The sequence below is a fragment of the Protopterus annectens genome, chromosome 5.part0 (genome assembly GCF_019279795.1).
Source record: "Protopterus annectens isolate FY-2018-M chromosome 5.part0, PAN1.0, whole genome shotgun sequence".
Taxonomy (NCBI): domain Eukaryota; kingdom Metazoa; phylum Chordata; order Ceratodontiformes; family Protopteridae; genus Protopterus; species Protopterus annectens.
Genome location: NC_056735.1, coordinates 774,124,276 through 774,196,364, shown reverse-complemented (window position 1 = coordinate 774,196,364; position 72,089 = coordinate 774,124,276).

The window sequence follows — 72,089 nt, the reverse complement described above, 5'->3', positions numbered from 1 at the left end:
CCCAAATCAAACATCAACCAAAAAGAGCTGCTAGCTGTTTAGCAAGCCCTGACAGCTTTCAGACCCTACTCTCCCCAGGGCCTCTACTGATCAAAACGGACAACACAGTGATGTGGTATATCAACAAGCAGGGAGGGTCTCACTCTCATCCTCTCTGCAGGCTTGTCATGACCCTTTGGCACACTGCCTCAGCCATGCAAATACACCTGGTAGCACAATTCCTGCCAGGCTCCCTAAACTCTCTGGCAGACAACTTAAGCAGAAACCTGCTAGACACACACGAGTGGCAGCTAGACCACAGAACCTTCACCCTTGTAACCCAGAAATGGGGCACCCCGAGGGTGGACCTCTTTGCCTCCCACTCCAATCATCAGCTCAGCAAATTCTGCACCAGGGAGCCTTACTGCAAGGCCTGGAAAGTGGATGTTCTATCTTTCCAATGGGTAAACCTCTTGGTCTATGCATTTCCCCCTCTACCACTCATTTTAAAAGTACTGTTCAAAATAAGGGAGGAAAAACCCAGGGCAATCCTGATTGCCCCAGACTGGCCATGCCAGCACTGGTACCCACTGCTGCACAGCCTGTCACCCCTGCCACCATGGCACCTACCTCAGATCCCAACACTCCTGACCCAGAAGGATGGAGAATTCATGCATCCCCAATTGCAGACCCTCAACCTGGCAGCTTGGCTTATTCCCTGAACTCTTCTCAAGCTGGCAGCCTAAGCAAATAATTCCTAGATGTTATACGTGAAGCCAGATGCCTCCGCACTAGAAAATTCTATGCTGACAAGTGGAAAAGGTTTTGCACCTGGATCCAGGCTAAGGGAGCCAAAACAGCGCAGCCCTCTCTACCTCTCATCCTGGATTACCTAGCAGACCTACTACACAAGGGTCTAGCCTTCTCTTCTATTAAAATTCATGCCTCTGCCATCTTTTCTTATTACAGCACAGTGCCACCTCTCTTCTCATACCCTCTCATCAAACAGTTCCTAAGAGGGGCTAACAACTTAAGGCCATCCAGAAGAGCTCCTACCCCAACTTGGGAACTTAACTTTGTTTTGGAAAAGCTCACTCTACCCCCCTTTGTTCCTGCAGCTTCAGCAGAGTTAAAATTCCTCTCTTGGTAAACAGCCATGCTTCTGGCCATCACTTCAGCTAGAAGAGTTTCAGAGCTACAAGCACTCATGGCTGTAGAGCCCTTCATCATTTTCCATGCTGACAGGGTCTCCTCAGGACTAACCCATCCTTCATGCATAAAGTGGTGTCCAGTGAGGCTCTTAACCAATCCATTCATTTGCCTACCTTTTTCCCTAATCCACAAAACAAGGGGGGAAAGGATTCTGCATGCTCTAGATGTGCACAGACAGCTCAGATTCTATGTGGATAGGACTAGATCTTTTAGAAAAACTGACCAATTGCTAGTCAGCTTCACAGCAGGGGCAGAGTGCAAGGCCATATCCAAACAAACAATATCCAAATCGATAGCACACTTCATCCATTTCTGCTACAAACAGCATGGGAAACCGCCCCAAAGGGGGTCAGGACACATTCCACCAGGGCAACCTCCCCCTCTGCAGCTTTTCTCAGAGGGCTCCCCACCAAGGACATTCTGGAGGCTGCAACATGGACTTCTGTTCATACCTTCACTAAGCATTACCACCTGCCTATCTTCTCCAAATCCAGGGCAGGCTTTGGCACTGCAGTCTTGCAGGGCATCCTAGCCAACCCCCAGTCTTCTTGACTGCCGTCTCCCTTTTCTTCAGCTTTGGGAATCAACCCAAGTGTGATGACTGCAACAGTGAAACACAATGAACATAGTATAGTTGTGTACACTTACCATAAATGTAGATGTTCGAGTGTATTCACTGTTGCAGTCCTGGCTTCCCACCCTCCATCTCCCTTGTCTCTCTCTCTCTTCCACTCTCCTTACAGGGAATTTTTGATATTTACTTTCTACTGATGGTGTTCTTCCACCATAACCTAGCTCCCTATTTGGGGGCTCCTGACAGTTGGGGCAAGAAAAACTCATGTAATGGTGTTGGCTGCCTGATTTTATACCCCTGATGACCTAACATCAGTCCTGAAGCAGCAGCAACCGAAGCAGAAATACTAAGCCTCTGGTATTTGGGCCAACTGAGTGCTACCCCTGGCAGGATAACCCAAGTGTGATGACTGCAAGAGTGAATACACTCAGACATCTACATTTATGGTAAGTGTACACAACTGTACTTTTTCATTAACTGTTGTATTGTTACAATTCTTTGTATGTTCATTTACTATTCTGTGTATGTATGTACATTTATTATTTTTGATTAAGTGCCATATCATCACTAGTCTATGTATGTATGTACTCTTATGTAAATCTTGTATAACTGCCTTCTACTCATTCTGTAAAATGGAGTATTTCTTCGTGGGCCTCTGCTGAAAATGGGACTTTGTGCCCAGTTGGACTTTCCCAGTAAAGAAGCAGTAAATAGTTAAATAATATAAAAAAAAACTACACTTTAAATAATGATACCAAATAATACAAAACAGATACAAGTTATTTGATAATGATTTAAGAGTTAAAGAAATTGAAGAAGTAGAGTAAGGAGTTGTAAGGTACGAATAGGTATTGGTTCACATTTAGGAATATAGTTTATTTTGGTGTTGAGCAAGAGCAGATCGAGATTTTTGCTGCTAGAAAGTTTTTCAGAATGGTTTTGAAGGATGGGAGGGGGAGGGTATTGACCTGATGGATACAGATACGGAGTTCCAGGCCTTGGTAACATGGTGTGAGTACAGAGAATGTCCAGCAAATTGGATAGTTTTGCGGAAAGACAGGAGTTTTTGATCATTGGATTGTAATGACCATCTGGGAACACAGTTGTGTAGAATGTTAGTTCTGGACAAGCAGATGGATTTGGATAATTTTGTAGGTGGTAAGAAGTTGTGTATATGTTAGTTGATGGGGTAGTTTTAACCAGTTTAGGCTTTTTAGTGCTATACAGTGGTGGGTTTTGAAAGGGGGTTTGCTGCAGATTTAGCCACTTTGTTATAGTTGTTGTTGTTGTTGTATCTTTCGGCTTTTCCCGGTTAGGGGTCGCCACAGCGGAACTCCGGTCCGCTAATGATTGGCAGCAGATTTTTACATACCGAGTTGCCAGCCCTGACGTACAACCTTCAAGGAAGGTACGCCCATTCATGCATGTCTCCACACAGAAGACGCTTTAGCTGAGAATCGAACAGGACAACGTCTTACTGTGAGGTGACAACGCTACCGCAGCACCACCACCGCAGTCCACTTTGTTATAGTATTATTCCAAATTTAATTTTTTATGATGCATGAAGGTTAATAAGGATGGGAGCACCATAAAGAAGTGTGGGGAGGAGATAGGTAGTGTCAAGTGTAGCTTTGGTTGCATTGTTGAGAAGGTTTTTGACTCTATAAAGCATTCCTATTTTTTAAGGTTTACTTATAGTATTAATGCAGATAACTTCAAGTTTTTGGATATTAAGCTGTTGAAAAGTAATGTTAAATTTCCTCCCACAATTGTTCATAAACCATTTATACAAACACATTTTTATTTCTTAATAGTTGCCACCCTTACAACAAAAGACTATAATTAAGGGTCAGTTTGTTAGGATGATGTGAATGATTTCTCAACAAAATATATTGCTTCAGAAAATTTCTAAGTTGAAGCAGATGTTTATGGACAGAGCCTACCCCAAGTTATTCATACAAAAGATTTTGGATGAAGTGTTTGGCAAGTATAAAAAGGCATCTGTAGGCCCATTCTATGAGGCAGTGACAGCAACACACACCACCAATAGACAATTGGATGGGAGATAGGAAATTCACCTCGGGGATCACATCAGTCACCCTGCTAGACAGGGGTCCAGGGAAGTAAATATTGTGGGAAGAAATATCCAGGGAATTGTTATGGCTAGGCTTGTATAGGCCCTAGGGCCGATAGCCTAGTACCAACCTATCAACATAGTGGCAACTTTATTACCACTTTCTATAGCAACAGTGGCATTTACACATATTATACAGAAGAATTGGGAAATGTTTAAAGTATACAACAGTTTGAGTAAATAATTTCCCTCTACAGTAAAAGTCAGTTTCAGGAGAGGGGCAGATATTAGCAACTTGTTGGAAAGATCATTTCCCATGAAAAAGAAGGGGACATTTAGATATATAGCTGCAAAATCTGCAGCTACATTATAAAGGGTGACAGTTTTAAATTAGGATGAGTAACAGTTAAACTTAATGTGTATACCACTTGTAGGTTAAAGGGAATGGTATATGCAGCCTTGTGCCACTCTTGTTCAGCCTTTTATGTAGGAAAAACAGAGAGGATTAAGGTAATGTGTACTTCAGCACATATATGATATAAAAATAAAACATGTTAAGAATACCCTGTATAAACAGTCTGCACTGGTTTAAAAAAAAATATTTTATTTTGGAAAGAATAACCCTGAATCCAAGATGTGCTCTCTGGTAGGAGATAGAAGAAGTTAAGAAACCTTTATGGCAGCTGAAATTAGAAGCCTGTCACCTTTCAGGCATCATTGAGAATGCATGTGTCTCTTGTGTGTTATTTGAAAATGAAGGCTGCCTGATTGTGATTTTGAATACAGTTTTAAAGATATATTTTTCATATTTCACGTCATTTTTTTCAGTTTACTGTTTTGACATATGAATATGTTACTTAGTTTTCCCTGGTTTCGATGAATTTATTATTTTTCATCTAATGTAGTTTCATTCAGTATATTTTTCTTGTTCATGTTCCTTTAAATGCTCTATGTTGTCTGTTCAGTAGTCACATGATGAAGCAGGTCATGCTATATACCAACTTAGTAACAGAACAGCTAACATCTTGCTCTGAAGAAGTCTTTACTTTTTGTGAAAAACAAAAATGCTTAACCATTAAAAATCTTTTTATTGCTACTGCTGTGGTTTTTCTTTTTTAGACCATGCTGAAGAAAGTATTTCAAAAGAGCTCCTTATATTTGGAGATCTGATTAGCTAAAAGTGGCTTTTTTCTTAATACCCTTCCACCACCACTGATGCAGAAGAATCTTAAAAGCTTGTGCAGTTTCCACCTTGGAGTAACAAAAAGGGAATGTATGTATCCTCCTGGAAAAGTCAACTACCACCTCAGTAGTGTACATACATTGAATTCAGGTATAGTTGTATAGGGAATATCACAGCAGCCTAAGAAAACTACTTCAGAAAACCAACCATTGCCTTCATCTGCTAGCCCCAAACATTTCCAAAAAGGAGTTAACCTTCTGCTCAAGGTAACCACAATATAACTTCACAGGTCACCTTCTTACATTTAGGAGATCACATAAAAGTGTCACAAGACTATTTCATTGCAGTTTTTTGAAATGTGCCTTTCTTTTCTTTTCATCCTAATGCTTTATTTATTTTCCTACTACATTTGAACAGTCCATTGATGTTCATCTTATATATTGCAGTAGAATGTTATATAGGTTATATCCTGCCAAGGATATTACAGATGGCCAACTGGCAAACCTTTGGGGCACCTTCCATACACCAAAACCATTAATCAGTTCAAGCTGAACTGACTAAAAAGACAGGTTTGGGCACCAAGCCCTTCATTGCTTTCCTGTCATTGAAGTCCTTTGCAGGCTTTTGAGGATCGACAGTTAGCATGTGCTTTGCCTTTGCTGGGCAGATAAGTTCACTTTGGAGAAAAACCTTCCACATTAAAAAAATGTTGTTAAACTAAGAGTTTGTGTCTTAACCAACTGCTATGAGACTAAATGTATTTTTAAATGGGAGCACTCTTTTTTTCTGTCAGTTTTAAAAGTGTTTTAATTCAAAACCATTTTCCCTGTGGAGAAAATGTGCTTGTTTTTACTTGTGGGGTTGGCAAAGTATTTTTTTAGTGCCTTTTACTATGGTTTTATGTAAAAATGTAACTTTTAAAGACTTAAAAATGTTGCTGGCTTTTGCTGCTTGTTTCCCAGGAAATAGGCACCATTTTCCAGTTTGGCCATGGAATAAACTACTGGTCCCATGGTCAGTTCTTTTTCCACCTACAAAAAGAAAAAGTTAATCAAACAACCTTTGCTGCCACAGCAGGCTAGAACTTTGCATCAGCCACAAGTGGGTGACTGTGTTGTGGCCATAGCTTGTTCTTCAGACCACTCATGTTTTACCCCAGATCCATCTGGTGTAATACCTACAACCACTGGACCAGAGGTTAACATCCTGAGCAGCTGTTGGGGCCCCTTCAGAGGGCAAGGAAGAGCCATTCTTGTCAGTCCTGGAAGAAGCTGCTGATGCCGTTAATAACACTGTTGGCCTCATTTTTCCTGTTAGAAACAGAAAACTAAACATGTATCTACTCCTCAAATTTCCTTAGACAGGGTAGTTTACTGGTTCTAGCTAAGGGGTTTAATTCAGGCTATAGATCCTCCTTATAAGACGGTTTCTGGTAAAATAAAGAGGGATACCTCTGATTCTTGATCAGGACAGGAAGATGAAGGGACAAATACAGGGTTTTCTCCTCAGTTTTCTGATTCAGACTCACGTGGGATCTCAGTTTTTGATTCTCCCTGTCAGGGATTCTCTGTATCTGTGACTATTTACATAATGTGCCAGTGTTTTCATTGGGAGAACACTGAGGTTTCTAATTACCTCAGAAAATACTATGAGCTGTTACAGAAGGAACTTCCAGAACCTTTACCTATTCCACCAGTTCTGTCAGCTTTGGAAAATGTGAGTGTGTCACTGCCTATACCTTTCCTGATGGTCAGTCTGCTCTCCTTAAAAAAACACATAGTATGTGTAAAGTCCCTCAGTCCTTTAAGTTTTTTATACTCCCTTCCCAAACCTGACCCAGCAGGTATACTTTTAGTTAACCCTACTGTTGCTAAATATTTAGTTAATTCCAATCCTACTCTTTCTGACAAGGATAGGAAAATTATTGATAACTGATGGAAAAAAGTATACATCTGCAACCTCAATTTTCAGAATTTCAAATTGTCATGCTCCTAAGTTAAAGTTTATTCTAATTGCGAAAGTATGAGGAATGTTTAGTGTGTGATATTTAAATTAAATTAATTTAAATTTAATTAATATTTAAATAAAGTGTGTTTAGAATGTTTACTCTGATGAAAATCTGCTGTAAATAATTTGGCTTCTTTCATTTTACAAGTCACAACTCATTATTTACAGTGTGCTTTTGACTCTTGATAGTTCTTCAGGGCTATGGACACTGGTGCTGTTTTGAGGAAGTTTGTCTGGTTGCATTATCAAAACCTCCCAGATGATATCAAAAATGAGATTTAAAATTCTGCTTTGGATAGAGATTTAGTGTTTAGTTCCACTGCTGCAGAGGTTATACAAAAATGTGATGAAATTAGTAAGTTCATACAGGGAATCTCAATGATTTTTCCTTTTCCAAATTTCTAATGGATTCTCTAACCCTTCATCCAATTTCAGCAAAAAGCAAAATAAACAGTCTCAACAAAGTGCACATATAAGAAGAAAGGCAGGGAGTTCCAAAAATAATTCAGGAACCCCTTAAAACCAAGGCAGTCCAACAGGTCAGAATGACTATTTAAGGGACCTTCTCTCCCCTCTCCCAGCTTGGCAGTCCCTTTTTCCTTCCAGAAAGTCTGAATATCCACTGTCCTCTTTGGCAATGGATCAGACAAATGGATTCTGACTTCCGAAGATCATTCATCAGCATTATAGATGGCAGTGGGAGGAAATTCCCACATTTCAGTGGTTAATCCCTCATCCACCAGCTCAGACCCCTTTATTTCCCTGTCCTTTAACACATGATATTTCAGGAAGTGATAGAACCATTTCCTCCTTCCCAGTTTGGGAAAGATTTTTATTCAAGGATGTTTTAGTGCCAAAGAAAGAAAATGCTTGGCGACCAATTCTGGGTCTTTTTTCCTAATATGTTTGTGATAGTGTCAATTTAAAATATGCTTATCTTCACATCCATATTCATCCAGACTTAAGGTATATCTCAAGGTTTACTGTGTCTGGATCACTTTATTAGTTCCTTGCCTTAGCCTTTGGGCTATCCATTTTCCAAGAGTGCTCACAAGTGTCTAGCTCCAGTTATAGCTCATTGCAGGCTATAGGGTGTCCATATTTTTCCATATTTACATGACATGCTTATTTTTCCAGAGCTTTTCTTTTTTTTTTTTTTTTTTTTCTCAAAGTGTCAGGAACATCTCACTTGGGTTAGAAATCCCTTACACAAGCTGGGCTTCCAATAGAACATTTAAGAGGCTTTTTTGACTCCTTCACACTGGATTATGTTCCAAGGGTGTCAGCTGTTCACCTCAGTTCAAAATCCTTTTCTTCCACAGCAAAAAAATAAATCTAGATTTAGATCTATTTCTAAGGAGAATTTCCACTTAGACTTCAGTCACTGAGAGGGAATACCTCATGATTTTTGGGTCTCATGGTGTCTATGATTCTCATGATACCCCTGGCAACACTCCACATGAGAAAGGTACACTGGTATTTGAAGTATCTTTGGTCCCAGCACCAGCATCCTTTGTTTTTTCAAACCCCTGCTCCAAAAACGTCAGTCACCACAAATGCCTCAGACTTTGCTTGGGGAGCAGTTTTAGGAGGGATAAAAGTACAAGGTGTATGGGACACCAAGAACAAATGCAAACATATAAATATAAAAGAGATGCTTGCCCTGATTAAGGCACTTAACTCTCTGAATCATATTTGGTCTCCTGGACCTCTTACAGACAATACCACAGTCATGTGGTACATCAACACGAAAGGGGGAGCCATGTTTTATCCCCACTGCATACTAGCCATGTTAGCTTGTTATATAACTTCAAAGCACAATTTAATTCTACAGGCATCCTACATTCCATCAGAGCAAAACTGTGCAGCAGGCAAGCTGAGCAAGACCCTCATGAATGGAAACTAGATCAGGAGGCCTTTCAAGACATGATCCATCTGTGGGGAGTTCCTTATGTAAACCTATTTGTCTCTTCTCTGAACAATCAGCTGGCAAGATTTTGCCCCAGGATTCCACACAAGAAGGCCTGGATGACAGGAATCTTCCTGTATGCTTTTCCACCCCTTCCATTAATATCCAGGATACTTCTGAATAATCAGAAGGAATCTCCCAAGATCATTGTGGTGACTCCCTTCTGACCCAGGCTACAGTGGTTCTCCCTTCTTTTGGAAATGGCCAGGGGCAATTACAACAAGCCTTCTCACAGAATGGATGTACTCACACAAGGTCAGAAGCGTTTGATACACCCTGACCTTAATCAACTTCAACTGGCTGCCTGGATGATAAGGTCTTAATTCCCTTTAGGCACCTGTTTACTGAGAAGCAGGTATGAATAGAGTGAAGAAAGCCTGCTACTAGAAAGTCCATATATCAGCAAATGGAAAAGGGTTTTCTAATTGGTGCCAACAACATTATTAGCACCCATTCAGGGCTAGTGTTTCCCTGATTTGACAATATTGGTATGAGTTACTATCTTATGGCCTTTCTTACTCCTCCAACAAGGCTCTTTTTCTGGCAATTTCAGTATGTCTGCCCATAAAGCAGCCTCAGAAATAAAACTTGAAACCAGACATCCCTTCCACCCAAAGTACCTTTAGAAATTTCTTTAAGACAAACTACCTCCCCCTAAGTGATACATACCAAACCCAGTTAACTCCGCTGAATATATGGTAATGTATACCACCATACTATACCAGCATGTAAACAGTTGCATAGATGCAGCTGTACCCAGAAGGAACAAGCACAGGGCAAACCCCAGAAACAAACCCACATGGTTGAACCATAATATCAACAAGCTTTACAATGAAAGATAAATAATTTTGTCCAAAAGTAATAAGAATAATTCCTAGAATGTTACTGCCCCTGTCACTAAAATAAACAAACATCCCCGAGCTTAATTTTATTTATTTATATTTGTTTACCAGGAAATTCCGACTGGACACAGGTCCTTTTTCAGCGGAGGCCCGGGGAGAAAAGCTCCACAGAGTGACAGTGATAAATGGTGTACAATAAGAATCAGATATGTATACAGTATAGGTAATCATGACATGGAAAAAATACAGGAGCATATTTGATGCCATTAAGTAGTAGCTCTAGTTGCACATCAAGAGAAGGAGCAAAACACAGTAAAACAATTATATAACAGTAACACAGTACAACAATTATTTAACAGTAACACAGTACAACAATTATATAACAGTAACACAGTACAACAATTATTTAACAGAAACAAGATACCAGTAATAATAGACAAGAATTACTAAATCCTGGAAGGATTAACTAGCAGTGAGTAATCATTGGTTCAGTTTTATAATGATATAGGGGAAGCTCTATCTACACCAGGTTAAAGAGAGGAGGGGATGTTAGTTGGGATTTGGACAATAATAAAATCCACTAGAGACAAGTTTGAGGATAAAATAGCTACACAAGCCAAAGATGATCACAAGGCCATTTTTTGCTGTGTTTGTAATCCCAAAAGCACAATGCACTGAGCTGATTCTGAACAATTTTACCTACTGAAGGTAGGTAAGGCTGAAGATATAGCAATCCTACTGGCCAATAAATTTAGTTCTAACTTTGCCCCTCTCTTCCCTTCATCTGTCCCTCAAAATATACCTGAAACTGGCTTGTCTCCAGCTATCACACAAGAACAAGTCCTAAAAGTGCTATCAAAAGCTAAAAATACTGCATTGATGGGTCCTGACAAAATCCCTGGATGCATCTTAAATAGCATGAAGCATGATTTCACCACACCCTAACAACATTCTTCAATCTTAGCCTCCATACAGGTTTTGTACCCAGTGAATTTAGAATAGCTACAGTCATTCCCCTACATAATGGAGGACCTTCTGCAGACCCAGGAAATTACAGATCCATAAGTCTGATCAGCCTCATATGTAAAGTCATGGAAAGAAGTATTATGGAACTAATCAGTTAGGACATAGGGAACCTACAAACACTGAACCCGTATCACTTTGGATTCATCAAGTGCAGGTCATGCTTACTCAGCCTAGTGGAGTTTTGAAAAGGGCACCAAAGCAATGGATGAAGTGGCTCTACTCGACAGTGGCACAGGACAATAATTTTCTTGGGTGGCAAAAGCCAGGGTATCTTTTTGGATGGGCTTGTATAGGCCCCAGGGCCGATAGCCTCGTACCTACCTATGAACCTATAAATGGTACACAATGCACAGCTTGACCTGGCCAAAGCTACTGACACAGTTTTTGCACTCTGGCAGAGCAAAAACATTAAATAAATTGGGAATAAACCCATATGTCACACACTTAATTGCAAACCAGACAGGATGCAGGAAAAAAAAAATAAGGGAAGTTGCCTCCACAAAGAGACCAGTTACCAGTGGAGTCCCCCAGGGTTCTAAGCTGGGACATCTCCTGTTAGGCATCTACTTTTCTGAAGTAAAAGCCAAAACCAAAAGGCTCTGGCTGGCTAAGTTTGTACATAATTGCAAGCTAGGAGCAGTCACTGAATCCCCAAATGACTTTGCCATCCTGCAGGAAGGTTTGTCCCACATAAATAACTGTTCCTAAAATTATGAACTGAAACTAAGTGCCAAAAATACATTATATCCTTTGGGAAATCATCTACCCCAGGGAAATGTCACATTGACAATATGCCCTTAAGAATAGACCCAGTTGTTCGGGATTTGTGAACGTATGTGTACAGTGGCATAACTTTTGACCAACTTGTCCATTGTTGTAAGAAAGTCATTCTGTACTGCACAGCTTATAAACAAAAGGATTGTGTCTAGATCTAGAGATGTCACTGTCCCCCTTTACTTAGCCCTCAATAGGTCAGTCATCAAGTATAAAACCTCATTTGGCATTTCTCTGTCCAGACGCATGCAACCACTGGAATGCCCACAGAGATACCTAAACATGACCGTACATGGACCTAGTCAAAGCCATGTTACTATACCCCATATGCTACAGACTGTTAAGAGGTGGCCAGTGTTTTGCATACAAGGCATCCTCCAACCCAATGCCAATGGATTCTGCACATCAGCAAGTCAAATGGCATCACAAATAATCAGACTAAAGATCTAAACCTCTTCTGTAATATCAGTGGAACATCTTGGAGGGACAGGCATGTCTCACAGAGGATACTGCTGCTCTGGACAGAATTTCCATTTTTGCATAAAACAAATTTTATTCACGCACAACATGGATCTATGGATGGGAAACAGAAAATGCACTCAAGGACTGCACCCTATGCTATTAATGCTCACAGGTAGCTCATAAATGCTTTGTCCCATGCATGGGTCCCCTTAAATTATTTATAGTATGATCTGAATTATTCTCATTAGGTAATATAGAATTGCCAACCATGGGATGAGTAAGGCCAATCTGTAACCAAATGGGACAGGTTAATTTGAGTACAAAAGGGAAATTGGCTTGGCTTAAAATGGCCCTGGAGGGCAGCTAGGCTAGTACTTACCTATGAGCCTTAAATGTGCTCCAGGCTACTGCAGTGGCATGGCCAAGCAAACAATGATAAGCTTGTCCTAACTGTGTCAGCCCTCCCAAAGAGGTGGCAGAAAGGTCTGTGTGATTACTTTTCAGAAAGGGAATAATGCCATATATTCAGAAAAATCTAGGCCCATATCTGCATTAAGTCATCTTGGCAGACTTGCAGAGTAGAGTAGAAGTTAAAACAATTAATTACTTACATTGAAAAAGCTTGTCTTCTCACTGGCTACCATTATAGATTCAGAAGTGTAATCATACAGACATGTCTGTTTTTAAACTTGACAATAAAATCCTACAAGATATAAGTAAAGCCGGAACCACAGGTGCACCCTTCTTGGATAAAAAAAAAATCGATACTGCCTCATACCAACACTTACTGACAAAGTAAAAAAAAAATAAAAATCTGGGACCTAAATGAGTGCTTTTGTATGCAGGCCTCTGGTTTCTTGACTGAGACAACTTAGTTATGATGCTAACCAGTGTACTTGTATGATACGGGTCTTCTAAAATGGATATTCCCCAGAACTTCGTTCTAAGACTATTACTTTTCTTGCTACTAGTCAATAAGCTTTTCCATTTCTGTGCTCCCACTACAGTTAACCATTCTGTAGACAATAGTGTTTTCCCTCACAGAAATGGTGTAACTTGCATTTTAGGGACTGTACATTAACTTCCAAAATGTTGCCCACCACCACCAATTAGAAGCATCATTTAGCATTAATTACCTTTTTTCTCTGTGGTATATTTTCTAAATAAGGAAGATACCTTTAATTAGATAGCTAGTAACTTGCTTCACAAGTGCATTTTTTCATGGTTAATCCTCTCTGCCCCACTGACTTTACCTTCACCTAGGATAATGCCTCAATACAAATAGAAAATGGTTGACTTCAATAATTGGTTTAGTTTCTGGTATCATTCTAAGGGGAGCCAGTATTTGTCAGCCTAGGATGACATGATTGACAAACCTCGATGCTTTGCCAGAGATGGTCTTCATCTGTCACCCCTGGTATTTCTGCTGCTGGCTAAGGCTCTTGCCTCCCCCATAGTACCTTTTTTAGGCAGTGTCTCAAAGATAAAATTCCCAACATAAAAACTCCATCTAAAAACAGCCTCAATGTCATGCTGCTAAACGCTAGGAGTCTTAACACGAAACTGCACTCACTTGAACAAATGTCACTTTGGAAGACGCAGACATTTGTGCAGTCACGGAGACCTAGTTCAAGGCTGTGGAGAGCACCCCAGCCATACCAGGTTACACCTCCTTCCACACATTTAGACCACAAACTGAAGGTGTGAAAAACTAAAGGAGGTAGTGTATCAGTATTCATTAACCAGTCTGGAGGTGTATTTATCTTTAAACAGCATGATTTCTTGGAGATACTTCAGGTGCAATTAACTGTTGGTAGGGCTCCTATTCAAGTATTTGACAGCTACAGGACCCTCTCCATGAATCAGGACACCCACTGTGCTTATTTGGATCTTCTTGAGACTATCAAGACACACCCGAACACGATGGTGTTGAGTGGCTTTAACTACCCGTCCACTGACTGGATAAATTACTTGTGCTCAAACTCACTTACCCAAAGGTTCCACGACTTTAACTCCAATGCCCTAGACCAGCTGGTTGACACCCCTACAAGGGGTGCCAACATCCTGGATCTGGTACTTACCAATATGGGGGACCACTGTTGCACCCCCACTGTGAGTTCCTCCATGGTGAGAGCTGACCACAGATCAGTCTCATTTGAAGTAACTATCATACCTGAATCTCCTCTGCAGCAACTAAACTAAAAAACTTCTCCAAAGCAGATTATAACCTCTTTATGGGATGGTATAAATAGCTTCACTGCACCGCACCCTCAGATGGAACTGACAACTATGCAAAGTTCTACACAAGTGCTTTATGCAAACACTTGTATAACTGCATTGGCTCAGCTGTACTGGATAGGACCAAAACAAGCTCCTCAAGGAAGAAGAAACATGCCTGGTGGACAACTGTCATTAACAGACTTTAAAATAAGAGGAAGAAATTGCTATCAAAGAGTAAGAGGGAGTGAGCAAGCCCTAAACTGGAAACACTCCCTCCTCAGCTTAAACAAGTGAATATGACTTCTTGAGAAGTCCTGCAAAGCAAACTATGAATCCAAATTAGCTTCCTCAACTAAAGACAGCCATAAGGTGTTCTTTAGCTACATCCATAAACTAAACTAAAAGGAAAGGCCCAGATTTGTGCCAAACTGGTAGTTAATGATACCACATATACTGAGCCTATGGACATAGCTAAACTGTTGGCCTGAAGGTTCTATGAAAACTTCACTCGCCTGTCCCCGCCACATGTACCCCATGACATCCCTACCTTGTATCTCTTAAGAGCAGGTCATAAACACCCTCTCTAAAGTCAAAAACACAGCATCTATGGCACCTGATAACATCCCAGGCTGCATCCTACATAAGCTCCAACAAGAATTAACAACACCATTGGGTACGCTTTTCAAACACAGCCTAAACATCAGCTTCATCCGAGCTGAATGGAAAATGGCTACAGTTATTCCCTTGCACAAAGGTGGTGCTTCTGCTGACCACTGGAACTATAGTCCTATTAGCCTGACTAGCCTTACCTGCAAGGCCATGGAGCAGATCATCTTGGACCTTATCAATAAAGATATAGGTAATCTTCAAATACTTGACCCTACTCAGTTTGTATTTGTCAAAGGGAGATCATGCCTGTTAAACCTGGTGGACTTCTTTGAGACGGTCACCAAGGCCCTGGACGAGGGGAAATGTGTGCATACAGCCTACCTAAACTTAGCCAAAGTGTTTGACACTATCTCTCACTCAGGCATCATTTACAGACCTACCAGGTCGGTATCAACCCTTATAGCATTAAATGGGTAGCTAACTAACTCATTGATAGAACCCATGTAGTCAAAATAGTGGAATCATCCTCCAACAGCAGAACTGTAACCAGTGGTGTTCCATAGCAGTCGGTCCGGAATCCTGGGACCTGCACTGTTTGGAATCTATTTCTCCAAAGTACAAGCAAAAAACTAAAGGTCTGTGGCTGACAAAACTGGGAGCGGTCATAGATTCTCCAAATAATGTCAACATCCTACAAGAGGGTCTTACACAAATAAACGATTGGTGGGAAGGTCGTGGTCTTAAACTCAATGCAAAAAAATGTATTATCATCCCTTCCAGTAAGGTCAATGTTCTTGCTAATTACCACATCAATAGCAACACCTTAAGTATGCACTCAGTGGTGAGAGGCCTGGGCATACAGATTGACAGCAGCCTTACCTTTGACCACCATGTCTCCACAGTGGTAAGAAGGGCATTCTATGTTGCTCATAAGTAAGGGCATTGCCTCCGGAAAAAAATAAGTTATAACCTCCCTGTCCTGTTCCCTCATCAGGCCAATAACTGAGTACAATGCCCCTTTTGGTATGTACCTTTCCAAGCACTTGCAGCAACTGGAGAAACCACAGAGGTTCCTCACAAGGCAAATTCAAGGTCTTCCGCATCTGTCCTTTGTGGATCATCTGAAATCACTGTCATTTTATTCTGTTTCATACAGACTACTCAGAGGCGAGCTCTGTCTTGTATACAAGACCATCTCTGACCCTGCTTTATTAGAAATGCCACATCTCCGTAAGTCAAATGGTACACAGGTTACTCACTCTAAAGACCATAAACTGTTATGTGACATTCAAAGAACCTGCTAGAGGGACAGATTTGTCTCCCAAAGGTGTAACCTTTGGAACAGACTTCTGCTTTATGTGAAACAGAGCACCTCATTGGCACTTGTCAAATGCAATCTGGACAATTGGATGGGTAACTGTAAATTCACTCCGGGGGGTTCCATCTGTGTCCCTCTTGGACAGGGACAATAATAGGTGCTGATCATGGAAATAAAGGTACAACTTGGATAGGCTTGTAAGGGCCCTAGGGCCATTAGCTTAGTAACCTCCAGTGATCCTATGATTTCTGTGTTTTTGGTTGTTTAGTAGTGGTGCTTTGATGCCTTGTTGGAGGTTCTTTAGCTAGCAATTTAACAAGTATACATACTTCTGGACTGTTATCTTCTTTGCTGACTGACTTGTACCCCTTTTAATTTCATGTTTGAATTTGAAGCTGGAATTGCTTCCCTTATGCTAAGAAAAATGTTGCTGCCTTAAAATGCACTTGCACCCCATGTTTTAAATGGCATATACCAGAGTACACCCATGTCTCAAGTACATGGGACTGTTTAATAAAGCAGTGCAAATTAACCTAATTTCCCTCAAAGACTGATTTCTAAGTGACACTCTCCTACGTCCAAGCAAATCCGAGTATCACAGCATAATGCTCTAAGCAAACTGTACTTTCCACTGCAACGTGCAAGCTCTGATAATGAGAAAACAAGAGAAAATGCTGTGCTTTATGTACTCTAGATTCTTCATTGGACAGTGTGGCATGCAGCCCATGTGTTAAACATGTGGCAGCAATGCCCACAGGAAGGTTGGCCAGCTCTCCAAGGTAAAAGACTCTCTCTCCTCTTGCACAGCCAAAGTCCTTCTGACACTGTATAAATAGGTGTCCTAATACCTCTTTCTGTATAAGCGCTGCTTGTCCATGCTGGAACAGATGTGTCACCAAATATAACAGTTCATGACAGAGCTGCCTAGCTGCATATATCTATGTCATGTCTTAAAAATGGTAAGCTGGCCTACAGTCTCAGGTTGCTATAGCGATACTGAAGTCTTCTGGAGACCACTGCAGCTAATCCTCATCAGGGACCACACCCTTCTGAGACCACAGTTTAGCTGGTTGCCCTTTCCTTGTAATTAGAAAAATTAAAATAGCTGTGGGGGAAGGACTTTAGTGCAACCACCCCCTTCTCTAGAACAGCCAACTTTGTAGAATCTTGAATATGGTTCCCTAACCACTTTCAGAGAGCAGAACAAGGGTTACTATTTTCCACAGCTCTGCATACTGTTTGCACATAATATTGTTAATTATACTAAATGTTACCTTTATGACTACTGCAGACTTTCCTGTCTTTGCCTTATGATTAAGACCATGGCTGAAAGCTTTTTTTTTATTTTTTTACTAGTCCATCTATCCTGCCAATTAACATAATTAAGAAATGTCTTGTGCTTAAGAGATGATTCAAGTCACTTTCTGATCACCTCAAAGTTTTGTTACTCATCTGTATCTGTGTAAGACCTCTTAATCCAAAATCCATTACTACCTGTTTAGTATTTTCAGGATTCTGTGCTTTCTTATTCTGTAATGACTGCATGCAAAGATTATAGTTTAGTGGTATGTAACCATTATTGTTATGCAAACATTGGCCTTCCTTGAAACAGAGTAGTAGTGAACGCTAACACACATCAGGATTATATAATAGAAAATAAAAAAAGCACATTGAAGTCAAAGGCTTCATCAAACCAAAAATATACATTTAAAATGCAGCTTATATACAAATTCCAATCTACATGCTCTATTATCGTTCACATTTAAAGAGACATTGTTCATCTGCATTTCTAAATATGTTGTACAAGCCTACAACCTCTTCTTTTTCTTTCGGCTTTTCCCGGTTAGGGGTCGCCAAAGCGGATCACCTATCCGCTCATGATTGGCAGTGGAGTTTTACAGTGTCAAGTTGCCAGACTGGCGCCCAGCCTTCCACAGAAGGCACACACACATGCACACTCACACCTAGAGCCAGTTTAGAGTGTCCAATCCACCTACCGCATGTCTTTGAGATGTGGGAGGAAACCCATGCAACCACAGGGAGGACATGCAGACTCCGCACAGAAGGCACCCCAGCCAAGGATCGAACCAGAAAACCTCTTGCTGTGAGGCGGCAATGCTAACCACTGCACCACCGCTGCCACTCACAAGCCTGGAACCTCTAAATGCAAGAAATCTGGGCAAAGCTAAAAAGTGGGGGAACAAAGGCCTAAACATAGGGCCAAATTTTAAATGTAGTTCTTATAAACTTAAAAAGTTATTAAAATGATAGGTTTTGTATTAGAATGTATTTACTGAATGGTATTAAGTATGAAACTCCAGTGTTTGCCATTATTTATGGACTTCAATCCTCAATAATTTGAAAGAAAACACAAATTTTATGACAGACCAAAAATATAAGGCAAAAACCTGGATAACTGAGAGGTATGCTTAGACAATATTAACTTTCTTGTTTATAAAATCCCTGAAAAATAAAGAATGGAAAGGTACATATGGATTGGATATATGCATGTCTTAGTAAAGTTTTTTTCTTTGATCATTTTTTTAATCGCCATAACATGTTCATGACCTTTCTTCATTTTTTGAAGCTGATTCTGATTTTTTTTTTAGCCAGCATGAAGGTCCTACATGTGCAAACAACAGTTTCAATGCCACTTGTAGATGCCCTTAAAAAAATTATTACCCATAACCTTTCTTAATATATTTACATATAGCATATCCTTAACACTTGCGTTCCTCATTTGTTGACCATTTCCATGTAAACTTTTGTTTATAAATCGGTGAAATCTGTATTTGTCTTACAAATAAATCCAATTGGGCCCCCAGTTTAATAGCTACTCCAGAGCCTGCAGAAGATATGCTTCATTAGTTTCAGTCAACTATCTACAAAGTTTATAGCATATGCTTTACTATTTTGGATATCATTTTGCCTCCTGACTCTGACTTTAAAAAGGAACTACAGTGTCATTCATTTCTAAGCTTAGCCTGCCTATTTATTCCAAAAAGTCTGTCTTCATACCAACACCATCCATTTAAAACAGTAGTTGTGTTATATGTCTACATATCCTCAAAACTGTCCCCTGTGTCTAGTCTTACAAATCTCAGGTGATATTTGAGACATATGTGAAATGATTTGTATTTGTGCTTATGCCTTTTTTCCTTAAACTGGTGCTCAGTTTCCCTTCATCAAACTGGAGCAGAATATCTAAAAATACAAGTCTCTTCCTGATATATAGGGGTAATTATAAGATGTTCATTGTGTTTCACTGTTGCAGTCCTTACAAAATGGGCTATCCGGCTCCCGGTAGCCCTCAGTCGGCCAGAATACCAAAGTCCTTGCTATATGATGTCAGCTGCCTTTGGTTTAAGCCTGACGTCAGGACATCAGGTACAAAGGAAGGCAGCCAATGCCATTTCCTCAGTCTTTCTTGTCGCGGAGCCTGAAGCAAAAGCTTTTTGCATGAGTGCCGGTCGGCCGAGTACCTTCTTTTTGTATTCCAACTGCTTAGTTAAACACATCCTCAGATAAGTACCCCAATGGGGACCCTCTTTTCTTGCTTTAATGAATGTCAGAGAAAGTTAATAACTGTCTTGCCTGTGTAAAACAGATTCTGCACCATGATTTTCACTCCTATTGTATCACTTGTTTGGGCCTTGAGCACAACGTCCCTAATTGTGTTCTTTGTGCTTCTTTCAACCTGCGTACCATTCGCAGTAGAGCTAGGATCTTTTTCAAGCATTTCGGTGTTTGGCTTAAGTTTGTCATTATGGTGTCTTCTGGTCTTCCGACTTCAGATGTGCCTAAGAAGGTAAAGGATAAGGACCGCAACAGGCTTAGAGTCAAATTAGCCGACGATGTCCCTGTTAAGTTGGTTGTCGGCCCAGCGGTAGTCAGTGAGGCGCTTTCTTTGCTCTGCAGTCCACAGATGTTCAGCAACAGGTGTCTGTGGAGACCTTTTCTGAATCTTCCATTCCACAGGCTTCCACTTCGTCTTCGGACCTCCGCCAGTTGTTGCCTCTGATGGATCCGGAGCTGCTAAGCAGGCGCCTGCTTCTGAGGCCTCATTTCTCCGCCCAGAGACCAGATCCAGACCGACGACCTTGGCTCAGACTACTGCAGTGGCTAGACCTCCTGAGTCCCTCCGACTTTCTAGCAGGCCTTCCAGCCAAAAATCTACTCCAAAGCAGGCACCGGTCTCCTCTCAAATGCCTCAATCTCAGATGATTAAGATGGCTAGTGATCTTTGACCCTTATCAGGGGCTCTCAGCCACCTCCTTCTAAGAGGGCTAGGGAATTGTCCCCAAAAGTTTTGTCTGCCTCAGACTCTGAGGTTTTCAGTACTCCTGCTGATGAAGAGGGGAAACTCTCAACTTTTTTCTGGTTTTGAGGAGTTTGATGCAGAAGACTCCATCCCTTCTGCCTCCCCTCCAGAAGATTTCCCTTTTGGATATACTCTGAATACTCTTAGGGAGCATTTCAAATGGGAAAGTCAGGACTACCCTCAGTCTAAGAAATGGATTAGGGAATTCTTGGATTTGCCACAGCATAAGCCACTGCTGAAATCATTAAACTTGGGTTATCCTGCCATCAGGCTGTCCTGCAGTCGGCCAGAGTTCCAAAGTCTTGGTCCGGCATCGGTTGCTGTCGCTTCTTCCCTGATGTCAGAGTGCCAGGGGTATATAAGATGCAGCCGACGTCATTTTCTTCAGTCTTTCTTGCCGCGCGGTGCCCAAAGCAAAAGCAGTTCACAAGTGCCAGTCAGCCGACTCCTGAGATTTTCGAATTCGAATTTCAGAACCGAAGTCTTCAATAAAGCTAAGTACCCCGTTGGGGAAACTTTTTCTTGCCTCAGACCGATGTCAGTAAAAGTTAATAATTGCATTTCTTGTGGGAAGCAAATACCTCATAAGGATTTTCATTCTTACTGTATTCCATGCCTAGGCCCAGACCACGACATCACTAGTTGTCGGTTTTGTGCTAGATTTAACAAGCACACTATTAAAAGTCTGTTTGATTTTGCTCGCCATTATTTTGGCCGATGGTTTAATTATAACATGCCGTCGGAACAACTGACAACCGGAATACACAAAAAACGCAAAGCCAAAGATAAGGACAGGCATCCGAGGTCCAAAACCGACGATGAAGCCTCTTCTAGGCCAGTTCACCGGTTCTCAGCAAGGCGCTTTCGCAGCCCCTGACACCCGCTACCTCAGAGCCACAGGCCGCCACCGACTCCCACGTGGAGATTTCCAGGCCTCTGGAAACTCAAGGTATTGGGCCTATGGAAATTCACCCCTCAGATGGGTCCAGAGCCGCTGAACAGGCATCTGCTTCTGAGGGTGTTTTCAGACCTTCACAGCTTACCATCAAAACAACTACCAAGTCTAAAACTCCATTAAAGACAAAGAAACAAGAACAGCATTCCCCTGGACAGACCTCCATGCCTAAAAAACAGATGCTCAAAATGGCCGAAGACCTAATTACTCTGATCAGGGGTTCCCATCCCCCTCCTGATAAAATGACTAGGCAGGATAACAGACTATGATTCCTCTGACCAGGTTTCCATTTCTTCTGACTCCTCTTCAGACCCGGGATATTCTTTACCCCCCTATGAGAATTCTGATGCTGAAGAATCAATCCCTTCAGCCTCTCCTCCTGAGGATTATTCTTTTGAGGAAACTTTACATACCATGAGGGAGCATTTCCATTGGGAGAGCCAGGATTATTCAGAATCCAAGAAAAGGCTCAGAGATTTTCTTTTATTGCCTCAGCACAGGCCCCTTGCTATTCCGCCTGTGTTAGATATTGTGGATGATGTGTTCTCTGAATCCAGTTTAACCCCTGATTCTTTGCCCCCAGCACCAGTCAAGCCAGATAGGTACTACAGAATCCCTGACTCTCACAAATTTCTTTATAAAAACCCTGCTGCAGACCTAGAAACTATTTCCCAGGGTCCCAAAGGGGTAAAGGCTTCCACTTCTAAAAATCCAGTTCCCTCTGACAGGGATTCTAGAGCATTAGATAGATGGGGGAAGAAAGTTTACACTTCTGCAACTTTAGCGGTAAGGGCTTTAAATTGCCAGTTCCACATGTTTAAATGCCAACAATATTTAATGTCTCTGTTAAAACAGAAAATGCTTACAAGCTCAGAAGGTCCTGACTATAAGGAAATGCAGGATTTATTGCATGCAGCTGAAAAAGTGGGAAAACATACTCTGCAATGTGGTTTTGATTCATTAGAGGCTTCTTGTAGAGCCGCAGTTACAGGATCTGTGATTTGAAGGCATGCTTGGTTAAAAGAACAAAAGTTTACCTGATCATGTTAAGGCAAAATTATTGGATGCTCCTTTACAACATGATATCTTGTTTGGTGTTAAGGCAGAAGAGGTATTAAAGAAAATGGAGGATAAGGCAAAATCTATGCAAACAGTGAAGGATTTCTTACAGGTACAGCCACCTCGATTTAGCAGAAATTGACCTTCTAAAAATTGGTCCTTTCCAGTGTCAGACAGACCACAAAGAGGCAGATACAGATACCCAAGAGGCAGATCTCAGCCCCAAGGCTCTTACAGACCATGACAGTGGGGTGCTTCAACCCCAAAAGGAGGAGAAGACAAGTCACAATCTTATAGGAAACAGTCCCAATGACTTCCCCCTTCAAATGCCAAGCACTTACCTTTTGGCAGCTCCCTTAGGGGGAAAACTAGCACTTTTTTCACAAATTGGCATATAATCACCCAAGACAAATGGGTTCTGAATATTGTGTCTCAAGGTTACAGGTTCCACTTTCACACTCTACCAAGGCCAAAAGGAATGTCAGACCTGCCACAAAATCAATGGGCAGAGGCACAAAAACAAATTACAGCCCTCATGGACATGAGAGCTATTCAAAAAGTGCCACAACAAGAACAAGGACAAGGATTTTACTCAAGACTTTTCTTGGTCCCCAGAAAGGACAAAGCCTGGAGATCCATACTGGACCTATCTACTCTAAATACTTACCTCGATGTTCCAAAATTCAAAATGTTGACACTACAGCAACTTCTTCCCATGCTGGACAAGAAGGCTTGGCTTGTTACTTTTGACCTCAAAGAGGCATACCTGCATGTCCCAATCAGACAAAATTGCAGAAGATACCTCAGATTCATAGCTGGCACAATGCATTACCTATTCTCTGCACTGCCCTTTGGCTTATCTACTGCACCCAGGGTATTCACAAAATGCCTGGCACCAGTAATTGCATTTTTTAGACAAAAAGGAATTCAAATATATCCCTACTTGGATGACTGCCTTATTCAAGCAGAGAGCAAGGACATTCTTCTAAAGCACCTGGCGTTTGTAAAAAGATTGCTAATTTGCCTAGGGTACACAGTAAACAAAAAGAAGTAAAAACTAGTGCCCTCACAAGAGATAATATTCCTGGGTGCCAGGTTAAATACAACAGCCCAGATGGCTTATCTCACACCAGACAAGCAAAGACAACTGACTCAGTACTTTCAATTAATGGCAACAAAACACCAACTCCCTGCAAGAAAAATTCTGCAGGCCTTGGGGTTCATGGCGTCCTACATACTACTAATACCATATGCCAGACTGCATATGAGGAAATTACAATGGTACCTAAAAAGTGTTTGGACTCAACACTGTCACAGTTTGGAAACAGTAATACCACTTATTCCCTGCCTACAACAGGAGTTTCGATGGTGGGCACAGGCATGTCACCACAACAAGGGACAGCTTTTCACTTTACCCACACTAACAACAGATGCTTCGGATTACGCCTGGGGAGCACACATGGTAGGAAAATGTTTTCAGGGCAAGTGAGCTGCAGACAAAATGCATCTTCACATCAATCAAAAAGAGATGCTAGCTGTGCAAAATGCCCTAACAGCTTTCAAGGACCTTCTGCATCCAGGACAACTATTACCAAAGACGGACAACACCACAGTTATGTGGTACATAAACAAGCAAGGGGGCACTCATTTTTATCCCCTCTGCAGACAAGCCATGACTTTGTGGAACACACCACTGACCTATCAAGTTCATCTGCAAGCACAATTCTTGCCAGGAAAGAAAAATACTCTGGCAGACAACTTAAGCAGAAACATCATGGATCCTCACGAGTGGAAATTAAATCCACAACGATTCAGCATGATAACACAGAAATGGGGATGCCCAGACATAGATCTTTTTGCTTCCCCTCTGAGCTGCCAACTACAGAAATTCTGCACAAGGACTTACCACACACAAGCATGGAAAGTGGATGCTCTCTCGTTCAGCTGGAAAACCCAAAACGTTTATGCCTTCCCACCACTGCCTCTCCTTTCAAAGATACTCCTAAAAGCCAGACAAGAAAGGCCAAAAGTTATCCCAATTGCCCCAGACTGGTCACGTCAGCACTGGTACCCAATCTTAAAGAACTTGGCTCAAGGCCCAGCATGGATTTTACCTCAAATTTCTCATCTTCTGACTCAACAAAACAATCAGATCCTGCACAGCCAGCTCAAAATCTTAAACTTGGCTGCATGGCAGATTACTTAGCCAAGCAGCCAACACCTCTTTCTAAAGTGGTTATGGATGTCATTTTGGAGGCCAGGAGGCCCAGCACCAGGAAATCCTACTCAGAAAAGTGGAAGAGATTCTGTGCCTGGAACCAGGCTCAAAGCTTTGACCCTCTTGTTCCAAATATTCCTCAGATATTACAATACTTAACTGAGATGCTGGACAAAGGCCTATCTTTTTCATCCATTAAGATCCACGCCTCTGCCATCTCAGCTCATTACAACATGGATCCTCCTATATTCTCTCATCCATTATTAAAGCAGTACCTCAGTGGGGCTAAAAACTTAAGACCGCTCCGGAGAGCACCAACACCAACTTGGGACCTCAACTTTGTCTTGGAAAAACTAACTTTACCTCCTTTTGAGCCAGCCAATTCAGCAGAATTAAAATATGTGACATGGAAAACTGCTCTGCTTCTGGCAATAACCTCAGCACGAAGAGTCTCAGAACTACAGGCACTAATGGCAGTGGAGCCTCTCATCATTTTTCATCAGGACAGGGTTTCTTTAAGAACAAACCCTACATTTATGCCAAAGGTGGTATCCAGTGTGGCTCTTAACCAAACTATTCACTTGCCAACATTTTATCCAAATCCCCAGAATAAAGGGGAGAGACTTCTGCACTCATTGGACATACACAGGCAGTTACACTTCTACTTGGACAAAACAAAAGCTTTCAGAAAAACTGAGCAATTGTTTGTAGCATATGCTGCAGGATCACAGGGAAAGGCTATTTCAAAGCAGACCATTTCAAAGTGGATAGGACACTGTATCCGTTTCTGCTACACACAGCATGGAAAAACTGTACCTAGCAACATTAGGCCACATTCCACCAGGGCAACACCCACTTCGACTGCCTTCCTTAGAGTAGTACCTACCAAGGATATTTTGGAAGCTGCAACTTGGAGTTCAGTGCACACCTTTACCAAGCATTACCACTTGCCTCTTTACTCTAAATCCAGAGCTGGCTTTGCCACTGCAGTGCTGCAGGACCTCATAGCCACCCCGAATCCTTTATAGACCCAGCCACCGAACCTCAGCTTTGGGATTCAACCCAAGTGTAATGACTGCAGCAGTGAAACACGATGAACATAGTACAGTTTTGTACCTACCATAAATATAGATGTTCGAATGTATTCACTGCTGCAGTCCAGGTTACCCTCCCTCCATCTCCACTTTCTTAGCTGGGACTTATCTATACCTTTCTACCCTATACAACCTATGGGGTGTATTTGCTTGTATCTGAAGGTATTGTTTTTTTATTTTTTATGTATTTTTTATTAGCAATATGTATTGAATACCTATTTGGGGGCACCTGACATCTGGGGCAAGAAAAACTGAAGAAAATGGCATCGGCTGCATCTTATATACCCCTGGCGCACTGACGTCAGGGAAGAAGCAACAGCAACCGATGCCGGACCAAGACTTTGGAACTCTGGCCGACTGTGGGACTGCCTGATGGCAGGATAACCCAAATGTAATGACTGTGGCAGTGAATACACTCGAACATCTACATTTATGGTAGGTACAAAACTGTACTTTTTGGAAGTTGTTGATGTTTTCATGGAGAATTCTTTGACTCCTAATTCTGTTCCTCCTGCTCCCAGAAAGCCTGACAGGTATTATAGAGTTCCTGATTCTCATCAGTTCCTTTTCAAGAATCCTACTGTGGATCCAGAGATATTTCTCAGGGCCCAAAATGTGTTAAAGCCACGGTTGCTAAAAATCCAGTCCCTTCTGACAGGGAATCTAGAGCCTTGGATAGGTGGGTTAAAAAGGTTTATACTTCTTCCACCCTGGATATTAGGTCTGTTAATTGTCTTTTTCATATGCTTAAGTATCAGCAGCATACTTTGGAGGCCATTAAGACTAAAATTGCTGGTATTCCTTCCCTGATGGAGAGTAAGGACATGCAAGATTTATTGAATTCTGCCACTCTTGTCACTAAACATTCTCTACATTGTGGTTTTGACACTTTGGAGGCTTCTTGCAGGGCAGCAGCCACTGGTTCTGTTATTAGAAGACATACTTGGCTCAGGGAATAGCCTCTTTCTGAGCCTGTGAAATCTAAATTACTGGATGTACCTTTGCACAAGGACAATCTTTTTGGTAGCAAAGCAGAAGAGGTGTTGAAAATGTTGGAGGATAAGGCCAAATCTATGCAAACTGTCAAGGATTTTTGCAGGTTCAGCCTCCTCGTTTTAGTAGGCATTATCCTTGTAAGAATTGGACTTTTCCTGATCCTAGCAATCAGGGTTGCACTAGGCTTAGGGGTTACATGTCTTCCAGGGGACAGACTTCCACCCCTCAAAAGGCTAAGCACTGGCAGTCTTCCTCTTCAAAATCTGGGAGTTATAAGCAAACTTCCCAAAGCAAGGATTCCCAATGACTCCAGCCTTCCTCTGCTTGCCTCTGCGGGCCCAGGGTTTCCTTTGGGGGGGGTGGGGTTGGCCATTTTTGCAGATGTCTGGTACACCATCACAGACAACAAATGGGTGCTCAAAATAGTATCCCAAGGCTACAAGTTCTCCTTTCATACCTTTCCCAGTTCACCAAGGATACCCAGATACCCCCCCTTCAAAGGGCAGAAGCAGAAAAACAAGTTTCTTCTTTGCTAAACCTGGGAGCACTAGAGCCAATTCCTACACTTCAGATAGGCCAGGGTTTCTACTCAAGACTTTTCCTGGTTCCCAAAAAAGGGGGCACCTGGCACTCTATTCTGGATTTGTCCATTCTAAACACTTTTCTGGTGATTCCCAAGTTCAAAATGCTCACTCTTCAGCAGTTACTGCCAATGCTGGCCAATGATTCCTGGCTGGTGACTTTGGATCTCAAAGAAGCTTTTCTGCACATCCCAATAAGGGAAAGCTGCAGGCAGTTCTTTCACTTCAGGGCGGGGAGCAGGCACTTCCAGTTCTCTGCACTGCCCTTTGGCTTATCTACTGCTCCCATAGTTTTTACAAAATGCCTGAATTCAGTCATTGCTTTTTGCAGACAAAGAAACATTCAAATTTACCCTTACTTGGATAATTGTCTTATTCAGGCAAACTCTCCAGAGCAACTTCTAAAAGATTTGGACTTTGTAAAGAACCTTCTCACCCCTTTGGACTACACTATCAACAAAAAGAAGTAAAAATTGGTACCCACCAGGGAGATTGTATTCCTGGGAGTGAGTCTGAACACAGCCGCCCAGATGGTATCCTCAAGAGAAACAAATGGATCTTTCGAATTATTTTAAGAATTTGGCAAGCATGACCTAGCTTTCTGCAAGGCAATTCCTGCAAGCCCTGGAATTCATGGCTTCATGTATTCTGATGATTCCATATGCCAGACTGCATATGAGGAAAAGTCAATGGTACCTCAAAAACACTCAGGATTTAGACTTTATTCTTTCTCTGATTCCTTGCCTGCAGACGGAGTTCCTTTGGTGGGCAACGGCCTGTGCACAGAACAAAGGCCTGCCTTTCTGTCCACCTCCTGCCAGCCAGACCCTCATCACAGATGCCTCGGACTATGCTTGGGGAGCTCATCTAGAGGGCAGATGCATTCAGGGGACTTGGAACTATCAACAGGTTAATTTGCACATAAATCTGGAGGAATTGATGGCAGTCAAGCAGGTCTTGACTTTCAAGCATCTTCTCTCTCCTGGTACTCTTCTAGTCAGGACAGACAACACCACAATCACTCTTACCCCCTGTGCAGACAAAGCATGATACTTTGGTCCATGGCCGCTTCCATGGGCATTCATCTGATAGCTCAGTTTCTTCCAGGAAGGCTCAACACCTTGGCATACCGGTTGAGCAAGCAGGTCCTGGATCATCATGAGTGGCAACTAAACAAGACCATCTTCTATTGTATCATTCAGTGTTGAGGCACTCCCCAGGTGGATCTCTTCTCATCTCTGACCAACCACCTTCTTCCAACCTTTTGCACCAGGGATCATGACAACAAAGCTTGGAAAGTAGATGCTCTGTCCTTCCGCTGAACACAGATTTTGATCTATGCATTCCCTCCTCTACCTCTTCTTCCCAGAGTGCTGTTAAAGATATGGGATGAAAAACCAAGGGCCATCCTCATAGCTCCAGGCTGGCCCAGGCAACATTGGTATCCACTACTTCACAGTCTCTCCCAGTCTCAGCCTTGGCATCTTCCCCTGATACCAGATCTCTTGGTCAGGAGGGGGAAAAAATTCTGCATCCTCATCTTCAGACTCTGCATTTGGCAGCTTGGGTCATAATTTAAACCTTTCCCAACAGGTGATTGAGGTCCTTCATGAAGCCAGGAGGTCTAGCACTAGGAAATCGTACGCAGATAAGTGGAAAAGATTCTCCTTTTGAATGCAGACTAGAGGGGGGAAGACCCTTCTCAACCTACTCTTCCTCTTATTCTTGACTATCTGGCAGGCTTGCTTAATGGTGAACTTTCCTTTTCTTCTATCAAGATTCATGCTTCAGTTATTTCTGCTCATTGTTCCTTTGAGCAACCCATTTTCTCTCATCTTTTGATGAAACAGTTCCTCAGGGGATCTAGCAATTTAAAGCCTCCCAGAAGGGCACCTACTCCTGTTTGGGATCTTAATTTTGTACTTGTGAAACTTACTCTGCCTCCTTTTGAACCAGCTGCCTCAGCTGATTTGAAGTTTCTCTCCTGGAAAACTGCCTTTCTCTTGGCTATTACTTCAGCTAGAAGAGTTTCTGAACTGCAGGCCTTAATGGTAGTGGAGCCTTTTATCATTTTCCATGTGGATCGGGTTTTTCTTAGAACTAATCCCTCTTTTATGCCTAAAGTGGTTTCTAGCCTGACTCTTAACCAGTCTCTCCACCTGCCTACATTCCTTCCTAATCCTCAGCATAAAGGAGAAAGGTTACTGCATTCCCTGGATGTGCATAGACAGCTTAGATTTTACCTGGACAGGACTAAATCTTTTTGAAGGTTGGATCAATTGTTGGTCAGTTTTGCTCCTGGAGCTCAGGGTAAAGCTATTTCTAAGCAGACCATTTCTAAGTGGATTGCTCATTGTATTCACTTTTGTTACTTACAGCATGGCAAGGTTCCTCCACAGAGTATTAGGACCCATTCTACTAGAGCAGCTTCTACCTCAGCAGCTTTTTTAACAGGTGTACCTACTAGGGACAACCTGGAAGCAGCTACCTGGACTTCTGTTCACACTTTCACTAAGCATTACAATTTACACTTGTTTTCTAAGTCCAGGGCTGGTTTTGCCACTGCAGTGTTGCAGGGCATCCTTACCAACCCTTAAACAGTGGGTTTTCCTCCTTCATTTTGTTTTTTTTCCTGGGCTTTGGGAATCAACCCATTTTGTAAGGACTGCAACAGTGAAACACGATGAACATAGTACAGATGTGTACACTTACCATAAATGTAGATGTTCGAGTGTACTCACTGTTGCGGTCCTGGTTACCCCCTTCCATCCCCCTTTATTCCTAGGGCACAGACTAGATTTTTTATTTTCCTGGTCTAACCTTTTTTGGGGGGCTCTTGACAGTTAAGGCAAGAAAAATTGAGGAAATGGCGTTGAATGCCTTCCTTTGTACCTGACATCCTGACATCAGGCTTAAACTGAAGGCAGCCGACGTCATAGGCCAAGGACATAGGACATCAAGGACTTTGGTATTCTGGCCGACTGAGGGCTACCGGGAGCCAGATAGCCAATTTTGTAAGGACTGCAACAGTCAATACACTCAAACATCTACATTTATGGTAAGTGTACACAACTGTACTTTTTAAGTTAGTAGTAATAATCAATAGATTTAATCAATTTGAAATACTCTGATCCCTTGGCAAATCATTAGCATTGTAATTGTGTGTATAAATGGTTAACCCAGGTGACTCAAGTTCAGTTTTCTGTCTCAGGCACTGTGGGATATGGCTAGGTTAACAGGGGAATGGTGAGGCTTTGCCTGCTCACCTTTCTTCAGGATGATATGGTGGTGAAAGCCAGGCTGTTACTGGATCACTGGTGGAGAATGAAGCTTAGCACAGTAGCAGCTGGGCTTGTCGTATGTGGGTCTGGGAGATGTCCCTATCCTAAGGCCCCGGCAGGAATGATACTAATCTATGCTTTTTATTGCAGGCAATAACCTACAGTGTCTCACCAGTACATAGGGGTAGGTCTGTAACTAACAAAGTCAAGCTTATTTGCTTTAGAAGCAGCTATAACAGCATTCTGGCCCACTGTCTCCTGCTGAACCGTGATTAGTCAGCTATAAGAGGTGTTAACGACTTCATCCAGTGGGTTACCTTATTAACATTGCACAGATACAAGGTCTGAGGTTCCTGGTAGTTCATGAAGGAATGCCATACTACCACAGAAGTATAAATTCCCTGTCAAAACATTGTAACATAATGAAAGAATGTTATCTACAAAGTGTTTGTAAGAGGCATTTTCCATTAAATTAATTATGGCTTTTTTAAAGTAAAATGTTTCTCATCAGTATCCAGAACAAGTGCATAACTAAGGAAAACAAGATCCCCCTGCATTGTCCATTAGCAGTCACGTGATGGGAACAGTGATTTAAACAAAAATTATATTTTAAAAAGAGATCCCTGAACATGGCCAAATTATTAGCAAACAAGACAGGATTGGAAACTTTGCAGTACATATTTAATGAGAACTTCTGGTTGCCGACTCCCATGCTTTCTATGAGACTGTTGCAAAAGTTTGTAGAATCTGCAAAATGGCTAACTTTTCCAGCATTTATACTATCTGGTCACAGTACCGACTTCTATGGGACTAAACTCTGTCTGGTTATAGTCTTTTTATTTGCGTGAACTCCATTGACTGTGACTCCACCTTGTCCTATTGTCAAGCCAGTGTCTGTGACCAACTCCACACACATATATGTATGTATATATACAATGGATATAAAAAGTGTACACACCCATGTTAGAATGCCAAGTTTTTTTATATAAAAAAATGAGAGCAAAACTTTTCCCACCTTTAATGTCACATATAACCTGTACAATTCAATTGAAAAACAAACAAATCTGCTAGGGCAAAAATATAAAAAAATAAAAAGTGTACAATAAGCTGGTTGCATAAGTGTGCACACCCTTAAACTAATACTTTGTTGAAGCACCTTTTGATTTAATTGCAGCATTCAGTCGTCTTGGGTACACACCTGCCATCAATTAAAGAGATTCTGATTAACCCCAAATAAAGTTCAGCCGTCCTAGTAGGATTTTCCTGACATTTACTCAGTTGCCTGCTACAGCAAAAGCCATGGTTCGCAGAGATCTTACAAATGATCTCATTGTTGAAACGTATCAGTCAGTAGAAGCGTACAACAAAATTTCCACAGCATTGGATATACCATGGAACACAGTGAAGACAGTCATCAAAAAGTGGAGAAATATGGGACAACAGTGATGTTGTAAAGAACTGGACATCCCTCCAAAATTGATGAAAAGCCAAGACAAAAACTGGTCAGGGAGACTGCCAAGAGACCTACAGCAACACTGAAGGAGCTGCAGGAATTTCTGGCAAGTACTGGTTGTGTACTATATGTGACGACAAATCTCCTGTATTCTCCATATGTCTGGACTATGGGATAGGGTTGCAAGATGGAAGCCTTTTCTTGCACAGAAAAACATCCAGACCCAGCTAAAATTTGCAAAACAATACATCAAGACTCTCAAAAGCATGTGGGAAAATGTGTTATTGTCTGAGGAGACAAAGGTTTAACTTTTTAGCCACAATTCATAGGTTCATAGGTAGATACTAGGCTATCTGCCCTAGGGCATTTATAAGCCTAGCCAGAGTGTATTTGGTTTCTGCCTCCCTATTAGATTAGCCTACTGTGCCTCTGTAGAGTAGGTCACAGAAGGTACCCTTTTAAGATTAGTTTACTGGGCCTCAGTCTAGCAGGGACACAGAAGAGATCCCAGGGGTGAATTTGCGATTTCCCATCAACGCGTCCAGTTTTCGCTTGAAGAGGGTCCGCGAGGGGCTATGTCTAACATGAATTGGGATTCTATTCCAGAGTGAGGGGAGCCTCTGGGAAATGAATCTGTCCCTCCAGCATGTCCTATTTATTTTTGTGCTGAGGGTTAGGTCCCTGGAGCGTGTAGCTCTAAGGGACTTGGAATTTTTGAGGTGGAGCATGTCCATTAATTCTGGGTTTGACATGGCTTTGTACGTCAGGCATAGATCGCCTCTGAGTAGGCGGTAAGCAACTGAGTAGAGTTGGAGTTTCTTTAGTCGAGCTGCATAGGACATTCCTCTTGGTGAGGTACTTTTGGGGTCTCTCCAGTTGCTGCAGGTGTCGGGTAAGGTACATCCCAAAAGGGGCATTGTATTCAATTATGGGCCTGATGAGTGACAAGTAGAGGGGCACAATGACCTCTCTTGATCTAGATGTGAACCCTTTTGTGATAAGGTGGGCTATATAGAAGGTCTTTCTATCCACTTTGGCATCGTGATTATCAAAGGAGAGATTACTATCTACATTGGTCCCCAAATCTCTAATTACTTCTTCCGTGCCAATGGATTACCACCTATGTGGTAATTTGTGGGCACCTTGTTTTTCCCAAAGGGGATGACTATGCACTTTTTAGCATTTAGCTTGAGGCCGTGGCTCTGGCACCAAGCGTCCGTCTCTGTGAGACCCTTTTGGAGGATGCTTGTGTCAGCTGAAGATTCGATTATGGCCCCCAGTTTGCAGTCATCTGCGAACTTTGTCAGCCATAATCCCCCTGTGTTAGCCTGAACCTCAGAGAAGTATATACCAAACAAGAGAGGTCCCAGAACTGAGCCCTGTAAGACACCACTTGTAACTGGTTTGTATTCAGACATGGCACCTGCGATTCTGACCATGTGGGTTCTATCTCTGAGCCAGTTTGCAACCCATCTTGTGATATAGGGGTTGATATTTAAGCTGGTAAGCTTATTTATGATGCCCGAATCGGGTATTGTGTCGAAGGCTTTTGTGAGGTCCAGGTAGGCTGTGTGGACTACCTTGCCCTCATCTAGGGCTTTGGTAACTGTTTCAAAGAAATCAAAAGCCGAATTGGGTAGGGTCCAGTGTCTGGAGGCTCCCAATGTCTTTGTTTATGAGTTCCATGATAATACGCTCCATAGCTTTACAGACCAGACTAGTTAGGCTTATGGGGCGATAGTTTTTGGGGTCTGTTGTGGCACCACCTTTGTGGAGTGGGACCACTGTAGCTGTACGCCATTCTTTGGGTACATATCCTGTAGTAAGGCTAAGTTTGAACAGTGACTTAATGTGAGGGTTCAGTTCTTCTTGGAGCTCATCTAAGACACAGCCTGGGACACCGTCTGGTCCCATAGATGCTGTGTTTTTTGCTTTGGAGAGGGCAGCTTTCACCTGTGCATCTGTGATGTCAGGGAGGTTACATTCAGTTGGGATAGGCATTTGCTCCTTTGGGGGGGAAGGGGGGGGAGAAGTTTGCGCTGAATCTGTCTGCCAGGATGTTGGCTATGTCTGTAGGTTCGGTATATTTTGTAGCGTTATGCGACAATTCTGAGCATATCTGGGAGTTTCCGCCCATGTTCCTGACAAAACTAAAGAAGGCCTTGTGATTATCTTTAGTGTCTAGGGCAATTTTTCTTTCGAAACTAGCCTTTGATGATTTTATGAGGGATCAAAATTTCTTGCTAATACTGATCAGAGATGCCTTCCTTTTTTGGGATTTTGCTCTGTCATGTAGTAGCTTCCTCCTTCTGTTGTATAGCTTATTTATGGCCGGGGTCCACCAGACTGGTCTCCTGTTTTTGGAGGAGTGAGTCTTGGTTTTATTTGGGATAGCATGATCCATGCATTCCTGCAGGTGCTCATAGAATGGATTTGTAAAGGATTCTGCGGATTGGGCTGTATTATCCTCTGGCCCAGGGGCTTTGAAGGATTCCACCTCAATTTTGATAAGTGCAAAGTTGGCTTTTGAGAAATTCTTTACAGTGATTTCCTTGGCTGGGGGTGGGGACAGAATATGGATGTCCAGGGAAATTTGTGTATGGTCTGATCTTACCAATGAGGGGTTTACCTCTGGTGTGGAACATGGAGTCCCCATGTTGGTGATGACCAAGTCCAATATGTTGTTCCCTCTTGTGGGAGTGGTGACCAGTTGTTCCATTGCGTTAAAGTTTATAAATTCAAGGAACCGTTGGGCGAGGGTGTTTGGGCTTGAGTAGTTTTCCCAGTCAATGTTTGGGTAGTTGAAGTCACCCAGTAACATAGTGTTTGGAGAGACCTTCATATTCTCCAGTGTTCTCAGGAATGCCAATTGGGGTTCCTGTAATAGGGAGGGTTTTCTGTAGCAGGCTACAAACTGAAAGGCAGTTTTGCCCGCTATTAGTTGCACAAAGGTACGTTTGGTGCAAAAGCAACATTTTGCATCATCAAAAGAACACCATCTCCACTGTGAAGCATGGTGTTGGCAGTATCATGCTTTGGGGTTGCTTTTCTTCAGCTGGAACTGGGGCTTTCGTCAAGGTGGAGGGAATTATGAACAGTTCCAAATACCAGTCACTTTTGTACCAAAACCTTCAGGTGTTTGCTATAAAGCTAAAGATGAAGAGGAATTTCACCTTTCAACACAATAATGACCCCAAACACACATCCAAATCAACAAAAGAATGGCTTCACCAGAAGAAAATGAAAGTATTGGAATGGCCCAGCCAGAGCCCAGGCCTAAATCCAATAGAAAATCTGTGGGGTGACCTGAAAAGGGCTGTGCACACAAGATGCCCTCACAATCAGAGTGTTTTTGCAAGGAGGAGTGGGCAAATATTGTCAAGTCAAGATGTGCCATGCTGATAGACTTCTACCCAAGAAGACTGAATGCTGTAATTAAATCAAAAGACACTTCAACAAAGTATTAGTTTAATGGTGTGCACATTTATGCAACCAGCTTATTGTTCTTCTTTTGGCTTTTCCCGGTTAGAGGTCGTCACAGTGGAACTCCGGTCTGCTAATGATTGGCAGTAGATTTTTATGGTGCTGAGGTGCCAGCCCAACACCTAGCCTTCAATGAAGGCATGTCCATTCATGCATGTCTTTCGAATGCCGTGGGGAGGACATGCAGACTCCACACAGAAGGCGCTCTAGCCGAGAATCGAACAGGAGAACCTCTTGCTGTGAGGTGACAGTGCTACTACTGCACCACCGTGGCTTAACCAGCTTTTTCCTCAAACAGATTTGTTTGTTTTTCAATTGAATTGTGCAGGTTGTAGGTCACATTGAAGGTGGGAAAAGTTTTGAAAAGATTTATTGTGGTCTCATTTTTTTATATCACAAAAAAATGGCATTTTAACAGGTGAGTGTATACTTTTTATATCCACTGTATGTGTGCATGTATAATATATATATATATATATATATATATATATATATATATATATATATATATATGGGTCAAACTGATTACGCCGAAATCTGAGAAGAACGACAACGAGATAACCGACACCAGAAGATCGACAACAGAGAAGACCAACAGTTGAGAACACCGACATGTTAAGTATGCGATAGGGACGGATGTTACAGTCAGGGTGTGGGTAAAGTAAGTATATGATAGTGATGGACGTTAGGGTAGGGTGCGGGTGAGGTAAGTGTGTGATAGTGACGGACATTAGGTTTAGGGGCGGGTTGTGAGTTAGGGTTAGGGTGCGGGTAAGGTAAGTGTGCAATAGTGACAGACATTAGGGATAGGGTTTGGGTTAAGGTTAGTGCATATATAGTTGTGTATGTAAGGTTTAGTGTAGGTTTGTAAGGTTTTTGGTGTTCTTGTGTTGTGTGTGTCTTTTTTGGGAAAGTTATTTGTTTTGTTGATTGTCGGGATTGTGGTTTGTCGGGCATGTGAAGTTTCGTGTTTTCGAACTTTCGGTTTTGTCGTGTCAGTTATTTCGTTGTCGGTGTTTTGGCTTGTCGGTGTTATCAGGTATATATATAATGTGTTGTTTTTGTTGTTTATTTGTTCTACAACATATTTGTGAAACTGTACCACATTCCTTGCTGAAGGCCAGGTAATTCACAACTACAGCACCCTTCTGATCTAGTATCCTGTTAATGTAGTTCATGACTTTGCATTGCATGGCATAATGTTCGTGTTATAAATCCATTATGTTTTATGCCTTGTGTTTCACTGACTTCCATATATTCCGGAATTCTTTGTTTCATCAGTGACTCCAGTGTTTTTTCTTACAACTGAAGTCAAACTAACAGTAGTTCATTTGTTTCAGCTCTTTCTTGCTTCTAGTTCTGTGAACATAAATCATATCAGTTCACATATACTTTTCAGAACCTTATCCTCTTCCCATGATTGGTTATACATGTTAGTTTATGATTTTACTAGTTCCCCCATCATTTCTTATGTACATCTGTCAGGCCCTGACATAGCTCGCAATCTCTTAGCACAAAAACATCTGGGCAAGGCCAAAAATAATGGGGTGCAAAGCCCCATAAACAGCAACAAATTTTAACTTTTCCTGCACAAAAATTCTGAAGGTCCTGCAGAAGTGCTCAATGGATTCCTCAATGACATTAACCCTGTAAGTACATGATGATTGAGAAATGTTTTCATTTTAAATTCATTTTATTAATATTTTTTACTTTTTTATTAATATTTGTACTTAACACTGCATGTGCTGTGATGTATAAATTGTTCACTTAAAATGTACTGTATACAGATAGAATATTCAATGTGTGTTAATGCTGTGTAATGACTACACTGGCAGTCAGCTACAGCAGTATGATAGAATGGGAAAAAAGCTGAGGTATTATTTATGGTGCAAACTGCTATAAACAATAAATTCTGAAGGTTAATAGTTCTGTGACTGCATGCTACAAACATGCTTTCAGTGCCTGTGTGCTATGAAAGGCTTTCTTGCAAAACTTAAAAAGTGCATGTGTGTGTGTGTGTGTGTGTATTCATTTATCTGTTTTTTTATTATTATTATTATTTGTTTACGTTTGATCATGTTAGCCTTACTAGGCAAGCCCACTTTCAGAGGGGACGCAAAGTAAATATACAGAAACAAACATTTTGTACCTCATTTTTCAGTGCAAGTTACATTTCCTTTGATCTGAATTATTCTTGCCTTTCTTTCATTCTGACTTCAAACAATAAAATGAACTAGGATTAAAACTACAGCTAATCATGAAATGAAACCTCTTCAAAGACTGAAATTGGTTCCTTAACAACTGGTTACTGCCACCTTCATATACATATATGTATCTGTCTAAAACTAGGGGCCATGAGACAGTTTACTTTGTAAAGTTGCCTCAGAAGAAATGCATTTATAGTACAAAGTAAATGTACAGTTGAAGTAAGTCTGCAATGGTAAAAACTGCACTCAACATCCACAGAAAGCATACTTTAATTGTGTTAGTAGACACTTGTGCAAATCAGTGTGTTAAGCAAGTGCACATCACCTCTTGGATAAAACAGATCTGAGAGCAGAGCAACATGGTTTTGCTGTATATTGTTGCTGATGACCAACTCCAAATATATAATGGTGCAGGTTGCACAGATTGCATTTGTGCTCCATAATTTCCTCCTGAATTCATGACACTGAGTGTTCTCCTTTGTTAATAACCTCTCTATCTTGCTAACAAAGGTGTTTTCCTTGTGACTTTCTATTCTACTTTCACAACTTAAATCTTACATTAAAGCACAGTTTTTGGTGGCTTTTCTAGCCTGGGTGTAAACTTGCTAAGAGTAGTAGTGTTTATTTGGTAGCAGGGACTGAATTTCTGCTGTTTCTGAGGGTGGGTGTTTCACTTTTACACTCAGGTTAACGGGGTGGCAGTCATTTCCCTATGTGTTTCCCACGACTTCCAGGATAGAGAACTGATGCACAAATGCTAAGAGAAGTTTTTCTGGTGTTTTTCAAGCTTAAACTTCACAAAATGTCCAGGAAACACTTTGAATTACAGCACTTGTCATTTGGTGAAAGTATTTTTTTTCCTAATTTAATCAAATATACCTTTACAGTTTTAGTTATTATAGTCTGTTTGGAATAATAGTTAAAGTCTTCACCTTAAATACACAAGGCACTGGGTTTGATTCTGACCTCAGATTATTGGTTATGATTAAAATGGCCCTTTAGGGCAGTTAGTCTAGTATTTGTCTATGAACCTGCAAATATTGCTCTTATAGGCTTAGAAAGTTTGTAGAATAAAAGATCTTGTGTTACCATACATTTTCTGAATGATATGAAGTCTGAAACTCAAATGGCTGTCATTATTTAGCAAATTCACCCCTCAATGAGTTGCCACAACAGTCCAGAAAATCATAAAGTTTATGAAGAACAGACCAAAAATATGAGGTAAAAATCTGCACATTCTGCAAAAATCTGGACAGTTGAGAGATTCTTTAAAGCTCCATTCCACAGTAAATGGACTGGAATTCTCCCATCACTTAAACACTGCTAAAATGAATACTGACACGGCCTCATTTGCCTTATCCACTTTTAGTTTGTGGAGTTCTTTGCTAAACATCTCTTCTCTAAAGGGATTGGAATCAACCCCCTTTCTTTGCAACGGAGTCCATTTCCCACAGAAGTGAGTTTATTGTATTGCAGGTTGATTCCCTCTTCATTTTCCTTTCTTCTTTTCTACCTTTTCACTATTTCCTTTTCTTCACTTCTGGACCTTTTATATTAAGCCTTTATTATCATTTTATTAAAATAACATTTTTGTTTGTCCCTATTGACTTAAGGCCACTTGGGTCACACACACTGCCTGTCTGGGCCTTCATTCCCTTTATTTGAATGATGTTGTAGAACACCTCCAAAACTGGCACAACAGTGACAATAAGCTTTGGGAACATGACAGTTGACCAGCAGCCATTTATATGAATGTTGGTGGATAGCATAAAAACAACGTTCAGTGACAGAGTAGTTTTCTGTTTTCTCTGCTGTTGTGTCACTGGAGTAGGTTTATAGAAGTTTGGAGGATCCCCCAAAGAAGGGGGTGCATGAGGGCTTACCTCCTGCAAAAAAGTGCTTACCCCTAATGTTCTCTAAGAATTGTTTTGGTTGTTTTGCTTTTGTCCATCAGCATTTGCACAAATGGCTGTTTATGGATCTACATGAATGTTAGGCTTTATATGTTGGTTCTTAGCCAGTTGTGCGCTTTATTCCCTTTGTGAGGCAAAAGCTGAATTACTGAACTAACACCCCATCAGAACTGAGCAGAGGAAGGTTTTTATTTTATGTTGTGCTTATCTAATGGCATTCATGAGATAATAGAAGCCTGTATTTGATTCCATGAGAGGACCATTGGTTGACAGATTAACGTTTCATTCCCCAAAATTTACTTATAACAAGCCATGACTTAATCCTTTCTTGACACACTGCTTCGCACTTTTATCTTTTGTGCAGCATCTCTTCAAAGATTTTATTCCGTCCGTCCATCCATAACCCCTTTTCCCATTTTTTGCACATGGGGTCAGGGTGTCACTTCACCAGTGGCAATCATCTAGATCCAAGGTTTACACTGTTGGGTGGCTAGCTATGAAGTGATAATTCTTCCACACTACACACTCACATGGACATTCACACCTACGGCCGATTTAGAGCATTCAGTCCACCTACTGCTTGTCTTTGGAATGTGGGAAGTAACTGGAGCACCTGGAGGAAAGCCACATGAACACAGGGAGGACATGAAGACTCCACACAGAAGGCACACCAGCTGACAATCAAACTGGGGAGCTTCTTGCTCTGAAGTGACAGTGCTAACCACTGTGCCTCCCAGATTTTATTCATTCATTTATATAAATTCACATGATATTACATAAGCCCTGGAAGTAACTTTTGATAAAGTAATACCATTGTCAGATTTGTACCTTTAGAATGTTATGTAACTTATATCCAGATGTTGTCTTTAGTAACCCTTGGATGAGGATGAAAATTGTCCATCGAGGTTGGTGCTCTACTCCAGTAAACAAATGAAATAAATAAAACAGCAAGCAAATAAATAAATAGTGTTGGGTTATTTTTCATTTTAGTTTTATTGTAGTATCCTTGAAAAACTGAAAGAAATTTGTGTGCATATATATATATATATATATATATATATATATATATATATATATATATATATATATATATATATATATAATATGTGTGTGTGTGTGTATATTTGTAGTTAGATTAGCATAGCCAAAACAAATGTCTCCTTGTGTAATGAGTCACATTATTGTCTTTATATTCATTAACAACCCCCTTTTTCTCATTTTCTGCATGGAATTGGGGTCTCATGTGAACTGTCACTATTTCTCTTGATTCAGTGCCACTCCTACCTTTTTCAAAAGTCATGCTTGACTGTTGCAGGTCTTCTCTCACACAGTCCCTCTGTCTCTTTGCCGGACAACCTTGTTCCCTTTTGCCTTTTTCCTGCTTGTCCCAAATCTTCTTCACCAGATTGTCTTCTGTTTTTCTGCGCATGTGCCTGAACCACCATAATCTCTTCTCTTTGATCTTCCTACAATTGGAGTTACTTTGGTTTCTGCTCTGATGCCCTAATTTCCTTGTCTGTCCCTCCGTGTGCATCCTACCACCAGACTCAGGCACTTCATATCAATCATCTGTAGCTTCCTTTACTGCTCTGCCTTTACTGGCCAGGTTATTGTATCATATAGTAGTACTGGTTGCACCACAGTATTGTACCTTACTTTTCAGATTTGTTCTGTAATACACTATCCCAACACACTTTGCCACTTGGTTGCAGCCCCTCTGATTTTAGCTTTGACCTCCTTATTCAGACATCCCTTCTCCTCAACCATCCCTCCCCAGATACATGAAGCTGTTAACCCTGTTCCACTTCTTTCCCCTCTATCTCAATTTTTACCTTCTTCTGATTTCCCCCATTTGTTGCCACTACAACCGTCTTATCTGTACACATTTTCATCCCATGTGTCTTCAGTTTTGAATTCCATTCCATTACCCTTTGCTGAAGTACTTGCTCAGAGTCTGCTTGTAATGCCACATCATCTGCATACAGCAACATTGCTAATCTGTCCCCTACAACCTGTTTGCTAATGTAGTTTATCACCAATATGAACAACAGTGGGCTCAGAGCTGGACCCTGATGCACACCCACTCCCACTTAAAGTCATTCTGTGAGACCAAACACTGTTCATACTTGAGTCATTGGGTCCTTTACATAGTCTGCACTAATTCTACCAGTGTTTCTGGGAATTTGAACCACCACAGGACTTCCCAAATCAGTTTTCTTGGAATCTTGCCATATGCTTTCTCCAAGTCTAAGAATGCTCAGTTAGACCCTTTCCTTATCTCTAGCTGTGGCTTCTTCTCATCTTTTTGTCTAACTGCAAACATTGGATCATTCATGCTGCATCCTGATCTGAATCTGAACTGATCATCTCCTATCTTACTTTCTACTACTCTGTGTATTTATCAATCAACCTTTCCAGAACTTTTATGTCATTTAACAGGAGTTCAGTACCTCTGCAGTGCTCACAGTTGTGGATGCTGGCACTAGTACATTTATTCTCCTGTCATCTGGGATACGCCTTCCTTTCCATACTGATATGAGTACCTTCAGGAGCCATTTCTCCCCTCTCACCCAACTTCTTTTCATTATTCCTTGTAAACTGTTTTTTTTTTTCCTGTTTAGTCCTCCATTCTAATTTTTTTATAAATGGTAAGAAACTAGTGATGTTAATTGAAATATAATCACTCGTCACAAAATTCTGGAACTCAAAAGTAAAGGAAAGTCTGTTAAGGAGAGGCAGCTTTATCCACCACCCATTAAAGGATAAAAATGAAACACAAAACTGTTACAGTGACATGAACTGTGATTCAGACATGCTGCAGAAAAGTTATTTTTCATAGTTTCTCTTGAATGTACATATTCTCATATTAAGCATTTATTGCACTTAATAAAATCTAAGCCATTAGATTATATGTGACATTTGATCATATAAGGTTAACTTGCTAGGTCTTTACATACACTGTACCTGTATATGTACACACATAATTATACACACACATAGCTTAGAAGTTTTTACGGTAGTATTTGTGATAAGAAAATGAGTAAGTATATACAGCTAACGGCTGCATTTGTTTTTGTTTCAGATGGCATTGATGGGACTCTGTCAGAAGAGCTGGAACAGTCACGTATCAGTGAAAGTGTGTCTCATTACAAACTAAGAGAGGCAAACAACATGCCTGAGCCTTGTGAAGTCTGTACTGAGGGAACACGCAACTCTGTCAGTGGTCACTTGTCTCATAGTAGTGTAGGAACTCTTTTGCCAAATAGGCAGCCTATCACCATCTCCAGATTCAGACCAAGAAGTATTGCCGATATGTATGCAGGGTTTAACGAGAGACTCAAGCAATACAGCAGACCTAATAGCCTCATTATACCAGAGCCAGACAGAGAGAAGAAGGAAGCTCCCATTGATCCAAGTGCTTCAGTGCAGGTTGGAAAAGATGAGGCCATACAAAAGGCAGGTCATGACACCACTGCGGCTGTGCAGTCTTCATCCACTGTTCCAACTGTAGTCAGTAATGAAAACGACACTAAATCAGCAGTTTGGTCATCACTGACTTTGAATGCAGACTGCGCTGGTACAGAACCTAGGTCTGGAGAGCACACTTTACCATTCTCAGCAGAATCTATGAACACAGTGCATACTGCATCTTCAAAAGCAAGGGCTTCTACTCAACATAAGTACTCTGCTATTAAGGAATCTCTTTCTGATGTTACACAGGAGGACTCAAAGTCATCTGCTTATGCAGTGAATGGATATAATCTTTTGAGACCCTTTTCAAAAAGCATTTTTAATGAAAAAGTGTTGGAGACATTAGATACTGATGCTGTTAGACTGACATCTCTGTCTGCAGCTTCTAACTCTTTAGCTGCTCCTCAGGACTATGTATGCAATTCCCCTGTTGTTGTTAATCCTAGTGGTAATCATGACATCTTGAATACTTCCCTTAAGCCAGCTTATCCAGTACAAAGGAATCCCTCTCTGCAGCTAAATAACTTGCACAGTTCTGAATGCCGACAGCAACAGAATGATGATGTTTTCTCAGTAAATAATACCCCTCGTGATCCGGTATCTTCAGATAAACAAAAAAGTGATTGGTATGTTTCAGAAGTTCAAGGATACCAAAGCACGCCTTGTAGTTCTTCACAAAAGCTGGAAAAGTTTTCCCAGCATGGTCATTCTGAGTCCGTCAAGCTTATTTCTTCCAGCAGAGAAACATTTGGACAATTACATTCTAATAAGAATGAAGATAGACAAAGTTCACCACTAGTTACATTAAATGGTCATGTTACTACCGCTGACAAGACAAGTCACACAGATTCACCTCGGAATAAAAGTCCCACCAATACACTGCAGAAATCTTTAAATATAAAGTCATCTTCTCCACAAGGAGCTGTATCCATCCATACTACATTCCACACTCAGCTTAATGTAGTTCTACACACTTCAAAATATGGTGGCCCTCAAACTCAATCAGAAACTGATGATAAGCATGTATCACTCATTCCAAATAGTGACAGTTCTTTTCAAGCAGATTTATTTGCTGGTAACTCTGCCAGATCTTTTAAAGCTGACCCACTAGTAATTTTAGGTGACAGAGGTAATAAGGACGTAAATGGCAATTTAGGTGAAGAAACCAAAACTAGTCCATTCCTTGAAAGAAGCAGCATATCACTGCCTCCATCTGAAAGCATCTGTAGGGGGAAGGAAATCGAGGATCTTCCATCACATACCAAAAAGGTGAATTCATATGAGGGCAAACCTGCTCGTGTATCTCCATTTCAGTCAGTACCACCATATCATAGTTTGAAATCTAATATTCCTGCTGAGTCTGCCAGGTACACAGATAAACTTCTTGCTTCAAGAAAAACTAACATTTTGTCCACCAACAGGACTTATGGAAACAATACAACACGCCAAGATGATGCATCAGACAGTGTTTTCGTTTTTCCTGAAGTGCAAAAAAAATATAACTTCTCTTCCAACCAGGCTAATGACATTCCAGGATTGAAACCATCAGATGCATCTCTGGCTACAACCAGGGACAAAGCTTATGGTATTTCCAAAACAGATAGGAACAGGAGTCCAAGAAATGATATTAGTTCTCCATATAACAATACTGTTGCTGCATCTGACAGTGGCTGTCCAAAGGGATCGGCCAGTGTTGTAAATCACTTTGACCTACCACAGAGAATGTTACATCTTACTGACAATGAATCATTGTATATTAACCAAGAAAAAGAAACTTCCCATCACTCTAAAATTCCTTTGTCCCCCACTAAAAGGTTTAGTACAGAACCAATTATTGAGGAAGATTTTGTTGGTCATTCTGAGGACTCTGCACCAATAGAGAGTGAAGGTTACAGCTCTGGAAATCAGAACAATCTTAGCACATTCTCAAACCCTAAAACTGTCATAAAAGCTTTATCTCCTCCATATGCCATTAGCAACCAGTATAGTCCTTTAAAACCTACTGCTGATTCTTCTCAGAATGATTCAAAAGAGATCTACACCAAGGCTTCCCTGTTTGGTCGTTATGGTGGAAAAAAAGATTTACAGAAATTGTTGGTCTCCACACACAGTGTTGGAAATGAGGATTCAGTCCTTGATCAGAGCAGTGAGAAAACCAGTTCACAGAGGAGTTCTGTAAATGCAAATAATTTTGGAAATGTGGTTTCATACCGTGAATATGACAGTGGAAAAAATGTTTCACAGAAGTTTTCAGTTTCAACACGCAGTGTTGGGGACATTGCCTCCCTCCATGACCTGTATAATGGTGAGAATATTTCACGGAAGTTTTCAGTCTCAACAACTAGTGTTGGCAATGTAGTGTCACCCTGTAGTCCTTATAGTGGAAAGAATCTTCCAAATTGGATTTCCAGCACTGCACGTAGTGTTGATGATGGGTTACAAGAAAATCATTTTAGCTTCAATCCTAAACAAAGAATTAGCCATGGGCCAAACATTGGTAGGCCAAGAACAGTTTCTGAGGGAAGGGTAAATAGCATGAATACCTACCAAATGTTGTTTTCAGAGAGTACTGCTGATTTCTTTAATGAGGACAAAGCATGTAGAAATTTTAAAAGTAAAAAAGAGTATCTAAAACGGGTGAAAGAACATTCTGACAGAAGAAATGCAGGTTCATACAAAAACACTCTTCTGCAGAGGTTTATTTCTGATACTTGCCTTTTTGCTAAAGACAATTACAAGGCTTCATTCATGAATGATTTTAATAATATGAGTAATTACCATGATCAGATAAATAATGAGAAACTATTAACTGAAAGAGGCGATATTCCTTCCTATAGCATGCCAAAATCAGTTCACCTGTATTCCACATATGGAAATAACATGAATCAAATGAAATCCCAAGTTACATTAGATGGCAACTTACAAGCTGTGAATGACCGAGACTTTCCACAAAGAAACAGTATAAGCCCACATTTCAGTACTTCTGTAATTTCTGATTCTCTGCAAGCATCACAAGACTGCACAAGTAGCACCCTGCTTCACAGGTACCCAGCTGATACTGTCTCTGTTGCAGAGGAAAGACACTATAGCCATTTATCTAACAACAGACAAAAACTCAGCAGCAAGAATATGGATCACAACGTACAACATGGAATGCAAGTAGAAGCACTTGACTGTGAAGTATTAACTGACAGAGGCAGAAACAAGCGCATGTCTTTACCTCCTAGCAAACATCGGCATAGTTTGGGGAATTTTAACACTACAGAGAATTACAGTGACCAATTGACAAATAGTGCTTCTCTCGCATCAGAGGAGATAAGGACTTCAACTAACACCAAAATTAGTAGCTTAGTGGGAAAAGAAAATTTAGATCCACGACCTAAATCTGGCACACATGGTATGGTTCCACGACCCAAATGTGTTTCATTTAATGTAGTTGATACTGCAGATAGAATCATGTACCGATCAGAAAGCTTGGACATTCTAAATTCACACAACAAAGAATATCATAGAGTGGAGCCCAGATCTAACATTAACATAGCACATAGCTCAGATGGCTTTAAATCTTCATTTTCAGATGCTATGAAGCATCATAGGTTGTTTAGATCCTTTTCGGAGCTGTTGACTGGTGATGAAAATCAGAATTCAGCATTGCAGTCTGAAGATATCAGTAAACTGTTGTTGGCAAAACAGGTCAACACTGGTCATAGACTGCGGCCTAATGACTATATTTATGGAATAGAACAACAGAATGCGTATTTAGATAGTATCAAGAAGTCCCTTTCTGAAGGAAGGCTGTGGCAGCCACGCAGTCTTGAAAATCCTGGTTTGTCAAATAAGAAGTATTCAACATACCCGCTCAGATCACAGCTTATAAGCTCCAGTTCTAGTGGCAGCAGAGCGTCAGAAAGTAGTCTTTCACCAACAGTGAGGGTCCAGCCTGGCGTCACTAACGATCCATTTTCAGACTGTGATTCTGACACAACTACAGATGATGAATATTACTTGGATAACAATTCAGCAGAAAAAGAATCTGAGTTGTAATCATTTACTTGAATATCTGTTGCATATATTGTATATGTGTAAGGATGAATGTGATCATATGTATGTAATAGAAAGTTGTTGAATCTGTGGTATGCACTTTATATTTTAGCCCAAGCAGAGCAGTTTCTTAATTTGCCATATGTGGCTCATGAAAGTTGTGGATATCCCTCTAAAAGGATGAAGAACAGATTTAGCTTACTGATTTACATCTTTGATTCACTTAATTTGAAAGAAAATATTTTAACAAAGCTATTTGTTCAAACAAGATTTTATTTTTAAAGAGTTTCTTTTGTTTCTCCTGAGAAGGGATCCTTTTCCCTGATGTCCTGTGAGCTATAATCTATACATTACATGACTGGGTACATAGCACTCAAGACCTTCTTCCTGGAAAATGTTGTGTAGTCTTACCAGTGCACATTGTATGTGAGGGTACAGTATGGGATGTATGTAGTTTTGTTTTGGAAACTGTTTGTCCCAACCCCTTCAGTGAGCTGAAGTTTGGCTGAGTTTTTTTTTTTTTTTTTTTTTTTTTTTGATGTTAGCCAAGGCAGATCCTAGGTCATGACAGCACAATGATCATTATTATATTTTTATATAAGTACACACAGACTTTTATATAGAGCCAGCCAGCCATGGCTCTCATTTGATATGGGTCTGTTTCCCTGTGTGCACGTTCTATGAAACTACCTAACTGCCAGCAGTCAGGCTACCTTGTATATTACTTTTGCATTTAGAAGGGTGGCCATCTCTGGCACTGTCAGAACTCCCTGTTTTATAAGTAAGATTCTCTTAAACTAGGTCAATAACACATCACTACCAGTGTTGTATTGATGGCCTAGTTCCCCATAAAAAAAGTAATGTTTTGCATATCATTTTAATTATGTCTTAATTAAGTAAAAGTATTTCTGTTTTTTTCTGTTTATAATGGCACTTCTAATTTCTGCAATGGTGACTAACTGACATGCAGTCTCAAAAAGTATTGTGTGTGTGTGTGTGTGTGTGTGTGTGTGTGTGTGTGTGTGTGTGTGTGTGTGTGTGTGTTGTTTTACCACTTGGATACATACTATAAGCAGTTAATTTTCTCAGGGGTGACCTTGAAACATTGGTCATGTTAACTTATTTTCTCAAAGTCTCATTATGTAGGTGACTATAGAGGAATTTCTTCAGTTCTAAAGTATATAGCTCTTAGTTTTAATTTTGTATAGCTTTTGTGAAATGTATTGGTTTATTCCCACAAAGTAACTGGTGCAAAGGCAGTGACAGGCATAGTAGAGGTGAAAAAAAAAATTAAAAAAATGAATTTATGTAAATATCTTTATGTGAACATCCTCTATAACTGTGATAAATCTGTTACACCTTCATAAACAAGGTCACAAACTAAAGGTGGGTGGTTTGAGTAAAAACACCAACTCCTTTTTAGACTGATATTTTTTCTGTATTGATGTACTTATTCTGGACACGCTGCACAGCCACATGGGCAGTGGTAGATTTGAAATTTTTTGTGGGGTGTTTGATCTGAATCCAGTGACCACCCCCCATCTGAGCATTTGTAATGATGCTCTGGCTACACCCCCCCCCTTCCTGTGATGACTGGTGTGCAGAGACATCAGTGCTAAAAACTAAAGGCTTTCTCTCAATAACTTATCTCACTGCATATGTCTGCCACTATCCCTTCCAGTGCTGCTAAATCAGCAAGGAGACTGGTCCATATTACTGGCTACTGGGCGGCACAACATTCTTAACCCTGTCCACTATGGACACTGTTGATTCAGGCCCCTCCCAAGTCCACCTAGTCCCTTGGATGAACCTGGGTAAACAGCATCACAAACAGAAACTTTCCATCTATGCTACTGGACCAGCTGAGGTAGATTTAATTTCTCAATATTAATTTGATAGAATTATTTTGCATTCTCTTCCGGGACGTGCCAGACCCAAATTCTGAATGCAGGATCCTATCTTTTATGTCCATAGCACACTTTCATTCCCTGAGGTACAAATATTGCTTAGATTCTAATCATCCTAGATGTTTTCCTTTATGAGAAAAGAAATACTGAGTTGTACTACAGCAATGGTCACGTGCCAAGGGAGGAGGAAATCATACAGATCAAAAGGCTGTCTATCTAATGGTACAAATTCTGTTTGCATCATCACAGAGCATGCGATGCTAAAAATAATGAAACTGAGAGGGAATTATGGTATTAGAACATTAAAGCATGACTGTGCCTTACTTTCCCTTTTGGGTGGAGAATAATCCAAATTCATCTTGTGTTTTTCCTCATACCACTGCCCTAACTAGTAAGAGAATCATTGCGTCTGACCACCAAAGGAGAATTCAGTATCAGTAAAATCTCCAGGGATTATTGGTGCTTATACTGGAACTACTGGAGTTATAATTTTAGCAGTGGGTGGACCATATATGGGGAAATAGCTATAGTAGGACTGTGTTGTTGTATGTTCACTTGTTACTAAAATGGAATTTTAAGCTTTCACATTGATTTAACAGTCTTTATCAATATCTAAAACAAGTTTTGTCTTGTATCTTTGTTATAAAAGAAATAAAAAGCACTGTTAAATTCCAAGCAGCTGTCTTTCTGTCAGTGATAGCTTAAGGAAAGACAGAAATCTTTAAAGTACTTAACTACCATTAAACATTAATTTTGTAACAAACAACAGGCATGAAAGCCAGTGTATAAATAATGTAATATTAGCCTCCATTCCCTTACACCCCATTTAATTTCTGTGAATTTGTGGAAAGAACTCTGCCTTTTAAAATGGAATGAAACCTTCAGGCATGACGTCTACTTACAAAGCTTCAGATGGAATGAACACACTGGGCTCAACATTAAGCAGTTAAAACACCTGTCTGCTGTCAGAGCATGTGCAGCTACATCCAGGGTGGCTTTGAATTCCCAGTTTTGGCTTCACTGACTGACACTTCAGGATTGTATGGTTGCTCTCATATGTTCATCACTGTTATCTTTCCTGCTATCACTCTCATCCACAATGGCTTAACCTCTGGTGGCCCTTGCAGACCTGTATTTTGAGGGGTAGCCTAAGGGGGGAAAAAACTTGGTGCATTCCATTTTCACTTGCTGTATAGGAAAGTATTATTTAACATTTTCCATGAACCTTCCCTGTTTTGTTGTAGCAGCACCCCTTGAAGAAAATACTTTAAAAGCTTTGCCATGTCATCTGTATCCCATGTTAGCCACCTTACTACACACTGCCATGAAATTAATAATACTGCATGATGTGAACAGGTTACATTTATACTTTGTGCATGTGTAAGTTCAGGAAGAGAGTTTTCAGTATGTCTTCTTTCTTGAACATGTGAATCCAGTCAGCAGTACATCATGTTATTTTGACGTCTTGTTTGCTGGCATTAAATACCGCATAACCAGATTGGGCTTCTTAGTAAGTGTGGTGTGTCAGTCTTATTTCTTCTGCAGCTGAGAAGCCTTAAAATCTGAGGCTGTGTTTAGGCATTAGGCATGTTTTATTTGTTTTCACATTTGACTTTACCTCTGACTACACCACTAGATGACATCACCTTTTCAGCTTTTTCAGGGCCTTCTTCAGGTATGTGTATGCTTCAGTGCCACTTGCTCTCTATAGAGCCTGGTTCCCTCCACAGAAAGTGTATTTTGCCATTTTTATACCATATAATTTTTAACCATGTTGTATAAGATAGAGAGGTTGACCATCACAGTAAAACACGTCTAACTTTTGCTGTGCTGAAAGGTTTGCCTTTCAGTTCACTCACTGACTCGTGCCTGAAGTTGTTTTGCCAGTCTACTTGTATCTTTGTTTCCAGGTCCTCATCTTGCCAATTTTCTGATCAGCTTAAGTGGATATTTTACTGAATTCTGGCTCATCTGCTGGCCAGTTTCTGTAGTACTTTTTTGACCAGTCAGAGAAAAATTCTGCAGGGTTGTTTACACAATCCTCTTTCTCCATTGTGCCTGTTAGCTTGTCTTTTACAATTGATTTCATTAGTATGCTAATAGCTTTGTAGACCCCAAGAGGTATTTCTGATCCTTCTATTGTACTTGGGGGTTCCCCTTTCATTCCTAGTGAGGCACTGAACGTATCTGAATACAGACCTACTAGATTAGGTGTTTGCTGTTTTCATATGCTGCCTTCTAGTCCTGGTGACTTGTTTAGCTCAAAGTAACTGCATTTGTTTTGAATCCTTTTCTTCTGTGACAATGCCTTAAGTCGTGATGCTTTCATATTAGCGATCTTATATTTTCATGTTTCACTGATCCATACTTATCAGACTCAGAGTACTAATGCTTCTTTGCCTGTGGTTTCTCGTTGCTTACTCTTGCATTACACTCATTTGTCATCTTTTCAAAGTGATCTGGTATATTTTTTTCTTTTTCATTAATTCCTGCACTTGGTCTCTAAAAGTGGCCCTTTATTAAAAGTAGTTTCCCTTTAAAAAGTCAAGCCATTCATGTCTGTATTCATATTTGCAGTATATCATTAGCATATTTTATTTGCTTGAGTGGAGTGAGTTATAGAAGTAAAGCAACAGTTATTACAGGGCATTGTAGTTTAAAAGAATCTGTTATCATTAATGAACACTTTATCTTATTTATATAAACTAGCTATTTAGCGGTCTATACCTTTCTGCATAACCTTCCCTCGGGCCTCCTTGGCATTGCCCTAGTTCTTCATGTATGTTCCATGACTTGAAAGTCCATGTTTGTAGTTCTGTTTGCACATGCTGCCATAACAACAGTGGTGACCAAATCAACAGCATAACTCTAATTTTCTCCAAATGCATTCAGTACTAATAGCGTTGTCCCTTTTATTATAGACCAATACCCATCCCTTGTTTGAGGGTAACTAGTTGTGCTGTTCATTTGAGTGGCCTTTTAGCAGATTTGGCCTTAGTGTGTGGGTGTAGAAAATTAAATCGCCCACAGAGGTTGTAACAAATAGCAAGTGTATGACTCAAAGTAGATTTTCTGCAAAATTAGCTTTCATAGGCATTCACAGTAGCTTTATGCTCCACTTGTTATAATGCTGCCATGTTTTCAGTTGCCCTATGAGGATAGCTCTGTGGTTTTCTGTATTGTTCTTGCTTCAGTGCCTGCTAACTGTCAAGCCTCCTCCTACAGGTCTTGAGTCCATTTTTGCACCCCACTGGGAGTCTGTCTTCAGTGTAAGGGTAGCACCTAAGCTGAGGAGCCATCACACAGGCAGCCATGGAGGTCACTTATGCCCTCAGTGGTATCTCAGAGATGGAAGTGTTACTGTATGAGTCCATAAACCCTCTCCTGGGAGCTGATGCAAGCACTCACATCACTGTGGGGATTATTTCCTCCCGGAGTTCTTCCACCTACACACTGACAGCCTACATCACCAACTTAGGATTGCTAAGTCTACATTCCCAATTATGGCCAATTTTGATGTTGTGCATCCTCCTGCTTGCAAAGTGGTGACTGGCTGATAGAAACACACACACACACACACAATGGGGTAGCTAGCATTAGGCACTGACTACCATACTTACATGACCAGCTCTTTTGCCACCAAAGTTGGTGTTCAAACTCAGGTTACCTGCATAGTAGTCAAGGTTTTATGTCTCAGTGACATAAAGCCAGGGGTCAGAGTTTTACACTCCTTAGTAAACTATGAGTTTTTGCAGTATAAACCATATCCACAATCAAGATAAAAATACTTATTTTCACTTTATTACCAAAAGTAAGTATCTACATTGTGGAATTTGGTGGCTTCTGTTTAAGATTAAGTTTAAGTTGTTTAAAATTCATTTTCATAGCTTAATGCAATATTTATAGGAAAATTAATTGTCTTTCCTAAAATATTAGAACATGTATAGTCTTTCATGTTTTGTCATAGAATATGTTGCCCAAATCATGGCTGTCCTGCAAAAAAATAAATAAACAATGCAGTGGGAAGGTAGTAACCTTTATTTGTTATGTTCTCATCAGAAGGACTTTAAACTTGTCCCTTTCTTATTTGTATTAACAACTATTAATTAAGCACCCATTTCAAAATTTGAGTCAAGCCATATCTAGGTATACTGTTTGGACAATGATGCACTGAATGTCTGATATTTATTTTTGACTGGTAATATTGAAAGGTTTCGTCAATTGTCTCTGTTGTCTTAATATAATTTGTTGAGTTCAGAAGTTGTTAATTCCATGTAAAATCTGCATAACTCCAAAGATGTTTTGCATCGAGGATGATACAAATGTTGTTTTGCCATACATAATAATTTATCAAGTCCCTTTTAAAATTTTTTGTGGGGGTGCCCCTGACAATCAAAGGCCCACACCCAGAATTTCCATATATGTTAGCATTGGGATCACTCAACTCCAAACTGAAAACAAATTCTTCTTTGCTCCAGGTTTTCCAAACTCAATGTAAGCTGTCAGACATCCCAAACTGTATAAGGCAAGTGCAGGACTCAACAAAAATCTGTTGTCGGTAGTCTGCATTTTTACCAAATAAGAGAGTGATTCATTGACTATTAATGAGAAGCTTTATAATCTAGTCTGTGCTACCTGTGAACATCTTTACTGGATTGTACCAGACATTCTCAAAAATCAATCTCTGTTTCACTGTAGTTTTAATTTACGTAGATTCTGTGACACCCTGAATTGGAGACAAATCCTCTTGGACTTTAGGACAAGTACCAAGATGGTCTGACCAAATTTCCCCTAGTAGTAAAAATACCACCTCAAGTCGTCAAGAAAGGAGACTACTAGCCTAGTGGGGCTGACCTGATCAACAAGGAATAGATAAATAAAGTTAAACAGGATGAATTGGTTCCAAACAGAGCAGCAGATGGATATGATATTTTTGTTCTTTAGATTATGGAACCATGAGTAATAATGACCGAGTCTTTCTAAACATAGATGTTGATTGAAATGGCTGCTATTATATGTACATTACTTCATTGCCACTTTGATAGTACTTATTGCTTTGGGACTGTGCTATTTATCTAAGGTAATGTATACAGAAAATGATGATGAGAAAGAGGAGAAGGCAGTCATGTTTCATGTCTACTTCTTTCTATCCTGTGCCTGGTTTCTGGATATATAAAAGTATGATCAGTTTCTTTCAACCTCATGATTTTAAAACTAATGATCTCCTTTCGTCTTTATGCCCTTCCCCTGTCCTTTGCCTATCTTGCATACTCCTGTTGTTGTTTACTTATAGCCTTAAGCAGAGTTTTCCTGTATTTACCACAGGTAAGAATGTAAAACACATGACTATTTTAGGAAACATCTCAGCTGTCACTATATTATTTGTCAAGTCATAATTGCTCTGTAGTTTACAGACTGAAGGATAAATGAAGGACTTATAATGAAGTAGAGATAGGGCCAGATCAGAAGGATTGCACACTGCATGTACATTTCGCAGGGCAGCATTTTGGACTGCATGTGTGAAAGTACAGGGGATATGATAGAATATGTTACTTATGTCAGAGTGGGAATGCATTTGTAGACCTTAATTGCATTAGTATTTATAGGACTGCACAAATCACACAGCAGTTGGGCTCTCAGTTATTGGAGGGATTTTACAAGGATAGTAACTGCTTCACAGATAATATATGTTGAAGGGTGTTAGGAGTGTTTGAAGAGAGAAAAGTTATTATGACAAAGAAGTAACAGTAAATGGGAGGAAAAGGCAAGTTCATTTTTTGAAGGAATGGCTGAAAATTGAAAGTAAACCTTCGTAGTGAATATTCAGGAGGTGTAACAGGAAGTTGCTTGAAGCTGACAGGAAGTGCATCTGATGTATGAAAATAGAGCAAGTAGCATAGACTACAGAGATGTGCCTTACATAGGGAGAGGGCTAGAAACAGAGATGGAAGAGAGAGAGAGAGTAATGCAAGAGATAATGAAAGGAGTGAGGTATATTTTATAGATGTAGAAGGAAAATTGAGTGGAAATATAAATGTAAAATAAAGATAAAAAATAAGAGGAGAAGAAAGGCATGTATCCTTCTGTAAAACCTTTGACTAGTTTTCACAGAGAAGAGATGGGGAAAGGAAAGTGTATCAACATATGGCAGGGAGACACCAGTGTTCTGCAAAGCCAAACAGACTGAGGTGATGTGCTGTTATGAATGTTCTCACAGGTGGATTAAGGTAAGGATGACTACATTCAGGAATAATGAGGGAGCTCAGGAAACTATGGATGTTCATCGTGTTTCACTGCTGCAGTCATTACACTTGGGTTATCCTGCCGTCAGGCGGTCCCGCAGTAGGCCAGAGTTCCAAAGTCTTGGTCCGGCATCGGTTGCTGTCGCTTCTTCCCTGACGTCAGTGCATCAGGGGTATATAAGATGCAGCTGATGGCATTATCTTCAGTCTTTCTTGCTGTGCGGTGCCTGAAGCAAAAGCAGTTCGCAAGTGCCGGTCGGCCGACTCCTCAGATATCAAATTTGATTTTCAGAACCGAAGTCTTCGATAAAGCTAAGTACCCCATTGGGGAAACTTTTTCTTGCCTCAGACCGATGTCAGTAAAATTAATAATTGTATTTCTTGTGGGAAGCAAATACCTCATAAGGATTTTCATTCTTACTGTATTCCATGCCTAGGCCCAGATCACGACGTCACTAGTTGTCGGTTTTGTGCTAGATTTAACAAACGCACTATTAAATGTCGGTTTGATTTTGCTCGCCATTACTTTGGCCGAACATTTAATTATACCATGCCGTCGGAACAACCGACGACCGGAATGCACAAAAAATGCAGAGACAAGGATAAGGACAGGCATCCGAGGTCCAAAACTGATGACGAAGGCTCTGCTAGGCCAGTTGCCGGTTCGCCGGTTCTCAGTGTGGCGCTTTTGCAGCCCCTGACACCCACTACCTCAGAGCCACAGACCGCTACCGACTCCCACATGGAGGCGCCTAGGCCTCTGGATACTCAAGGTGTTGGGCCTACGTAGACTAACCCTTCAGATGGGTCCGGAGCCGCTGAGCAGGCATCGGCTTCTGAGGGTGTTTTCAGACCTTCACAACTTACCATTAAAACTACAGCCAAGTCTAAAACTCCATTAAAGACAAAGAAGCAAGTACAGCATTCACCTGGACAGGCCTCCATGCCTAAAAAACAGATGCTCAAAATGGCCTAAGACTTAATTACTCTGATCAGGGGTTCCCATCCCCCTCCTGATAAAAGGCATAGGCAAGGATACAGACTATGATTCCTCTGACCAGGTTTCCATATAATCTGATTCCTCTTCAGACCAGGGATACTCTTTACCCCCCTATGAGGACTCTGATGCTGAAGAATCAATTCCTTCAGCCTCTCCTCCTGAAGATTATTCTTTTGGGGAAACGTTACATACCATGAGGGAACATTTCCATTGGGAGGGCCAGGATTACTCAGAATCCAAGAAAAGGCTCAGAGACTTTCTTTTATTGCCTCAGCACAGGCCCCTTGCTATTCCGCCAGTGTTGGATATTGTGGATGATGTGTTCTCTGAATCCAGTTTAAATCCTGATTCTTTACCCCCTGCTCCAGTCAAGCCAGACAGGTACTACAGAGTCCCTGACTCTCACAAATTTCTTTATAAAAACCCTGTGGCTGACCCAGAAACTATTTCCCAGGGTCCCAAAGGGGTAAAGGCTTCCACGGCTAAAAATCCAGTTCCCTCTGACAGGGATTATAGAGCATTAGACAGATGGGGGAAGGAAGTTTACACTTCTGCAACTTTAGCAGTGAGGGCTTTAAATTGCCAGTTTCACATGCTTAAATACCAACAATAGTTACTGTCTCAGTTAAAACAGAAAATGAGTACAAGTGCAGAACATCCTGACTATAAGGAAATGCAGGATTTACTGCATACAGCTGAACAAGTGGGCAAACATACTTTGCAATGTGGTTTTGATTCATTAGAGGCTTCTTGTAGAGCAGCAGTTACAGGATCTGTGATTTGAAGGCATGCTTGGTTAAAAGAACAAAGTTTACCAGGTCATGTTAAGGCAAAATTATTGGATGCTCCTTTACAGCAAGTTATTTTATTTGGTGTTAAGGCAGAGGAGGTATTAAAGAAAATGGAAGATAAGGCAAAATCTATGCAAACAGTGAAGGATTTCTTACAGGTACAGCCACCTCGATTTAGCAGAAATTGGCCTACAAAGAATTGGTCCTTTCCAGTGTCAGATAGGCCACAAAGAGGCAGATACAGACACCCAAGAGGCAGATCTCAGCCCCAAGGCTCTCACAGACCACGAGAGTCAGGTGCTTCAACCCCAAAAGGTGGTGAAAACAAGTCACAACCTTACAGGAAACAGTCCCAAGACTTCCACCTTCCAATGCCAAGCTCTTCCCTTTTGGCAACTCCCTTAGGGGGAAAACTAGCACTTTTTTCACAAAATTGGCAATCAATCACCCAAGACAAATGGGTTCTGAATATTGTGTCTCAAGGTTACAGGTTCCACTTTCACACTTTACCAAGGCTAAAAGGAATGCCAGACCTACCACAAAATCAATGAGCAGAGGCACAAAAGCAAATTACAGCCCTCATGGATATGAGAGCTATTCAAAAAGTGCCACAGCAGGAACACGGACAAGGATTTTACTCAAGACTTTTCCTGGTCCCCAGAAAGGACAAAGCCTGGAGACCCATATTAGACCTTTCTACTCTAAATACTTACCTGGATGTTCTGAAATTCAAAATGTTGACACTACAGCAGCTACTTCCCATGTTGGGCAAGAAGGCTTGGCTTGTTACTTTGGACCTCAAAGAGGCATACCTGCATGTCCCTATCAGACAAAATTGCAGAAGATACCTCAGAATCATAGCTGGTTCAATGCACTACCAATTCTTTGCAGTGCCCTTTGGCTTATCTACTGCGCCCAGGGTCTTCACAAAGTGCCTGGCACCAGTAATTGCATTTTGCAGACAAAAAGGAATTCAAATATATCCATATGTGGACGACTGCCTGATTCAAGCAGAGAGCAAGGACATTCTTCTAAAGCATCTGGCATTTGTAAAAAGGTTGCTGATTTGCCTAGGGTACACAGTAAACGAAAATAAGTCAAAACTAGTGCCCTCACAAGAGATAATATTCCTGGGTGCCAGCTTAAATACAACGGCCCAGATGGCTTATCTCACGCCAGACAAACAAGGACAACTGACTCAGTATTTTCAAATGATGGCAATAAAGTCCCAACTCCCTGCAAGAAAAATTCTGCAGGCCTTGGGATTCATGGCATCCTGCATTCTACTAATTCCATATGCCAGACTGCATATGAAGAAATTACAATGGTACCTAAAAAGTGTTTGGACTCAACACTCACAGCTTGGAAACAGTAATACCACTAATTCCCTGCCTACAACAGGAGTTCTGATGGTGGGCATAGGCATGTCACCTCAACAAGGGTCAGCCTTTCACTCTACCCACAGCCAGGCAGACTTTAACAACATATGCTTCGGATTACGCCTGGGGAGCACACATGGCAGGAAAATGTATTCAGGGCAAGTGGACCACAGACCAAATGCATCTCCACATCAATCAAAAAGAGATGTTGGCTGTACAAAATGCCCTAACAGCTTTCAAGGACCTTCTGCATCCAGGACAATTATTATTAAAGACGGACAACACCATAGTAATGTGGTACATAAACAAGCAAGGGGGCACTCATTCATATTCCCTATGCAGACAAGCCATGACCTTGTGGAACACAGCTCTAACTTATCAAGTTCATCTGCAAGCACAATTCCTGCCAGGAAAGAAAAATACTTTGGCAGACAACTTAAGCAGAAACATCATGGATCCTCACGAGTGGAAATTAAATCCACAAGTCTTCAGCATGATAACACAAAAATGGGATGCCCGGACATGGATCTTTTTGCCTCCCCACTGAATTGCCAACTACAAAAATTCTGCACAAGGGCTTATCACACACAAGCATGAAAAGTGGATGCTCTTTCGTTCAGCTGGAAAAGCCTAAAAGTTTATGCCTTCCCACCACTGCCTCTCCTTTCAAAGGTACTCCTAAAAGCCAGACAAGAAAAAACACAGATGATCCTGATTGCTCCAGACTGGCCACGCCAACATTGGTACTCAGTCTTAAAGAACTTAGCTCAGGGCCCACCTTGGATTTTCCCTCAAATTCCACACCTACTGACTCAACAAAACAATCAGATTCTGCACAGTCAGCTCAAAACCTTAAACTTGGCTGCATGGCATATTCATTAGCTTAACAGACAACACCTCTCTCTAAAGCTGTTATGGGTGTCATTTTGGAGGCCAGGAGGCCTAGCACCAGGAAATCTTATTCAGAAAAGTGGAAGAGATTCTGTGCCTGGAACCAGGCTCAAAGCCTTGACCCTCTTGCCCCTAACATACCTCAGATACTACAATACTTAACTGAGATGCTGGACAAAGGCCTCTCCTTCTCATCCATTAAGATCCACGCTTCTGCCATCTCGGCTCATTACAACACAGATCCTCCTATTTTCTCTCATCCATTGCTAAAGCAGTACCTCAGAGGGGCTAAAAACATAAGACCACCCTGGAGAGCTCCAACACCTACTTGGGACCACAATTTTTTCTTGGAAAAACTCACTTTACCTCCTTTTGAGCCAGCCAATTCAGCAGAATTAAAATATGTATCATGGAAAACTGCTCTGCTTCTGGGAATAACCTCAGCACGAAGAGTCTCAGAACTACAGGCACTAATGGCATTGGAGCCTTTCATCATTTTTCACCAGGACAGGATTTCCTTAAGAACAAACCCTTCATTTATGCCTAAGGTGGTATCCAGTGTGGCTCTTAACCAGACTAGTCACTTGCCAACCTTTTATCCAAATTCCCAGAATAAAGGGGAGAGACTTCTACACTCCTTGGACATACACAGACAATTACGTTTCTACTTGGACAAAACAAAAACTTTCAGAAAAACTGAACAGTTGTTTGTATCCTATGCTGCAGGATCACAGGGAAAGGCTATTTCAAAGCAGATCATTTCAAACTGGATAGGACACTGTATCCGGTTCTGCTACACACAACATGGGAAACCTGTATCTAGTAACATTAGACCACATTCCACCAGGGCAACTGCCACTTCTACTGCCTACCTTAGAGGAGTACCTACCAAAGACATTTTGGAAGCTGCAACTTGGAGTTCAGTGCACACCTTTACCAAGCATTACCACTTGCCTCTTTATTCTTGATCCAGAGCTGGCTTTGCCACTGCAGTGCTGCAGGACCTTATAGCCACACCAAACCCTCTATAGAACCAGCCACCCTGACTCAGCTTTGGGATTCAACCCAAGTGTAATGACTGCAGCAGTGAAACACAATGAACGTAGTACAGTTTTGTACCTACCATAAATGTAGATGTTCAAGTGTCTTCACTGCTGCAGTCCTGGTTACCCACCCGCCATCCCCTCTTTCTTACCTGGGTCATATCTATACCGTTCTACACTATACTACCTATGTGGTGCACTTGTTGGTTAGTGAAGGTTTTGTTTTTACCTTATTGTATGTTTTATTAGCAATATGTATTGCCTACCTTTCTGGGGGCACCTGACATCTGGGGCAAGAAAAACTGAAGAAAATGGCGTCGGCTGCATCTTATATACCCCTGACGCACTGACGTCAGGGAAGAAGCAACAACAACCGACGCCGGACCAAGACTTTGGAACTCTGGCCAACTACGGGACCGCCTGACGGCAGGATAACCCAAGTGTAATGACTGCAGCAGTGAAGACACTCGAACATCTACATTTATGGTAGGTACAAAACTGTACTATATTCATCCAGCATTTTCAGACAGCAACTCCCTAGAAAACAGTGATAAGTTTGAGAAGGTCAGGTGAACTTAGGGAGTTACTTGATGTTTATTATCAGTCAGACAGCCACTCACTGTTATTAAGAATAACTCAAGATAGTTGGGAGGAGAGAATTAGATGTCATCTTTCTACCCAGATGTGATGGTTGCCTGGCTGTTCACCACCTATGCTGACATCAGTGGAGAAAAAAAATTCCTGAACTCACTGATTGTATTAAGTTCTGTTCCGCAATAGAATAAAGGGAGAAATGGTTTTGCATTAATTGTTGAACCATATGGGTGACATAGTACTTTGATTAAAATAATGTGGAATACATAGTGTTTATACTTAATTATGCTTTTGGATGCTAACAACAGAGATGGGCCCTACAGGTCTTCCACCCCATCAGGCACATTTACAAACATATGCTTCCATCCTACATCTCCTCTTTTCCCTTGAGAGGAATCTTCCTGTCTGCAAAATATAGCCTTTTAAGGCTTTGGAAGAACTCCAAGGTTTGTATGGGAAATAAACAAGAACTGGAATTGATCTGTGAGGTGCTAGGAAGTAAGAGGTTTGCCTCCGATAAAAACAAATGATACATTCCCTTAGCATTTGTTTTGTTCTCTTCTGCCTGCATTCCTCAGCATTTGCTTTGTTCTCTTCTGCCTTACTGCTCTGACTGATATTCATCAGCTCCACCCACATCTCCAGTGGAGCTGACTGGCATGTGTGGTAGCCACCAACCCCTCTCCCTCAGAAAGGAGAGCTACCATAGATAATCAGTTCTACTGTACCTTGGGTAGTTGTCATGCAGATTGGCTGCATTACCAGGTCACCAGAATCATAAATGAGATCCCAAACCTCTATGGCAGCAGGTCAGGGGATATTCTAATTCTAAATTCAGGGAAGCTTTCAAAACTTTTTCATGTAGGAGACTGAGATAAGGGTGGAGATTTTGGGAGTGAATTCTGATACAAAATAATGAAAAAGTAGTGTAAGAATGAGTTACATGCAAGTGAGGAAAGGTGGCAAAGTTCCTTATAAGAAAGTGAGAATTTCAGAGCAGTGCTGACAAGGATGAGTCCTGGCATTACTCTGCTTAAATGTTTTTATATAATATGGTATTGTAGAGTAGCTCTAAAAAGCAGAAAATACTTAAATGTTCAACAAGCTAAACACCCCATTGTGAGATTCAGACCTGAAAATACTACCAATAGGATCATGACAGCTCTTTTTAACTATTTAAAAAAGTGATGGTATAACACAGTTAGCAGAAATTCATGATGGTCTGTAGCACAGATAGGCTGGCATTATGACAAGACAGAGATAACTAGCCTTGTTTTTTCTAGATAATTTAAAATTGCTGGATAGTAGAAGTAAGAAGAAGGCTTTTCGGATGCATAGGGAGCATTCTGTCTTGCAGGAGAATGGACTGAGGTGGCATTTTTTTCTGGGCAGACATCTGCTGACAAGCTCTTGAGAATGATGTCTTGTTTCCAGAAATGAAAGAATGAAGTTTAAAAAGACAGCGCAAACAGAAAGTGGTCAAGATTTTTGAAATTGTACACCATCTTCAAGAATGTAGCCCTCCACATCTAAGTGTAGCCCCAGACCCTCACCTCAGAGTGTGTATGCTTCTTGACCGCATACCTTTTTTAGTATTGAAAAAAATAAAATGAAATGTAAGGCCTAAGCATAAAACACATGTATGGGTTTTATGATTAAGCCTGACATTTCATTCTATTTTTCTCAATACTGAAAAAATATGTCAGGCTTAAGCATAAAACCCAGCTTCTTGTAAATATAGTCTAACAATGCTTACTACTTGATAAAATAAAAACAGGTAAATATGACTGGCCTCCTTTCATTTAAATTCTAGCACATCTCATTTGAGAAAGATCTTATTGAAAAAATATAAATGCCATGTGTGGTGTAAGCCTGGCTATGCCACTGAGCACAAAAGCTCATTGAGGAGGCATAATCGTTATGTAGATTACAGCACAGTGCAGAGGAAAGGGAAACATATTAGTCTTTAAAACATTTCACAGTGCAGGTTTATAGGAGAAAGTATGTTTTGGAAGCAAAGTTGCTGTATTACATTTGCATACAATGCAGGTGACAGAACACAAAAGCATGCAAAGAAGCACTTAACAAAAATAGTGGTAAATTCCAAACCTGAATTTCCACTAGAGTTGATGTAAACAAAATCTGTGGCAGATGGCATAACTGTATGAGCTAGATATAATAGATATATAAGAATATTTGGTGGAAGGGAAGCTGGGATTCATGTTCAGTCGCCAAAGGTAATTTTGGCGAACAGAAACAAACTGAAAGCTGTTCGCCAAAACTACCTCTGTACCCACTCCACCCCCAGACTTGTGTATACAAACTCTGAGGTCACACAATAGTGGAAGAAAACATATTCCACTGTTGGCAAAATAGTTTCAGTAAACAGCACTCACTGTTATTGCATTCACAAAAACTGCATTCATCCTCATGATATGTTCCTGGGAGGCTGTAGCTAGAGATAGTAGATGGCACAATTATACCTCAAATCTGACAAGAATTTCACAGAATGTCAAGATTTTTTCCTCATGTTTTTGATCTGTCCTTCATAAACTTTGTTTAGCTGGCAAATTATTGAAGACTGAAGTCAGTTAATAATAATCTGAATTTCAGACCCAGTATCCTTCAGAAAATGCATGCTAATGCAAAGCCCGTTACTATATGAACTCTAAATTTATGAGAGTAATTTTTAAAATTTGTCCCTGATTTTTGACCTTTGTATCTTCCCATTATTTCTGGCTTTGTCCAGATTTCTTTTACTAAGAAATTGAAAGCTATGACAAGAAGGATACATAGGTGTATGTACTGCTTGGGCCAGTTTACCCTGCATTTTCATCAGACACTTTTTCATGTTTTTCTTAACTCTCGTCTTCCTTTGTTGGTGTATGTCCTCTTTCTGACCCACCTATGTGTTTTACTTGAGAATCATTGTATGCTTTTTCATTTCTTTGAGTGGACCCCCATATTTTTCATCTTCTGAGTGTAGGTGGTCCCCAAACTGCAAAACTCTGTGTGTAGGAACTAGTGCACTTTGCTATGGCGTCTGTCATTATGCAGTCTCTAAGGAATTCAGTCTGGTAACCCTTCATAATACATCATCCTGGAAATTTGGGGTGGTATGAGCTTTTCTGCACTCCATCCATCTTTTCTCATTGTATAAATTCAAACTTTGATTTATATATACTCACTATTTGTTTGTTGGTAAATGGATAGATACTGGTGGGAATCTGTGGAAGAGATCCAAAATTTCTAACTCAGGTATTTTCACTTTCATGCATTGTACAAGAAAGTAGTAACCCAAACTTCTGTGCTAAATATGTTTAGCTTAGTCAGAGTTCATTATCATAGCACATAGGCGATACAAGTTTTGTTTTCACCCCATCTGGGTTTGATGTCACCTTTTGAGTGTTTGTCCAATTCCAGGTTTATGTCAGTTGTTTAGGAATTAAGTTACATTTCCTCTTTAAAAGTCTTGCATGCAGCTGTGAAGCTCCTCAAATCCTGCATTAGTTAGTTGCAGTTGTCATGGTACTGCTAGGAATTCTTCATAAGCTACTGTCTTAGCTACTCACCTGTAATCTAGCTTTACTGGACTGTCTTTATCCTCCATCTTACTTAATTTCATCCTACCTTGATGTCCTTCTACTTATCTGTTGCAGTATTTATGACTTGCGGGAGCTCTCCGCAGCAGGCGACCCGACGTCGACCAGTATACAAAGGTCTTTCACTACTGTAGGATGCGTGGTATGTCTCACGTAGGCTGCTGTAGTACATCAGCCATAAAAGTTACATATGCACGCATCTACCTCAGAACGTATCTACCACCAGTCCGTATGCCACCTTGAACGTCAGTATGCTCGCTGTGCTGTTGGTAGTTTTTATATTGACTGCATTTCAGTGTCTGGTTTTCTTCTACCCTGTGTGATTAAGAATGTATATATTTTTTCATAACATTTTACCTCCCCATGTACCATAAGTCACCTCCCTCCTCTAAGTTTCAACCCAGTCATTCCCGATTAGAGACACATGGCCAGTGGGTCAGGCAAGAGCTGGCAGGAAGAAGCCATCATTCAGGCAGAGATGAAGGTTGCTTGTGCTGTGGTTGTACATGGACTGTCTACCCTCCTGCAACTAAGACTAACACAGACCCACCTGGACTAACAGCCCAAGGGATTTGCACATGAGGTTTGCTAACACCAGCAATCATTTCCATGCCTTATCCCTTGCTGTTGCCACTTCTTCTGGCCTGTCTTATGGCTAACCTGAAAGCCTGATTTACGCGGATTGTTGGGGATGTTTTTTAATAAGCCCTAACTTCAGCCCTGAGTCACTGACATGAGCACCTGATTCTCTGCAGGACATACTACACTTTCCCCATGCACATGTATGCTACCACACATGCACTAGTAAAGGTAGTGCCAAGCTCATATCTTTGTTTTTGGCAGTTTTTGGTACTGTGTTAGCTTGCGCATTCATAGTGACAATCAGACAACTGGAACCACCCTCCCTCCTACCAGGATGTGTGAGTTGTCGTTGACCTCTCACTCTCATCTCAGCCTCCCCAGCAGCTCTTCTAGCTCCCAGGCTACATGAAGTGAAAATGCAGGGTAAACTGGCCCAAAAATATTTAGGTCATCTGAGTCAGTGGCAGGGCTTTATCCTGTATGACAGAGCCAACCAAGAATATGTGTTTTAATATTATACGCATAAACCACAGAATGAATTAAATTGCCTCTCACCTCCCTTCTGTATTGAAAACTGTGTATTTTGTCTAGCTGCATGACATAGAGAGATAAAGTCCAGGTACAGCCCAGAAGACCAGGGTTTGAGCAGTGGCTCACGCATTCAAGTAGCTCGTTGAGGAGAGACAACTGAATCTGCAGAAACTTGCTCACCTGCCTATCTTGGTAAGAGTTATAGGGGCACATGCTTAAGCTGTATGACTCTATGTACAAGTCCTGATGGACAGTGGGGTTCAGTGGAAGTACTTTGCTTTCTAGGGGAGGGGGCAAAGCTACTAAGTTTTGATGGTCCACCTAAGGACAGCAGTCAGGTTAGAAGGTTCTGAGGAGTTAAATAGAACACTCTATTACTTATAATAACATTCCCAGACCAGGCAGTATAGTGTTTAAAAAGACTCTGGTGTTGTGCTAAATTCATTACCCAGCTGTGAGAATTTGCCTGTCCACTGGCATTTGCCAAAGGTTGCATGTGCTCAGCAAGCCATGGGTTGAATACCAGAGAGGAAGGATACTGTACTGTTCACTGTTTTTGAAAATATCATCTTCTTCAGATGTTCTTCATCTCACATTGCTGCAGTCCTTACACTTGGGTAGTCCGCTGTCCTCGGTCGGCCCGAATATCAAAGTATAAGGCTGATGTCGGTCAAGGCGCATTTGACTGACATCAGGACGTCAGGGTACAAATGCGCATGACCGACGTCATATCCTCAGTCTTTTTTGCCGCATGGTCCGATGCAGAAGCAGCATTGCAAGTGCCGGTTGGCGTTCTGAAATTTTTCGATTTCGGAGTTTCAGACTGAGTCAAAGTTGGCTAAGTACCCCGTTGGGGAATATTTTAGTTTTTTCTTGCCTCAGTGGTTTACCGGATGTCAGAAAAAGTGAATAATTGTATTTCTTGTGGGAAACAGATACCGCATAGAGACTATCATACTTTGTGTATTCCTTGTTTAGGGCCTGAGCACGACGTTGTTGGGTGTCGCTCTTGTGCTAGATTCAATAAGCGCACTATAAAGAGAAGGTTAGATTGTGCCAGGTTAGTCTTCGAAGCGGTGCAATTATAAAATGCCGCCGGATGCTCCGCCCGCTTCTTCAAGAAGCGCAAGGACAAAGCAGTTAAGCCTAGGCTAGAAGAACCGTCTGCACCGGACGCCGGTTCTTTAGAGGTGTCGGTGGAGCCGGTGGTTCCACCGGAGGTTTCTTTGGGATCCCAGGGAGAGACTTTGTTATTGCAGGATGTGGCCTCTCAGGAGGCAGGTCAGGCTGAAGGGGCTTCTCAGGTTACTATACTCCCTCCCTTCAGAGGGTGGTTAGCCCCTCTCCTTCTGTTTCCAAGGCTTCTCCCAGAGGCAGGCCAGGTTTAGCTTCAGTTGGTGTCACCCCTAGTTCTTCAGGAACTGTGCCCAAGAAGCATATGCTTAAAATGGCAGAAGATTTGATTACTTTGATTAGGGTTCTTTGCCCCTCCTGATAAGAGACCTAGGGTGGAGCCTGAGCTAGGAGTTTTGAGCAGGCTTGGATGTTTCAGAGTCTTCGGCTGAAGACTTGCAGGAGTATTCTCCTTATTCTGATTCTGATGTGGATGATTCTACTCCTTCTGCTTCTCCTCCTGAGGATTTTTCTTTTTCAGAAACTCTTCATTCCATGAGGGAGCATTTTAAGTGGGAAGGTCAGGACTTCTCTGATTCCAGGAAAAGGCTTAGGGAATTTTTGTTTTTACCCCAGCATAGGCCTTTGGCTATACCTCCTGTTTTGGATGTGGTGGAAGATGTTTTTACAGAGGCTTCTCTTAATCCTGATTCTTTGCCTCCTGCTCCTGTTAATAGGTGATAGGTATTACAGGGTGCCTGAAGCTCATAAGTATCTTTTTAAGAGTCCTAGGGCAGACCCAGAAACTGTTAGTCAGGGGCCTAAATGTGTTAAGGCTTCTGTTGTCAAGAATCCGGTTCCTACAGATAAAGAGGCCAGGGCTTTGGATAGATGGGGAAAGAAAGTTTATACTTCTTCCACTCTAGCTATGAGGGCTTTGAATTGCCAGTTCCACATGTTGAAATACCAAAACTATCTCCTTTCACAATTGAAGTCTAAGGTTGATGCTCTGGCGGAAGGTATTGATTGTAAAGAGTTACAAGATTTAGTACATGTTTCTGAACAGGTGGGTAAGCATTCTTTGCAATGTGGTTTCGATGCTGTACAGGCCTCGTCTAGGGTGGCTGCCACTGGGTCAGTTCTTCGCAGGCACGCCTGGCTGAGGGATCAGAATTTATCTGACCATGTTAAAACAAGGATTTTAGATGCTCCTTTACAATCTGATGTGTTGTTTGGTTCTCCTGTTGAGACAGTTTTAAAGAAAATGGAAGACAAGGCTAAGTCTATGCAGACTGTTAAAGATTTTTTGCAGGTTCAGCCTCCAAAGTTTAGTAGAAATTGGCCTACTAAGGGGTGGACGATCCTTCTTATGATTCCCAGTCTAGGGGTAGATCTAGACGTGGTAGGGGCAGAGCTCAGGGCTCTTTCAGGCCTAGAACAGGGAGTTCTCCTGCACAGTCTTCGGTGAGGGCAGGGGTCAGTCCTTTCGTAAACAGACCCAATGACCTACCTTTTCAGCTGCCAGAGCCTTCTCGTCTGGCAGCACCTTTGGGAGGAAGGTTGGCACTTTTCAAAGAAAATTGGAGTTTAATTACCCAAGACAGATGGGTATTGGATATCATACACCACGGTTACAGGTTTTATTTCCATACCTTGCCTCCTTTCAAAGGCATGCCAGACGTTCCTCCTCAACAAAGAATAGAGGCTCACAAGCAAATTTCTCTGTTACTCCAAATAGGGGCCATTCAGCCGGTTCCTATGCCAGAAGTGGGCCTAGGATTTTATTCTCGCCTGTTCCTAGTACCAAAGAAAGGGAACACGTGGAGACCAATTTTGGACTTATCTATCCTCAACATTTATCTGGACATTCCCAAGTTCAAAATGTTGACGTTACAGCAGCTTTTACCTCTGCTGGGCAAAGATCATTGGATGGTAACTTTGGATCTCAAGGAGGCTTATCTTCATGTTCCTATCAGACTGAGTTGCAGGAAGTATCTGCGTTTTCGAGCTGGGACTTCTCATTATCAGTTCTCTGCATTGCCCTTTGGCTTATCTACTGCGCCCAGAGTGTTCACGAATGTTCTGGCTCCAGTGATAGCTTTCCTCAGGTTAAAAGGAATACAGATCTATCCTTATTTGGACGATTGCCTGATTCTGGCTCAAGGAAGGGACGAGCTTCTTCATCATTTGGATTATGTGATAGCAGTGCTAAGATGCCTGGGGTATTCTGTGAACGAAATAAAGTCCAGTCTAGTACCCTCTCAGGACATGTGCTTTCTGGGTGTGAGACTGAATACAGCATCCCAGATGGCCTTTTTGACCCCGGACAAACAAAAGAATCTTTCCCTTTACTTTCATCAGTTGTCTCATCAGTCCAGGCTGACTGCAAGGACAGTCCTTCAAGCCTTGGGGTTCATGGCATCTTGTATTCTGGTGCTTCCCAATGCCAAACTGCATATGAGGAAGCTACAATGGTATCTCAAAATGTATGGACACAGCACTGCCAGGATTTGGACACTGTCATTCAAATAATACCTTGCATTCAAAAGGAATTGTTGTGGTGGGCTCAGGAATGTCACCTAAACAAGGGACTCTCTGTGACCCGGCCAGAGGCGAGTCAGATTCTAACGACAGATGCCTCAGACAAAGCTTGGGGAGCTCATCTGAATGGAAAGTGGATACAAGACAAGTGGCCTGCCAGACTACAACATCTACATATCAACTTGAAAGAGATGTTAGCAGTCCAGTTTGCATTAATAGCTTTCAAGGATTTACTTCTCCCAGGGCAGGTGTTGATTCTAACAGACAACACAACTGTCATGTGGTACATCAACAAGCAAGGCGGAACACATTCTTATCCTCTATGCAGGCAAGCAATGATTTTGTGGGAGACTGCTCTCAGTTTACAGCTAAATCTTCAGGCAAGGTTTCTGCCGAGCACAGAACTCCTTAGCAGATGTGTTGAGCAGACAAATTATGGATCCCCACGAGTGGAAATTGGATCCTCATGTATTTCAGAAATTGACAGTGTCATGGGGAACTCCAGACATAGATCTGTTCGCTTCTCCACTAAACCACCAGCTGCCAAAGTTTTGCACAAAAGGTTTCATCCCACAGCTTGGAAAGTGGATGCTCTTTCTTTCAATTGGAGCAATCTTCATGTGTATGCCTTTCCGCCTCTGCCTCTCCTCCCAAAGGTACTACTAAAGGCCAGACAAGACAAGCCAAGGATGATTTTGATAGCTCCAGATTGGCCTCGACAGCATTGGTACCCATTACTGAGAAGCCTGGTACGGAAGCCTCCATGGCCTTTGCCTTCGATTCCACACCTGTTGTCTCAGGAGGACAGTCATTTGCTCAATGTCAAGCTTCACTCTCTGCACCTAACAGCCTGGCATATTCTGTTTTGAACCATAGTGGGCCTCCACTTCCACAGCAAGTTTTGAATGTTATTTTGGAAGCTAGAAGGCCTAGTACAAGGAAAGTGTACGCAGATAAATGGAAGAGATTTTTATTTTGGAGTGCAGCAAAGGATTTTGATGTTTCTGAGCCTAATTTAAGTGTGGCTCTTCAATATCTTACTGAGTTACTGGACAAAGGTTTGTCCTTCTCTTCTATTAAGGTTCATGCTGCAGCAATTTGGCTCACTATGATTGTGACCCACCATTGTTTTCTCATCCTTTGTTCAAGCAATTTCTTAGAGGGGCAAAGAATATAAGACCCCCACGAAGTGCTCCTACTCCTGCTTGGGATCTCAATTTTGTGTTGGAGAAACTCACTCTACAACCTTTTGAGCCTGCAGCTACTACTGAATTAAAGTTTTTATCATGGAAGACTGCTTTTTTGTTGGCTATTACCTCTGCAAGAAGGGTTTCTGAGTTGCAGGCCCTTATGGCGGTTGAGCCTTTCTTAATTTTCCATAAGGATAGGGTATCTTTACGTACTAATCCTTCCTTTATGCCTAAAGTGGTTTCTAGTGTGGCTTTAAACCGACCTATTCATTTGCCTACTTTTTATGCAAATCCCCAAAATAAAGGGGAAAAGATTTTGCACACTTTAGATGTACACAGGCAGTTGCGATATTATTTGGACAGAACTAAAGGGTTCAGGCAGTCTCAGCAGTTATTTGTTTCTTTTGCTTTGAGTTCTCAGGGCAAGCCTGTGTCAAAACAAACTATTTCTAAGTGGATTGGGTTTTGCATTGCTTTCTGTTATTCCCATCATGGCAAGGAGATTCCAGCTGGGATTAGGCCTCATTCCACTAGGGCTACTGCCACTTCGACAGCTTTTTTGAGGGGGGTGGCAACTAAGGACATTTTGGAGGCAGCTACTTGGAGTTCAGTGCATACTTTCTCTAGGCATTATCACCTACCACTTTACTCTAAATCCAGGGCTGGTTTTGCCACTGCTGTTTTGCAGGGCATTTTGGCAGCTCCTGCTTCCTTATAGTTTGGCCATCCTCCCTTACCTCTGCTTTGGGATTCCACCCAAGTGTAAGGACTGCAGCAATGTGAGATGAAGAACATAGTACAGTTTTGTACCTACCATAAATGTAGATGTTCAAAGATCCACATTGCTGCAGTCCAATTTACCCTCCCTCCTTCCCCTCTGTAGTTAGAGGCGGTTGTGTGGCTTGGGTTGTCAATAGGGTGTATATTGTATATATTGTACATATTTTTAGTGCTAGGATGGTTGGTTGTTTGTTTGCTGTCTTTTGGTTTTGACCTTTATTTTTAGGGTCTTCTGACATCTGGGGCAAGAAAAGACTGAGGATATGACGTCGGTCATGCGCATTTGTACCCTGACGTCCTGATGTCAGTCAAATGCGCCTTGACCGACGTCAGCCTTATACTTTGATATTCGGGCTGACCGAGGACAGCGGACTACCCAAGTGTAAGGACTGCAGCAATGTGGATCTTCGAACATCTACATTTATGGTAGGTACAAAACTGTACTTTTCTATCCCTGGTGCAAATATGTGCTTGTGTTTAACTGGAGTGCCATTTCTGTCTGAAACATTTTGTGATAGATAAAGCAGATGGGATGGCAGCAGCTGGTGACTAAAATATAGCAAACTAATAAACATTTAATG